This window comes from Oxyura jamaicensis, chromosome 2 (genome assembly GCF_011077185.1).
Source record: "Oxyura jamaicensis isolate SHBP4307 breed ruddy duck chromosome 2, BPBGC_Ojam_1.0, whole genome shotgun sequence".
Classification (NCBI taxonomy): Eukaryota; Metazoa; Chordata; class Aves; order Anseriformes; family Anatidae; genus Oxyura; species Oxyura jamaicensis.
In genome coordinates, this window is record NC_048894.1 from 11,530,860 (window position 1) to 11,599,532 (window position 68,673).

The 68,673-nt window shown below is 38.8% G+C and overlaps 1 protein-coding gene and 2 long non-coding RNA genes across 4 annotated transcripts in view; all 3 read right to left on the bottom strand.

Annotated features, from left to right (window-relative positions):
• Positions 1-19,504, bottom strand: part of ADARB2 (adenosine deaminase RNA specific B2 (inactive)) — a 311,256-nt gene extending 291,752 nt beyond the window's left edge. For both annotated transcript variants that reach the window (XM_035317251.1, XM_035317250.1), the window contains exon 1: positions 19,077-19,504. In XM_035317251.1, the coding sequence (XP_035173142.1) occupies positions 19,077-19,176 (100 nt within the window). In that variant the 5' untranslated portion in view covers positions 19,177-19,504. The remainder of the gene's footprint in view (positions 1-19,076) is intronic.
• Positions 2,421-6,167, bottom strand: LOC118161694. Its single transcript, XR_004748126.1, has 2 exons — positions 5,668-6,167; positions 2,421-5,042 (listed from the first exon to the last, which is right to left on the bottom strand). It is a non-coding gene; the product is annotated as an uncharacterized LOC118161694 (long non-coding RNA).
• A 14,963-nt stretch (positions 19,505-34,467) lies between the features above and the next one.
• Positions 34,468-44,089, bottom strand: LOC118163194. Its single transcript, XR_004748903.1, has 3 exons — positions 42,927-44,089; positions 36,172-39,152; positions 34,468-34,767 (listed from the first exon to the last, which is right to left on the bottom strand). It is a non-coding gene; the product is annotated as an uncharacterized LOC118163194 (long non-coding RNA).
• Positions 44,090-68,673: the final 24,584 nt, after the last annotated feature.

The window sequence follows — 68,673 nt, forward strand, 5'->3', positions numbered from 1 at the left end:
CTCAACAAAGAGGCTTGTCAAGGAGTGGGCATTTTTCTTTTGTAGCATTTTCTTCTCAGCAGCTGCCCACATACAGCCTATAGGGAGATATCTCAGGTGTCCGTCAGAGTATTTTTCTGTGTTCTCTTCACTGTTAGTGCTTGAGCTTAATTTATTTGTCAAGTGCTCATTTGGGAGTAGGGCAGTGGGGAAGAACAGGGAGAAACGTGCACGTTTTGTCGTGATACTACCCCATCTCCCCGCTTTCTGTCAGCTTGAAAATATTTACACCAGACCTGCTGGATTCTTGCATATTTCAGGATTTTTTGTAATTAATTCTTTCTCAATATTCTCCTCATTTCCATACTTTTATAATGTCATTTCATCTCTTTTGATCTGCTTCCATTCGTTTTCTCCCTTTTCCCTCTTTGCCTTCATGCTCTTTTTGAATTTTGAAATGGATTTTATTGGTTGATAGAGGCATTTGAAATGCTTTCAGAGGCTGGGCCTTGGAAACACAGGATAGCAGATTGCTTAATCACATTTCTCACCTAGAACCTGTATAATAAGGGTGATACATAGGGTGTGAGGCTGCAAAGCTACTCTTGAAGATGAGCTAATGGACCTTGGCCAGCCTTAATTAGAATTTCTAAGCCAAACCTTTCACTCTTCTGGCCATGAGGGTGTCAGCCTATCGGTTTTATAACAGCTGCCAACCTCCTTGGACTAGTTTATCTTCATCTTTCCTATTTTGTGTGTTGACAAGGCACCAAAGGAGAGTTACTCCCCAGTAGCAAAAGGCGCTCTCCACTCTGCAGGCAGAGCAGAAAGTGCCTCTTCTCTACGGGATCTGATCCTACCCCAAGAGAAGCCCTCAGCGGCATCACCCACTGCATGCCTGACTCCCTACACCTTCAGATTCAGCAATTAAAAAAAAACCACAATCCTATCAAAACAAAACAAAAAACACACACAATAAAACAAACAAACAAAAAGCCCCCTACACAGTCACTTCAATAAATCCATTTTGGGTGCACTGGCCCCCCAACATGAACTACCTGCCTGTCAAAGGGGATAGGGTGAAAAAACCTTTTTTTGCTGTTTCAGACTAATTCAGGAAGGTTTATCAATTGCGTATGTGTTTCCTAGTGGAAAGCTTCCAACCAGCTGTGCACCACGTAAATCAAAAAGTGCCTTCTCAATAACAAAAGGCTTGTTCCAATCAGGATAGGCTCATAAAATTGCTTTCTGCTTAAGGATAAAGAGAACTGGGGTTTAGGTATGTAAAAAATATAAATATATCTCTCCCTCTTTTGTTCTTTCGCAGCCAAAACCATTTAAAGAGAACCATCTGTTTTCTTGCCACATAAAGAAAAAAAATTAGGGTTACCAGGCACTTTGCTCATTCATCTGATTTTGCCTTGAGTGAAATGTTGGAGAACAGTACCCATTTGGGCAAAGGTTTCAGTTCTGCCACTGGCTACAACAAAAGCTGCTGTTTCTATCCACCCTGAGGCTTATTTGTCTCAGGGGTTTTTACTTCAGCTAGACTTGCAAAAGAAATCACACCATTCTAGTGCAAAATGGATGGGATTTCCTCGTTTTAGTTTATTATCTTCATCTATTTCTCTCCATTAAAGGAGAAAAGTCTCTCTCATCCTCCTGCCCTCCCCTCACCCCCAGAGAAAGTCGCAATTGTACCATTAAGCCTCGAGTGCTTTGCATATGCAAACACAAACACAGTGCTTACAGGAAAGATCTTTGCTATCCATATGTTCATCTCCTTCCCTTTACCTAAACCAGACGATTACCTCAGCAGCTCAGCTGTGTTATTGAGACATTTCAGCGTGAAATTTGTTTTTCCTCACTGAACTTTAAGCGGAATTTCAAGTGCCAAGTCTCCAAAGCCAAGTGGGGCTATTAAGAGATAATTACTAATTATGCTAATTTGAGAAGTTGTGCTATTTCTTTCCCTGGTCATTTTATCTGCAGCTCTCCTGAGAGAACAGTCCCCATTCAACGTTAATAACCTTTCCCTGCTAAGCATTCAATGGAGGACAGTGTGTCCTAAACCTAGGAATATTTCACAGTTAATCTAGATATGTGGCTGTAAATTGGAAAGAGAAGCAAGATGCACTAATGCTAATGACTTGCGTTATTAATTTTTTTGCAGTGGCAGAAATATCTGATTCCTCTCCATTCATGTATTGATACAGCCTTTTTCTGATGGTTTTATTTTAAATGAAAGTCCTCAGTGATTTGAAGTGTTCTGTATACCGATAATATTTCTCAGTAATCATTTTCTAATCCTACCTATTGTGAGCTCCCATAGTGATAGATTAAACCAGAGAACAGATACGATTTGCATTTTCTACATTTCTCATTTATTTTGCCTTATTTATGTAAAGGTAAGAAACAGCTTTCCAAGTTCTATACGTGGCTTTTTTACTTTTTCAGGAACATGGTTATTGGGTTGATCACATTAATCTGTGGAGTAGAGTGCCCAAATAAGAGGCTTTATTATTATTTTAAATAAAATAACGACTTGAGTTGGGGATTTTTTCTTTTTTTTTTTGGATGCATAATTCCATCCCTGTTCTACGACAAAACATACACATTTTACATCATTTATACTTCTGATTTATTTGTGAGGTGGCAGTACTGAAAGCCTCCTTGGGCTCTCCTTACCTTTCAAACACAGAGGCACTGAGACAGTCCTCCTGCTGCACTACTTGATGCCAAAACCTTGTTGCCCTGCTCCTCAGAATAGGTCTTTCTCGGTAAGAAGACTATGATAGTGTCAGATGGAGTCCAGGAGCAGCGTGTGAGGAAATTCTGGCCACTCTGACAAGAAGACAAAGGCCTGTTCCTGCCACACCGGCTTGTGTCGTTATCTTACCTTGCTTTGTCAGAGCAGCTCCTGGGAATAAGGGCTGCAGGGTCACACTGTGTTAATGACATCATTAACACCATGAATATTCAGGGTAGGGTAGTGACATCTGAAAGGGGATGATGAACACAGTTGCAAGTGGTGTGCTCAAAGTCAGGAAGGGCAAGGTGCAGCACGCAACCACAGGCTGCTTCTGCCTGTAGCAACAGCACTAATGAGAGCAGTGGCTTGTTTCTGGGGTAAGTAAACTCCTGTCTCCTTGAAGTTCATCATCTAGCTTGATAGCTTGCTAAATGTTGCACCAACAGGGCTCTTTAATTAGTAGAGACATACTGAACTCCATGCTTCAAAGCCACTGCCACTGATCCAGGTACTGGAGACTCCTCCGAAGGCCAGACACTGCCTTTGGCTCCCAGAAGAAGATTTTTGGCTGAGCTTACCATCATGAACACCAGCTGCAGGTGCTTCAGTGAGCAAGTAATGTAGGTATGTCATTAGTTTTAGCCTCACACTGACCACTGAAGACAGTGGGGCATAAATTGCTTCAGGTACCGATGGATGCCAACCACTGTGGTACTGCAGCTCAAGATGAGACTGCAGAAAACAGGAAACATACTTTCTTCCCCCCCCCCCCCCTTCAAGAAATTGTGACTATATTTGAGACTTTTTTTCCAGTTTGCTGCATCTAGTTGCAAACTAAGCAATGATCCCCCTCAAGCAACCAAAATAAAAATGAGGATCAAAATACAGGAAAGCAAAGGCTAGCAGTTCATACTTTACTTTTTCACTATTTTAAAGCTATATACAGGCCTCAATTCAGTGGACACATTTTTTAAAAGGCAAAGAATGTAAATATTCAAATTCTTGGGTAGCACCTATTTCTGGAAGATGTAACACCCAGCCCTCAGACTCCAGCTCAGTACTCCCAACGTAGCAGTGGGTGGACTGCATTCACACGAGACATGAATTAGGTCCTAAAAATATGTCCTAGTAATAAAGGAAGAGATAATTTTAAGCTTCAGCATTGCTAATTTTAAAATAGAGCTTCCTTTATTTGAAATCAATTTTACAAGCGTGTGAACTGCCCCTGAGTCCCACGTGAACACCAAGCAATACACACATCCTCCCTGCTGGGTGCACCACCAGGCCACAGCGCTCCCATCGTATCACCAGGAGATGTGGCAAATGTGGCTGCAGGACTCCTCACCTAGCAGTACCTCCATCAGCAGTTCATGTGCAAGTACCTCCAGGAGACTGGCTGCTATTTGAACCATCACATGACCACCCCAGCAACACATGCTGAACTGAACTCATTGACCTGCACCTGGACAGACACACAGAGTTTGTGGATTTCTTCATAAAATAGACTTTCTGGCCATGCACACTAAAAAGCAAGTGCAGAAGACAAGGTTGCTGAGTGTCTTGTGTGTGTCTCATGTCAGCTCTCCCTCTGGAGTACAGATTTATTTGTGCAGTCTGCATTCCTCCCAGGCACCACCAACACTGTGTCTTCTACAGAAATGTTTTGTTGCCCCTAAATTTAGTCTAACCAAGCTTCATTAATCAGTGGCTCCTTCCTGATACACTGCTGTCCAAAGACAGCAGCTGAGGGGACCAACCAACAGAGTAGAGAGCCTGAGATGCATCTGAGTGATGCATCTGGGCAATACGAGGCTGTAAGTAAACATCTGTGAGATGAGATCTCTTAAAAAAGAAACAGCAAAAAGATGCAGTCAGGGGAAAAAGGTACTGTATCTCCAGGAAGGCCTGCTGGAATATTTAAAATTAGTTCTTCCTGGAGAAAGAAATGAGCACTAGAGACAATTTCAAAATGCTTTATGGGCTCCATTGGTCACAGACACACTTGTTCCATGCACTTTGGGAAGCCAGCAAACTGGAAGCAGAGCTCCAGGAAGGCACCTCGCATTTCCCATTCTAGCTGAGACAAAACTTTCCACACCTGCTATTTCTTATTCATGTTTGAAATTAATTTTTAATATAGTATCTAAAAAGCTCATGGGTACCCACATACAAGCTGTGAAAAAAATAATTAAAAAAAAATCATATGCTGTTTCCATTCCTCTTAAATTTACATAATAAAAATACCCATAATTATAGTATTTTACAGTATTAATCCCAAACCTGCAGTAACCCTATTGAGAAACATTTGGAGCTCTCACTAAGGAGAACACTGCCACAGATTCTGGGAGGCTCAGACTGTGCAAGTAACAGAGCTGCAAGGGACCCAGCAGCCAGCTGTAAGGAATTATATTCCCTCTTTGGCCCAGTTTGGGCTGAAGAGAACACAGTCTTTTGGACAAAGAACCCCATGTGGGCATTAAGTGCAGTAGAAATTAAACCAGCAATCACTGTATAAATTGTGTGACATTCTGAGATAAGTGAGTTCCATTTGGAGAAATAAATCTTTATTCTGCTGGCTGGTGCTTGAGAGGGTAACTAGGACAGTAGGTGGGATAAGTAAAGAAATATTTTGTCACTCTTTTATCTGTCCTGACAAACATGGTGTCTTAGCAAAATTTGTCCTCTACTATCCCTTCATGCTGTGAATCCCATGGTTTCCTACTGGAAACAGGTAATGGCAAATGGGTACTTGATCCGCTTTCAATCCCTTTAAACCTTGATCCCAACTGCTTCTAAAAATATGCATGGCAGGTGTAATGGAGAAAATGCTCCCTAAGCAAGCTCTGAGCAAATGGTCTTCACATGGAAATCCGGACAAGCAGTTCTGAGAAGCTTAGATGTGAACTTCTGACAGGGGACAAGCCTTTCACTGCCACCAGCAGTTCTGCCACCTGCAATCCCTTCACCCATAAACCAAGTTTCAGCCTCACTGCCACTGCCCTCTCTGCCCTGAGGTTGCCCAGGGTAACTTACATCCAGCATTTGTCCTGATCCAGGCTGGGACCAACCACCCAACAGGACACAGAGTGGCAGAAATGAGGCCAAAGGGTGCCTGTGCTCCCCTTGAAGTTGAGAGCCAGCATCCCCTTGGGTATCAAGGAGTTGCCAGCCCCTGCCCAGCCTGTCCTCCTGGGGCAGGAACACCTCACCTGGGCTTTAAGCTGCAACTGCTACAGCTAAAATTCCTGGTGCAGCTGCAGGCCCTGCTGTGTGATTTTTCTGAAAACCACAGATCTTGGTATTCAGAAGTTGGATGGCTGGATGAAAGTGTTAGATGTATTTACTTTTCATGTATATACAAATATATGAATGCTTCTATTGCACATATTTGTGTGGAAAATTTGAAAATAGAAGCTGATGAAAGCTCGGCAACGAAAAAATTACCCTCTCCCAGTCAGTTTCTTTAAGTTGATTTTTGAAAAAAAATGAATGGATATTTGAGTTCCCAAAGCCTATAGTCTACAAAGGTAGCAATCTACAAAAGTGGTGGACTTCCTGACTTTTCATTATTTCCCACCTGCATGGATTTCTTTCAGCTAAGAGCCCAGATGACACAGTTAACATTTCACGCTTAAAGAACCACTCATAATAAAGAATAAACAATAATTATGATAGGTACAAGATGCAAAGAAATGAGTTATGAGGCAGACGTTCAATACTGTCCTTTCAGCTGAGGTTATAAAGGGCCTGAGCCTAAGAGAAAAATTCAGAACCTGAAACTGAGGTGCTGATAATCAATCAATTATAATGGCATAGGGGATTACAATGTGTGGTCAAAATGCACTGAAAACAGAGACAAAGGAGGATGGACTAGAGTGTGGAAGCAGCACTCACCTCTACACAAGCTTGTACAAGTGATGCAGCACATGCAAAACATGCTTAGGAACAAAAGAGATACTACAATAACAACAAAAAGACAACGTTATGAACCAGAACAATTCCTGGAAATTTGGCCCAATGTTTATTAAAAAATAAATATTTGATTCAAAGTCTTTAGGAAACATGGGACAAAACTTCCATGAGTTCAGCCCTTTATATGAATATGCATGTACGTTAATGTACGCGTTACTGAAGCACATATTGGCACATTAATATTCATAGTACTAGTGTCTGTGTTTAAGTATATAAATAGAAATTGAATATAAACATATGCATTCAGAGCTTTGAAGTTTCATTAGTAACAAAACAGCGTAGAGAAATTATTAGCATTTTTACATGATGATTTCTGTTTAAGTCAAATACTGAACTGCTACTTACTAACAAGGCATTCAACAGATGGAGAGTCTAGACTGATAACTTCTGTGGTATGCAAGTGTATTTTTAAACCTCCTGTAACATTAAATTCTGATGTTCTACTGTAGGAATGAAATAAAGTGCTTTCCTGAGCATGCAATTTTAACTTCCTTGCTTTCTTTTTGAAATTCTAATTTGGCAGTGATGCATTACTGACAGTGCCAGTTAGCATGACCGTAACCTGCATAAAGATTACCACTGAGGTCAATCTGCACAGCAGACAACATGACCACCCATGGGAGAATGACCCATGGGATGAAGGTCCCCATAAGCGGTAGTGCCCGGTGCTCCTGAAAAAGAGATTCCCACGTGACAGCGCAGGATCAGGCTCCTATTCTCTTCATCTTGACTCTGCTTTCAATCTTTCTTTTCTAGTGGAAACAAAAAAGGAAATAGTGCTTTTGTTCACAAATTCACAACAAGCAATGTTGATGCATGCATATTACCTACTCAACCAAAATTAAGCTATAACCTTAATGTACATAATGGATGACAGTGATCATTACACAAGTGAAAATATATTTCCTAGATCTTTTTACTGTTTTTGGAAAACAAACACAAAATCATATCCCTTTAGTAATACTTCTGCATACTCTTTATGCAATTTTAAACTATATTACTTAGATAGCATTTATTTGTGTGGTTCTCCACTTGCCCTAAGAGACATTCATTTGTTCAAAGTATGAATTTATTCTAAATTTAAAATGGTAAAAGCAAACTAATGTAAAAACATAATGAAATCACCTTTCAATCTCCTTATGTTCTCACTTTCCATACAAACCTCCGTCATAAAAATAATCCCCCAAATTTCTCTGAGATTATTCCAACAAATCCCATGCCTATCAAATCCTAAAACATGCTCCACCTGCTAGTGAAACTATCACAGTAATTGTCTGGGCTTTTATCTAATGAATATGCATGAAAGCAGTCAACACAAAATTCAAACTTAATCTACATTACTGGGAAAAGTTTGTGAAACAAGCTGTTGCATGGAAATTTATGTAATATCTTGTCAACATTCAGCAGAGACGAGCTGTTAGGACTGACGGACACCAGGTTCCTATATTCAATCAGGAGCCATGTTATTGTTAACCTCACGCCATGCTTTTGGTCACAGATGCACTGACAGAATCCCATCTCGCTGTGCTGGCTGCCTGTGCTTCATGTCTATGCCTTGACTGTGATGGTGATTACTGAAAAGGCTTTTTTTGCCATGCAGGTTTCAGTGAATCATCCTCATCTACTCTCCAGTGCACAAACTCACGGATACCTGCCGGAACACTGGGAAATGACAGATGGAAATTCAGTGTGCTATGTATTGGCTGCAGAGACGTCCGCACAGGCTGTGCCTGGAGGCAGGTATGTGCCCCATGCCAGGGTCTGCAACAATATACAACAACACAAACCAACAGAAATCAAATGATTTGGAACCAAGGTTAACAAAATACTGCTTCCACCCTAAAGCCTACATACGATGCACGCACTGCTTTTTCTCTAATTGCTATTGGAAGGAATATCTTAGCTCCTTACCGTATTTTTTTTTGCCATTCTCCCTTTTCTGTCTAAGACAGCACTGAAACCAACTTTACCTGGCAGTGTCAAAGAAACAACTCTTCAGACCAGGAAGTGTTAAGAGGATCAGTTTAGATTAGGTAAAACAAAATGAGACTGGAGCTCTAGCTGCATTAGAAACTTCTTTATGTATAGGAAAAAATAGGAAAAGAATAATGCTTCCTATTCAGTTCCTGATTCCACAGTAAATTTAAGCACCTGCATATCTGTATGCAGATCTTGCTACGCATTATTTACTGGTTTTCTGAGCAGTGGTGGAATGACTGAAGTGATTTGGCTGAATCAAGGCCACACACTATCCTGAAGACCTTTTATGAGATATTGGTCTGATCCAGTCAGCAATCTCACATATACTTGCACTATTATAATTTGTATGAATAGAAGCTGGGGAGGATACACACAAGGAGACTGAGATGATGACAAGAACAGGAGGTGTCTGGGTAAAAAAAGAAATTTACGAAGTGCAAGTATGGGATAAACACACAGATTTGAGTTTATATACACTACGCTTTGCTCTCAGAGTAGCTTTTTGCAGCCTTTGTAGTTTTCTTAGTCATTAATATAATAGACAGAGATGGCCTCTACAGTGTTTAATCCACAGACCCTTAAAGAAAGCACTCTAAAAGACCCAAAATAATTTCTGATTTGTTGCTTCTTGCTTTCATTTCAGAGACTTTGAGTTTTTTTTTTTTAGGCAAAATTGAAGTAATATAGGGAACAGATTTGTTAATAATTGTTTTCAATTTCCAGATTTTCTTTCCTAGACTCAGAAACTAGGCCTTTTTTTTTCTTTATTTTTTCCATCTTAGAATTTTCTGCCACATTTTAGTCAAAGAATTATCTTATGGTTAAGGAGTACCATCAATTTACACTGGTCTCAACTAAAATGAAATAATCTCCTGGTCTTCTAAGAAGCACACACATGCACAAAATTGATGATCTACAGGAAAAGCACTGTAAGCAACATCACTAAGATTTTTAGTGGAGAAGTTATGAAATTTAGGTAGCATTTACAAGTAATCCACTCCCACACATATGTTTAAAAATAAAATAAATCAAGCAGGCAGGGCCTGCTGCTGCCAGCACGGAGCTCTGGCCCGCAGCTGGGTCAGGAGCAGCGGCCGTGCTGAGCCACACCACACCAGGGTCTCGCTCCGGCCTAGCCAAGCAATGCGCTGCCACCGTGGGTGTGTGAGGCAGCTATGGAAGAAAAAATGTGTATGAACTACAGACAGGCTGCTGTTTGAAGCTACACCTGTGGACACCTGAATGCACATTTCCTGCTAATTAGTGCTCCAGACTTTTTACTCCAACTCAGTTTCCCTCTCTAAACTGGGGGAATGTGGCCTCTCTGAGACTGAATAGCAACTTTTTATAAGTACTTTGGGCATGTACCTAGCATGATTATACTGACATGTTTTTGGACAATGAGAGTCCTTGCTGGCTAGGATGAGTTGGAATTATCTGAAGGGAAGGACAAAAAAACAGTCCAATGTGTCTTGCATCCTAAGTGTAAGTTTAATAAGGGGTTTACTGGTAGCCTTCAGGAAAGCCTGCCAGAACTTCTTTGCCAATGGTTTCCAGCCTGGTACTGTTTCAAAATGTTGAAATGCTTACTAGTCCAACTTGGTAACTAATCTAAAAGCAGTGTCCTGTTAAACTGTATGTACTACAAACCACACTGCAAAACGGCAAAAGGCTGTTTCATTTCTAATTAAAACCAGTGTACATTTTTAAAAATTCCTTCCATTCATTTTTGATACCTAATAAGTATCTTCTGGGAACTGAGACTGTTAGCATTACACTGCCTGTTTTTTTTACCTTGTAATTTACACCGTGCTGTAACATGCAGAGACTCCAAAATGCTTCAGCTCTTTAAAAATAAAAATAATGCAGAGCTAATACCTTATTTAAAAAGAATTATTGGCAGAGTAAAAGTTAACCTAGAAAGACTTGCTTTTGACTTACTCTGCAGAATGAAAATGCTTCACATTTATGCTTGAATACTGTATATTCCCTTTTCTTGCCCATGTATAAAATCTAAAGAATTTGCACAGTGAAACTTTTTTTTTTAAAAAAAATCAAATTACTTGTGCTCATGAATTTCAGCTGAAGGCACAAAAAAGAGTTCCATGTGAGCACAGCATAAGGTAAAGCAAACCTCTGTCATGCATCTGTAGAAACTGGTCATTATGAATGTGAACTGAAAAAGAGTCAAATGTCTCAATTTTAGAAACAACAGATTTTACAGAAGCACATCAGATGCTTTAGCATAAATTATAAACACGGATCAATCAATAATCTTTGCAGCAGTTGTAGCTCGAGGAGACCCGCTGTCAGTGATATTAGAGAATAGTCTTTCTGTACTGCTTCTTATAAACTCCTAAATCCACAAGCAGCAAGAGCTGAGCTCCAATTTAATTACTGTCTGCACCGCTCAACAATAGAGCCAACACAGACCACTGCGGCTCTGCCCCTTACCTCCCTAAACTGCCATTCATGCAAACACATAAATATCAATTCATGATTGGCATGAGGGAGGTGAAATTACAACCTGGACATCAGCTAATGAAAGTTAATTTTCATTAAATATTGTTCAAGGATCCATAGGCATTTTTGCCTGGCATTGTCTGGCAGGTCTGCTGGCATGGATGTGAAACAGACCACGAGCTCAGGGTTGCTCTTCACAGTTGTCAGTTTTTCCATACGATTCTGCTGGAGAAAGATCAGAACACTAAGAAACTTCAGACCAAATCCACCCTGCCTTTTTGATGAAAGTTTGGGGTTCCCTGACAGGAATAGTACAGGCTCATGCACAAGCATGTCTTTGCCATTCTGAATTACTTAGCTATTCAGAAAACATATGTAGTAAATTAGAACAGAAATATATGCTTTGGCAGGGGAGTTGGACCCCATTATCTTTCAAGGTCCCTTCCAACCCCTTCAATTCTGTGATATACCCAAAACCTGGATTATAGTAAGTTTCCTTAATTTATTTCTCAATTAAAACCATAATAAGCTTACAATTGTTGTGTAGTTCTGCCTTTGTGATTTGTCTGTAAGACCCTGTTACATAGAGGGAGATCATACAGAAATCTTATAAAAAGGTTTACATATGCCTACATATTTTAAACTACAAATTCACACAGCACACATGTATAAACACACGCTGGAAGTTATTTTATCTTTACACCTCTGAACAAAATTATTCAACTTAGTACAAAGATGAATCCCTAATGAAAATAAAGCCTGTAGAGTTCAAAAAAAATTAAGACCTACCGTCTAATAGGACTTGGTGTTTATTCAGTTACTTTTTTTACACAGCTAAACAGAAATCAAACGTCCCTATTTCATACAAAAGTGTTTAAGCACAGACATGTACATACCAGCACAGCTCTGCCACCCTGACTCATGCTGAGAAGAACTTTCAATTGTAATTTTACTGTGAGTAAGAGCAGCAGCGTAAGGTCTCACACAAAGGTAACACATTATTAGAGTTGGCTAGATAGCCATCATTTTACATTTGCTAAACCCCTCTATTTAAGGAATAAGTAGCCATTTCACTTGGTAAGAAGCAGGCAATTGCATAAAATTAGTTGTGTATAAATCTCTTTCTATGGAGACGGAGATAAAACGTCTGTCAAAACCTACTTATTTCTTTCCCACACTTCGCAGCAGCCTTAACTTCTCATGGTGATGTTTCATTAGCAGGGACAGAAAAGTGGCTCTGCTAATAATTCTGAGCACCTCATATGGTACAAAGATGTGAGAATAGAGAAAAAAACACTTCCACAATCTCTCACTCCTCCTTCCTGAACTACACATGAAGCACCACCGCCACACACAGCAGGTTTTGGAAACAGCCCTTCCATGCAGCTTGACTCCAGAATCAGTGTAAGGGTTGGTACAGCTTTAGCAACAATTCCCAACACCTGCACAAAGGTCTGTGGGAGTTACCTACTACACACGGTTCATCTCATAGTATGCATTAGCAGTCACATCAGTAACTGGCTTTCTTCTGCTGAAGAAATCCTCATGTTTACATGGCTCATTTTCACCCCATGATATCCCACCACTTTGTTCCTTTTGCCAAAAGGAACAGAGGACACACACACGCATTAATTTTTGTTATCCTTCTAAACTCACCACAGCATCATGGAGATTGGGAATCAGTCTCAATTTCAGCCTGACTTTACATATGGGGAGATGAGTGGAAACAGAGGATAAAGGACTAAACAAGGTCATCAGGAAAACCAAGGAAATACACCTACTTTCCTCCAGCCGTGCTTCCCAGTTTCAGGAGGCACACAGGCAGCCACGCAGTGCCAGCCTCAGTGACCATGATCAAATAAAGTGGCTACAAACCGCCTTTCCTCTAAATCCAAGTCAGGCACTGAGAAAGGAGGCTCCTATCTCATTAAAAAAAAAATAATGAAAATCCTTCCAACCGCATCCTACCAAAGCAAACAGAAAACTTTCTAGCTTTAGTCTCAGCTGAGCTAATGAAGCACCTCCTCTCCCTACACATATCTGCACTTTGTTTTTCCATATCTGGAAGCAATGCATCCTACAGGCTGGCTACATACTGTCTTTAAAGAAAGTCCTCTCACTCCTTCAAAATGTGAAGAAATCCAGTTTCCTTAAAAGCCTCTGTCTTTAAGTAAATAAATCAGGAATAAACTGGAGTAGCCTGTTTACTTTCTTTGTAATCTTTCCTTCATTAATATGGTTTTGCTCTATTCCTTCTTATGTTTATCTCCAAAGTAAACAATATAAATCTCATCAATTTTCTTCTACTGAAATTTTACATATCTCTAATCCCTTTGCTATATGTCTCTGAATCCTCACTATTTCTAGTATACATTTTTGAGCCAGAACAACCAAAATGAAGTAGAAAGCATTCCGCAGGAATATACCTTTCATTCACTAATGACACCATAATATCTTCAATATTGGGCATCCTGCTCTTTACGCACCCTGCCCTTTCTCCTTCCCTTGTTATCACGCTTTGGTTAGCAGGGATTTTCATTAAGCTACCCACAGCAACGTCCAGTCCTCAGACCAGAGCAGACATTATTAACTCATGGCCCAAAAATACGCCTTCATATTTCAAACCCATCGTAAGAAGCAAGAAATTTGAGACCGACTGAACAATGATGATAACAACATCCATTTAAATGCTCGGTGTTAAAGCATTAAATTTGGTTATTTTATGACTCAGGGAGGGCCGCCTATTAGTATGGGCTGGCAAGCTGCTTCCATGAGTTAACAAAGTAGTCTTTGTAATATATTACATATCACAACATGCTGTTAAAACACCCCTGGGTTGGCTGCTTTGTTTAAAATTCATACAACGGGAAACAAAGGTCAGCTAGAAAAGAAATGTAAGCACTTTCTTTTCCTATTGGAACTTACATGATCTGCAGGCAAACCAAGCTGTTTTACACAAAAAATGTCAAGTTCATCACAGATGCCTCGAGAATGATCTATCTACTGATGCGTATCAGCTTTTTTGTCTGGATAACTAATAGTTTACATGGGAAAGAGCGGTAAACTGCCTGAAAGGTTGTAGAGATAGTTAGCCGTGAACACAAGGATCAATTTAGGTTCATTACTACTTGCAAAACCTAGGCAATATTGGACAGCGGTAATTCAAAAGTCACACAATTAATGGAGATCAGACAGATATTCTAACGTTCGCCTTTTAATGCAACTTGCTAACCTAAAGGGCATTGAAAGAACCTAAGAAAACATTTGCACAGACCTTTAGTACCTTTGATATTTCACAAGGCAATTTCATGTGACCTTTAATTTTTAGTGCGGGGTTTTCCATTTGTAGGGTATCACTTCAGAAAGGGCTGCCGCTAAGTGTTTTAAAAACTCCATTAATATCACTTAAATTGGAATTTGTAAGCAAAGCTGTAACAAATCACCTTATGGGAGAATTTCCCCTACCCAAATCACAAAGGAGAAGCTGCAAAATTTTAAGTAGTATGAAGCTATTTCCAATACCATGATATTTTGCCACTGCCTTTAAATGCCTTTGCATCACTACTGAAGAAAGCAAAACATCTGACAATGTGTTCAAAAATGCTATATCTGAAATTGTTCATTTAAGATATGGTCAACATTTACATTACTGCTTTTTCTGCTTACATAATTAACACTTTGAGGTAAAGTCAAAATATTTTATTCTCTCTTAAAGAGAAATGCACCATTTTATTGTTCTCACACTTATATGCTGTTGCTAGGAAGACAGAACTGCTATAACCTAATTGTCTGCTATTTAGATATGGACTCATGAATCCCATATTTTTATTCTAAATTTAAGTTCAGTCATTGTAGCTAATGTCCTTGATGCTATCTCAAATTGCTGTCATTACACGGATCACTAGAAATTGGAGGTAATAGTAAAAAAGAAAAGAAAGGTACCAAATTAGATGATGGATAAAAGGTTTTATCAATTTAATTTTATCACCAAATCCAGTCCCTTCCCCTCGAGCTAGCAGGGGACGAGATAAGCAGAACACATCTTGAAGCACGACACAATGCTGTTGTGGGGAAGGAGTTGTGTCCCTGAACCTCACCAAGATGAAGCGCGCTCATTTATTACTTTGGCATTGCAGAATGATGAAGGACCAAGCTAGTTTCCTCCCTCTGTCCTGAGCACACTTTCTATTTCATTAATTTTTCATGAAATTTTGTTTCACAATCATTTTTGCCTCTCACCCTCTTGCCGTCCACTTTACTTTATTCTGTCCACTTTTATTTCATGTCCCATTTTATCAGTAGCAACCCCAGTGACAGCTTTCCACCACATCAGGGATACCTGATTCCCTCCCATTCCCTGTATTTAATTGCCAGCTCTATAAAAAGGTATTGCAACTAAGGTGGCTTACTTGTTGTCTTACACTGGAAAATAACTAAGTGGCATATCCCCCATCACCCATTTCATGTTTTGTTTCTCTACATTGATTTCTAAGAAGTTGCAGCAGGCTGCTGATGTGTAGCCTTTTTAGTATTACCAGTAAATACAGCTCTGCGTTTGTTCGGTCTACTTTTAATCATTTCTCAGAACACAAGCTTTCTTTCCAAAATCTGTACTGCAGGCTAGCAAGTCCATATAAAACGTGCTGAGGCCACTGAGCTGAATTCTGCCAATACCCTGCCATGTTCCAAAGCCTTGGAGAAAACACAACAAGAACCCACACACTCAGCAATTTCCTTTAAGGATCTGCAAATTTAGAACTGATTTCTTTAAATCATTAGGAGAGTTTAACTTATAGTCATTTTATAACCACAGATAAGAAAATAGAAACAAATTATCTATTTCTGCTTTTACATGGAATTAGTATTCAGCTATTCTGGCAACCATCTGTATTTATTTCACATATCTCTGAGAAATTAAGAAATTAACTCCCCTGGGAGTTAACATACTGATTTTCTAAGTGACAATGAAAATATTCCTACTTACGCTAATTTAGCGAAAAGCTATAAATATCCAACCATTTTAGCTTTTTAACACGCAAGTAGTGTAAAACTGAATGAAATCACTGGGCAAATACACACTTGCAATGCAATATTCTGTGCACAGACATTTAGCGTTAATTCATCAAGATAGAATATTTATGCTGAATAGTTTGCTGGATTTCATACGCTTAAAATAAGGTGCACACAAATTAATTACAGGACTATGTCTTTGTACACAGGAATCACACTCGAGGTCTTCAGTGGTCTATTTGCATATAGGGAAATTCTGTCTCTTGCAGCACAGCACGTGGGTTTTATTGTTTTTGACATAAATACACGTGGAAATTTAGCTATTGAAAGAACATTTGTTCTCCTTGCTTGAACTTGCTTTCTGTCCCAAAACTCCTACACCTGGATGCTCTGGTTTAGAAGGAATGGAGCAAAATGCTATACCCAGATACATTAATTTGTAATTCACACTACCCAGGACAAAAACATGACTAAAACCACAGAGTTTAAATCCATAGAGGTAAAAACAATGTTATTAAATAGAGAATAGTATTTGCTTCTACTGCTATGCATTCCTAGATGTTCTATGAGGCAATGTTTCAAACTGTTTTTAAGCACTGTTCACATTTAACACTTCTAATATATTATTGTATAAATCTGTTGAGCCCGCCTCCCTGAAGAGTGGGGAAGAGAAAGGCAATATCATTTCCTTACTCTGATTACTACTCCATTTAAATTTAAGACTACAATGAATTTCTTTGCATACATGTGTCCATAGGTATCTCTGTGTGTCTATGTGTAAATGTATGCACATAGTTACATACTCTAATGCATCTTCTGAAAGTGTTTTTACTATAAATAACAAAATACATGCTGGAGAGCTGTTTAAGGGAGATGCCTTAGGTGTGACTACATATAGAGATTTTCATAAGCTATTAAATAAATCAAATCTGCAAAACAGTGGAGCCCACATTAATTCTCATGTAGTAATTTGTGAGCCTAATAAACATTGGCTTGACAAGTCTCCAGGACAGCTAGTTTGTTAAGCAATACCTTTGTATTAGCTACCACCAAAAATATATATATAATATATATATATAAATAAACTATAGTAATAGTCAAATCTAACAGGTTTTATACTTGGCTTACCATAAGTTACAGCCATTTTTGCTAACAAAGTCACAGGATTGTGTATTTTTAATGAATATATAGGGTGGTTATATACAAAAGAAAATCAAGATAATACAAACACAGGCATTGCTCCCTACAATTAGTATAGTAACCAACTGTTTGGAAAGTGGTTACAATAGCATGTTTGAAAGAATAAAAAAAATGAATACTTCAAATGCATTCTCATTGATACTGGTCAGACAAGTAGCTTCTAGAATGCCATCAACCTCCAGCTGTGCGTTCTGCAAATAGCTGCACTTCCCTAGTTATTATTTAACAAGTTTTTGTGTTTTGTTAAGACATTCAACTTCCACATTATTTCAGCAGAGCATTTGGCAACAAAGAAAGCAGCAAAAAAATAGTCTTACTGAAAGACTCACTTTTGTCACTTTCTTAGAAAGGGAAACAACACTTATAATTTACCTTTATAACAAAGCATCTTTTCCCCACTGCATGAATTAATGACCACTCATTTCCCTTGGCCAAACTCAGAGTAGCTAAGGCTAGGCAAAGTTTGTAAACCCCTGGAAAAGTTGTTTTGCTCAAACAAATACAACAGAAGTCTGCAGAGCACAACTTAAATAGAAGCAGATTTAATGGCAGCTCTCCCTTTGCTTAATATTTCAAAATTTGTTTGGCAATAGTGTAAAACACAGCCTTTATCACCAGCTGTTACAGCATGCTGAAGATGCCGATTAGCAAGACAAGATTACACACCTACTGGAAGCACAAGCACATCTGCATGCCTGCTGTTCCCTCCTGTGCTCAGGTCACCATTTGTTACTAAGGTTATGGATATTGAGAGTTCAGGCATGAAAGTTGAAACAGTGACAATTGTACAATACAGTTCAACATGCAGCATTTGACATGTTTTCACTTGTTACTGCACAAAACCTGCTTTGACACCCTTCTGAAAAGTTCCCCAATAACACGCTTATTGGCTTCGACATAATCAATAACCAAAAGACTCCTAGCTAATGATGTCTCCAAAGGAGAGCTTCTGAAATCAGCAGAACTAATGTATCCAAGTGCCCGCTCGGCTTGAGAAGCTGGCTGAGTGGAACTTGTTCTAGTCCCAGGTACTGGTGACAGCAATGGGCTGGGTGACATTTGCTGGTTAGCAGCACCCTTGGAGTTGGCATCGGTGCAAGCAGATATGCTGCACCTGCCCATCTCCAGACCCACTTCCTGTATCGTTTCACTTTAAAGTGCTCAGTCTGTTAACTTCGGCTTTTTCAGGTAAAAAAACATCAGAAATCAGGCAGTAGTGTGTCATCCTCTCTAACGGAGAAAACAGGACTTCAGAAGAGCTTTTATCTAAGGCACATTCCCTGTTTGCAGTGACACCCTGTAGCTTTACTTTTCACGCTCATGACAATTAGCGCTTTCCTAACAAAGGTTTGCTTGGGGAAGCAGAACGGCCCCTAGAATAGCAAAACTTGGCGGACCTTATTAAAAAAAGGGGGGGAGAAAGCCAAGAAGGGACGGTGTGGGGCTCGCCACCTGCCTGCTGCCGGGAGGCTCGGCGCTGCTTTCTGCCCCTCCACAGCGGGACACAGTGGCTGATGCACCCAGGGAGATCCCCGCGGCCCCAGATAAAGGCTAGGGAGAGAAGGGGGTGCGGAGACCCCCCTGTGGCCGGGTCCCCCCGCGGAGAGTCCCGTCGGTGCCGGTGGGCTCGATCCCCAGACAATGACCGGCGTGTCCGCGGGGCGGTCGGCAAGAACAAGAACCCAAACAAACACGGCAAAACCCCACAAATCTTCCTTACCTTTCCTCTTGGATCTCCTCCTCCGCCTCCTCTTGGGCTTGCATTTCAGCTGGCCGCTCGGCCCCCCCGACGCCCTGCCGCTGCCCAGGACGGATGTCATGGCCCGAAGCCGGCCGGAGCAGCCCTGCTCCGCTCCCTGCTCCTCACGCCGAGCTTCCCCCCTCGCTGGAGGCGGCTTTTATAGGGCGCCGTGTAGGGCGGCGCTGCCCGGCGTGGCGGCGAGGGGTCGCTCCTCCGCCCCGACGGGCCGGGGCGATGCCCGGGAGCTGGGGGCTGCCGGCCCGGCCCCTCGCCCACTTTTCTTTTTTTTTCCTTTTTTTTTTTTTTTTTTTTTTTTTTTTTGGCACCTCTGCCAGTTGCCCGCAGCCGGCCGAGCTTTGGAACCGACGGTGAGGAGTCTGGGGGAGGCGTGTGGGGGGGAAAGGGGGGCGGATTTGCTGCTGCAAAGTCTCCCGCAGCCCAATCGCTCCCGCCGCCCTGCGCTGACATCAGCGCCGCCAGCCCGCCGCCCCAAAATCTGCTCCCCCCGGGCCGGAGCCCGATCAAGCCCCAGAGCCAGGAGAAGCATCCTGCCCGGGGCGGCTGGCCAGGGGGCTCCTGCAGGCACTATCCTGAGCCCTTCCCCCCACGCCCCCTCCCTTTTTTTTTTCCTTTTTTTTTCCTCTTTTGTTTTTCTTTGTTTTTTCCTTTTTTTTTTCCCTTTTTATTTTATTTGTTTTCTATTTTTAATTACTTTTCCTATTTATTTTTTTCTTTTTCCAATTTATTTTTCTCTATAAACCATGTGGACGCTGAATACTCTGCTTCCAGACACACACGAACAGCCGCTGCATCCTTCCCTAACCCAGCACTTGCCAACTACTTCACCAATTGCTTATTGTTTCCAGGGAAAGAGCATGAGTTACTGTCGAAGGATCCCTGTACCCACAAGCCTTATGCAAGAGGCTAAGTGTAATGATTCCCCTTGAATCTTCGCTTATTTTTAAGGTACTCGTTTTGCTAAATTCACGATCAAGGGCAAAAGCCCTGTGAAAAGAGGAGTGTGTTGTCGCTCAGGCTGATACATTAACACTCTGCAGTGCCTCATTTAGGCAACTGTGCAATTAACGTGCCGGGAGCAGAGGGGCTTTTACCGAGAGGAAGATGACACCAGCATTCCTCTGAAAAGCTTGACTACAGAGCATTACGCGTTCATTACAAAAAGCCAGCGTATGCCACAGATAAGATACTGCTTTAAGTTACAAGGGACTTGCTGCTTCTGTACTCTTCCCTCCTTAGTTATTATCTAAGTTAAAAATATGCATTCGGAATCATAGGCAGTGAATGGAAAACAGAAGAATATCAAGAAAAAAATATGCTAAATAATTAATGTCATCATTAGTGCCGACTCTATTTGTAGTCGGCTGGAGGAGCACTGTAAAACCCTGTTTATCAGAACTCCTTTAATCTAAAACTTCCTCTGTTGGAATGTAGGTTACCCAGCGCCTGCTGCTCAGCACTTCCACTGCGACTCTCCAAGCTATTAGAAACTCTCTGCATTTGGCTGCTTTAGGCCTCTGTCAGTTTTGGATTAAGCAGAGCTACGCGAAATGCAGATTCTTCAGGTTAAAAACATTTCCATGAAAATCTCAAAAAGTGCTCAATTAACTCAGGATTTGGATAACACTCTTGAACCAAGATGATGTTACCTTTTGGACCCCATCCTCTGAGGAGCAGGTCTGCTGTTGCTGCTTGTGGCAAACGTGCCCTGTGTACCCCCAGTTTCAGCTATGCAGCACAGCACAAAGCACAGAAGAGAACTGGCCCCCATACCTTACAACCTAAGGTAAGAGAGCCTGAGAATTTTGACCAGCATTCCTTGGGCGTCAGATAAAATTTGGGATGCTCTGTATGGAAGCAGGTCTTTAGGTGCACAGCTTTCACGGGTTAATGGCTGCTGTTTTTTTGCAACATCATACCCAAAATATCATATGCATCACCCAAAAGAGTCAGACCTTTGAACCACAGCTTAAGTACACATCTCTGTAAAAGCTTCTATTTATTTCAGGAAAAAAACATGTCTGTGGGAAGCAAGAGAGACAATCACTATTTTTTCTTTTTTTCTTTTTTTTTTTTTTGCTTGAGCCTTCAGCCTTTAGCCTTTCTCCTCTTTTCCTTCTGTTTTTTTGTTGTTCTCACCACAGCTGACTCTTGTCTATTAATATAATGAAAACTTGTATTGTATGTGAGGTAATAATGCTACTGCAAAACTCAGCCACACATTCAACTGCATATCAAACTCACGTCCAGCCTGGAACTTAACTCACTCGATTTAGAAGCCAGATTTGAAAACAGTGCTTTCTGTGCTTCAGTACCAATCCGTGCTTTATCCATTAGGGATCTAAATGAGAAGCAAGGCCCAGTTAGAAACAAAATGAATGTCCCAGAACATTTAGCCATTCTTAGGACTTGCTTCAAGCTCAACACATTCTTTAAAGTTTCTGAAGATTTTCTTTCTGATACCATTTAATTATTCTCTCAAAAAGACTGGAACAGGAAATCCAAAGTGTAAGAAGATAGACTGTCTAGGTGGTGTTGCCAGTCCCTAGATAAGGTGTGCTACCAAGCCAACCTGAAAAATGTGACAATTTACCAATTCTCAGCAGCTCTCCCTCAGTGCTAACAATTTCATGAAATGCTTTCAGTTCCAGGCACCAGGGTGGTGAAGGCATGAAGACAGCTGAAGTCATGCTGGGGGAAGGTCTCCCCTCAGATGTGAGCTGAGGTGAAGGGCAGTCACTTTCAGCAGTATCCAGCAACAAAGTCAATAGGATTCCTTAAATGTGCTGTTTATTCCTCTTGTTCTCCACAGTGGAAGGAGTTACCTTCTCCACCCAGTGACACCCCCTGTTCCAACACCCTTTTTTATCTTCAGTGCAAGGTTACCAATCCCACGCAGCTGGGTCTGTCTCTCCTCCCAGGCGAGCATGTATATGATTTCAAGCACTATGGTAAAGGCAGCGACATAAACTCAGTCCAAGAAATACAAAAGCAGTATCAGTGATTCAGAAAAAAACTGACTTCTACAATAATACCACCTCGCTTTCCATTATGTGCTCATGCCCACTAGTGGCCAATGCACTCGATAGCCTCAGTGCCCCACAGAAATTACGGCTATTCCTGCGTGCCCTGGTAATGATCATCAGCAGTATTACATGCTCCTTGCTGTAGAGTAAAGCAGCTCAGAACTTCACCCATCTCCTCGGACTGGGAAGGTTTATCACCTTCTAGCCGAAGAGTTTCAGGCTACTAAAGGTAGTGACTTTACACACCTTGAGTTACAGCCTGCAGAGTCACACCACACCAGTGCGTAGCTACCTGCACAGACTTAGGTGGATCAGAGAGGTAAGGGGACTTTCAGCATGACTTGTGACATAAAAGACTGTTTTCTGTCTGGTCTGAGGAGGGGTGACTTCTCTTGTGATCCACCGCAAACCATCCCAGCCCGAATGTCAAAACCAATATTCCTGTTCCTGTGACAAAAGTCTCTCAGCACTGGAAATACCCAACCAAGGAGTCCAAGTTTGCCAGCCTTGTGACAGTTTTCTACTTCAGTTAACTTCTCTCAAAAATGGAGAGCTGAAAGACAGGCAAAAAAGTTTATTAACTGGAAGACTGACTGGGACTGTGAGAATATGTTGGGGAGAGAGTATGAAACCAGAAGCCAGAATGCACACCGTAATTATACATTGACACATAAATTGCCATACCTAAAAAATGCAAGGTAGAGTTAATAAATAACAGAAATGGAGAAAAAAAGAAAATGTATGAAGACAAAAAACAGCCAACCCCATTTCATCAACTTATAGCTCAGATAAGCAACTCTAAAAACACAGCTTTGGGAAAATTATCCAAATCTGAATACTAACTTCATCAGTATTATGGATGGCCAGAACTTTTTGTTTAAAATATTTAGATAAAATAAATATGAAATCCATTATTTCTTTATCCTTCTGTGTTTTTTTTCTAAAATCTGAAGTAACTTAATTTTCAAAGACATGATATTACAAAAATTGTGTGTGAAACAAACTTTTTTGGAGAAGAAAAAAGCTGCACTGAACCTACAGAAATGAAAATGTTTATAAAATGGGGTTGCTCATCTAAGACACATCAGGGATGCTCCACAGGAGGGTTGCAGTACTTGCAGTGGGTGCTCCTCCCAGAGCAGCACAGCCAGCAATAGAAGCAAGCTCCAGCCTGTTCACATCCTGGGATGTGCACAAGTCCTTGCAGGACAGGCCTCCTGGCTGCATTATTCCCCAATTTCCAGCTGCACCACCCCTTCCGTAAGGAGCTGGGGACACTGAGCACAGCAGGCCATCACGGAGACCTTTGTGACATGCTGCCTGTGAGCAGACGGGCCCTGCAGGCTCACTGGGGGGGAAGGGGTTGTAGCAGCAATGCTCCAGTTTTCTCCTGTCTTCCCCACCCCATTTCTGCTTGCTTTTGCTCCCTTCTGCCTGTGTAGGTAGAGAAAAAAAGTAAGGTCCCTTAGAATTTGGAAGATAAAACATGCTCAAGGGCATTAAAGCAGGACGTGAACGCAATCGTGTGGCTGCGCAGGTGAGACTCCAGAGCCTTCTGCTGCAAAATGCCTGCACTAATCCACTCTTGCCCTACTTACAAGAAGCTGTCAGTGTGGCTATTTGCAGCAAAAACCACTTTTGCTTTGGGGCCAAACATCACAGGGTGGTGATGAAGCAATGAGGATATGGATCCATATTCAATGCATCAAGTTTACCAGTGAAATGCCTTACTGCAGGCAGGTCCCGTCTGCCTGCTTTGCACCTTCTTGTATGCTAAATAGCCCACACTGGATGATGATGTGGTTTTGGATATCAGGAGGTTAAGAAAATGCTAAAAGGATTTTGCCCCTTCATTAAACTGCAGAAAAATCGAAGGTGTTGAAGTTGCAATGCTCTGCTGTGGAAAAGCCACAGGAGCTGAGACAGCTCCTGCAAGAGAAGGTCCCCCCTCTTCTCCTCGTTTCTGGTGAGCCCCACCTCCAGCCTGACGGGTTCACCACGCCGTGCAGCATGCCAGCAGCAAGCTGTGTCAAACTCCCTGATAAGCATAAGGTAAACATTTCAAAGCTGCTCAGACAATGCTCTCTTTAATGGGAAAAATACCTAGATGTCAAAGGCTGCAAATCATTGTAATTAGTACGTCTGTATATGCCATGCAAAACAGCAGCAGCCTCTGGAGATGAAACAAAACTTTCTGAAAGATGTTTGTGTTGGCATATTAAAACATAACTCAGCAGCTCTGACTCTGGAGGGGAGTAGAGATACACCTCATCACTAGAAATGCTTTTGATTTTAATCGTGCTTTCTGTGTTTGTAATAAACTAAACCAAAACATGTAATGAAGGTGTTTTCAAAGCAGGGATGTCTGAATCCTTATTTTGTCTTCAGGTATTGCAGTCCTGGCTCAACATGATCATTGCTGGTTTGCTCATGTGGCATTAACTTGGTCACAGACTTTCTGTAAGCCTTCATCGATCGGGTTTCTTTCCATGCCACTTTCCCAATATACGGAAAGGTAAGTAGGTACACTCTTTCTTTAAGCACTTGAAAATGGATCAGTGCTACAACAGCTAAGCATTATTATATTTTAATTATGCAGTATTTGTTCTCTGATATCAAAATCCTGAAAAAATCATCTTTGTCTCTCTACATCCTTTGAATAACCCACCTGAAACACAGAATCTTCTGGGGGGATGTTCCCTGTGCTGCAGTGTGCCAGCCCAGAGCAAGGAACTGCAGCCCTGTTTGTTTGCCCTGTGCACATCCCAGCACTGGCAGAGGGGCACATTATTAGCCTTGAGTAGGACCAGTGGGTCTAGTGCCAGTGTCACTGGTGGGTCCCCAGCGCTCACCTGTGGGTGGCTGGCTGCAAGGAATTCCTGAGAGATCAAAGCATGGCATCACCCTCCTGGTGCAGTGGCCTCACCGTGAGAAATCTGGCACTCAAGAAGCGTCTAAAACAGTGGCCAGACTTAAAAATGAAGACCTTCGTTCCTCTGTGCTGACAGCTTTTTCATCAGTAAAGTACGGATGCAAATGCTTTCCGCAGGGGATTAAGGAAATCTCAAATGACCAGGGGCTGTTTGCATACAATATACTTTTCACCCTAATCTTTCCAGTTTGGAAATCTTGCAGAAATTACGTTATGAATAAATTCTCCTCCTTGCAGCTGGGTGGCTTGCAAAGACTTGCAAAGTTTTTGATGAAAGAATCAACCACCTAAAACGAATGCTGCTTGCCTATGTCATGAGAAACCATAACCAACTTCTCTGGGACTCTAAAAATGCTTTATGGAGTAATCATGCAGTAACTGCATTGTAGAGAAATAAGGCAGTACTGAAAAATACTATAGCATAGTTATTGTACAGCATTATTTCTGTAATTCAATGTGCTAGAGTTCAAAAAAGTTATTACAGAAGTATAATTTGACTAAAGTTTGCATTTGCAGGCATTTATTTGTTTAGTCTTATAGCCTGTTCTTTTAGACCTCCAGCACCAGTCATTGACCTTGTTAATGACAGTGGCTGAAGCTAAGGTGCAATAACAGTTAGTATAAGAGTAGTGTGGTAAATGACATTAACCTCTGGTTAGATTCCCTAGCAGATTCATCAGTCTTCAGCGATATCCTATTGCTTTACAAAAGGTATTTCACTGCAGTTTTGTCACCTTACTTTTAAACATATTTTTTTGAAAAGGCATTCTGATTAAGATGACATATAATCATGGCATAGCCAAAAGCAACGGTTCAGCATGTAAATGCAGAAAAATGCATGAAAATAAAAGAGCACCTCTATATTTACATGTGCTTTTCAATACTTGGCCAGCAGTACCAGTCAACCACAACTTTTTAAGATTTTTAAAGCCCTACAGCTTATACTGAGCATCCTACAACAGACAGACAGAATGAGGCCTATATATAAATATATATATATATATTTTTCTGAATGAGCTAGCTTAGAAACTCTCTAGTTAAGAGCTTAAGAATAGTTCTTTGTCTCTGCACATCCTCCTAATAAACCTTCTGATGCAGTGATTTGCCCGGGGAAGGTTGTCTGTATTGCATAGTATGATTCAGAAGTTAGAATCCAAGAGGATACATAATGCCAACAGAAAAAAAAAAAAAAAAGAAAAACGTAATGGCTTCCTAGTACTACCAAACAATATTGTGCATTTTATTTCCAATATGATAGATAACTGATGTAGAATAGTTTACATTTAGCTTGAAATTCTGGTTAGTTTTCTCTTCATTGCCACCCTCATCAGCTTGTGGGTCCGTTTCTTCACTATGTTGTAAATGACGACATATTGCTAAATGGAGGTGGGTATCACTTTGCTGAAGACTCCTCTCATAGACATCTACCCTGTATTACAATATCTTCATGGAACTGGTGCAAGATTGGAACATCCCCAGTGTGAAGTCAGGTCTCAACTCTAGCAGACATTGCAGATGATCTGAGGTAAGTCATCTATAAGTTCTACTAAATGACTATGAGCCACATTGCTCCTTGTAATATTTGTTTCATTGGTTTGTCTATAAATTATTGAGATAAATGCTGTCTTTTTCTTGTGGCTATGTGCATCTCTTACAAATATGGACCCCAACTCTTACTTGAGATGTCTAGATGATATTGTAATGTGAAGAAAGAAATGTCAATGAGATATAACTGCAATCACAGCCCTAAACTAATATCTACCAGCACCACTGAGAAAACAGTAGCAGCTCCTGAGTCAAAAAATAAACTCCTTGTATTATCTTGAATACGAAGAAGGTATAATCCAGTGCAGTCAATAGTATTACAGGTTTATCCTATATCTCTAACAACAATTTCCCCTTAATTTCCCTGCACTACCACTGATTTTCCTTCATCCAAACCCTGATATAGAAGAATATATCTCCTGATAGAGAAGCAGTGGCATCAAGAGAGGCAGCAACAACAGTAATTAATTTGTACTTGTAAGTGTGTACCTTACTCCAGAAACCCCAGCAAACAACCTGATATCTCTGGATGATTAAGCAGACCCAAATCTCAGTCCAAGTTCAACAAACTGATGGAGGCGGGAGAAGTTTTTTTTAATACACCAGGTAAAACTATTGAAGCACAACATGTCCATCTCAGTGATGAATCCTGAACCGTTCATTCATATAAGAAGTAGGTAAACTCATTGTACATGGTTCCCTAGGGACACAGTGGTTCTGCCAATTACTGTTCTAATTAATAGTAGCTACGGAGTCCTTCAACCTGAAGTTTTTGCCTCTGCCCTTCACTGAAGACCTTCTCTGAGTTTTTCTCACAGAATCTGCATTCAGGCATTACTTTCTATGTGTCATACCAGTAAAGATCATCTTTACATCAGGATGACAATGACAGTCAGCCACTGAAGCCTTAAAACACAAGTGCTGTATCAAATAAAAGCTTAGCCAAACTGACATGATTTATTTTAAAATAATGAACTTCTCTTTACTGCTGGGCAGTTGCTGACTGAAATTGGCAGATGTGAACTCTGCCAAGCTTAGAGGTTGGGAAAGATTCAGTGGAAAAACAACTTTAAAGCTGTTGTTCAGTCACAAGATGGGAAACCTAAGTCTGGATTCATCCCGCCTAATTTAGACATTTAGCACAGGTGAAGACCTAAGTGAAGAATCTTGTCACCCTGTGCTTCTTTGCACATGCTGGAGAAATACAGGCCTCCAGATGGTAGAAACTAGTACATTTCAGAAATACCTTTCTTTTTTTCCACAGGTAAGATGAATATTGAGTGAATTGTGGGCAACATAAACAGAGTTACTTTTAACCCTAAACGTAGTCAAGATTGGTAATAGTAGACTTTGTCTTAAAAATGGGAAAAACTAGATGGCTGTGGCTCATTTCTCCCTAGAATTTATTAGAAACTAAATCCAGTGTGAAAATAAAAGAGAAAGAAAAGAGAGGAAAGTTGAAGCATCATCAATGTAAAATACAAAATAGTATCCTGGGTTATAAAATATTATCTTAGTTGTTTTTTTCCCCCATTTTTAGAATCAGTTTCATAAATATCCTTCTTTTCAAATGCTCAAGATTCCTATTAAATCTTTTACAAAGGGGAAAGCAGTTAAAGAAAATTCTACATCAGTTCTTGACTTAGTTTTCTTTCCTTTTTTTTTTTTTTAAAAAAAAAAAATCAGCAAGAAGTATTAGGATCATACATAAGATGCTTTATTTAGAATCTGAAAATTTATTTTATGTTTTTCTGTTGACAACCAGAAGCATTGGCTGGAAAAAAAATAGCAGAACAAAGAGCTCCCTTGAGATATTTCACGTTTGCTGACTCACTACATCATCACATACGACACTGAATTATTAGTTTCAGCAAATACTGAAATAGCACAAGAAAGCTTTCTTGGTCTTTTATCTTCACCATTGTTCTCAGATTTAAACAACTCACATAAAAACTTTTGGGTAAAACTGCAAATATTGAAAAATCATAATTTAGAGCAGCGTTTATTGTACAGGATGCCTCCTTAATCATACTGAGATAGAAGGCTGAGAATATAGTTTCCTTGAGCTCAGAGGACAATGTGGATAGAAAACGTGTTTCATGCTGATAGCCTGACCTAGAGCACATCAGGAATTTAAGAAGTTTTAGCAGGATTCTTCCTCTCTTTCCCCTCATCAGCCTCAGTGCCTCAGCTCACCCAGAAAGACCGATGTTGCGGCTTGATTTCTACCAGGATGAGCTTTGCCTGAGAAGCACCCCTCTCCTCAAGTCTAGCACACCTGTCAGTCATGTCTTACTTTTGAGCTAGCTATTTTCAAAGTCCTTTCAAAAATTTAATTACCCGTTACTATCCGAGGTCAGAAGCCATGCGACACGTTAGCTATGTGGGGTCTTGAAATGGCTCACGCTGTCTCTGTTGGCAGCACTGCGCAGTACCACTGCCGTATGGATAACCTGTCACCACAGACCCCTGGACTCCACCACTTGCATGGGTTTATTTGGTTCCCTGACCATGACCTGAGTGTAAATTTTTAAAGCAACACTGTGTTGCTCTGTATTGCAGGAACAGTGAAAGGTAGGTGTCCTGGTTCTGTTATGACTTTCATGACCTTCTGGCTGGGAATAGAGGTGTAGTAGTACTTTACTGAAGAAAACCAACCAAAACAACTGCAGGATCAGCTGTAGGTAGGAAGCCAGTAGTTTAATATCATCTACTTTGATAGAATAATAAATAAAATGATAATATTTTACACTAATGCAGATTAGTGCAGATACTGAAATAGTGGAGATACTGAAAATCAGTGCAGATACTGAAAATTTCTGAAATGAGAATTGTTACATATTATTTAATGTTGAAACTATGACATAATTAACACCAAACTGAGGCATCGTTGGCTTTTTTTTTTTTTTTTTCAGAATTAATTTTCAAATGCTTGTTCTTGTTTTAGGTTTAGCTATCTGACTTTCATCCCTTTAAGACAGTGACAAAATTCTCAATTACCACCATTTTATCAGGATTAGATTTTATTTTTTTTTCTACTAGCTGTGGCTTTTGGATGCACTAGTGTCATTTCTTTAAAACACTGCGTATGACAACGAGATAAAGGGGGAAGACAAAACACAAATGAGGTGTACAGATCAGTAAGCTAACCAATGTCATAAACTAAAAGGATGAGCTAGAGAGTGATCAGGAATATATAGGTTACAATTTAAAATACTAATAATTAGGATGGATTTATTTTAACTTCATGTTACAATTTACTGTGCTCATCTCAGTCGCTCCCTTCTATTCTTCCTATACCCACTGAAAGATTTAAACACCTTACTTGTTAGTAATAAGCATTGATTCAGCATCCCTCATGAAATGATGCATGATTTTACTTCATCACAGATAATTTCAGAAACATTTTGCTGCCTGCTTTTATCTGCACTCTACTTGTGGAGAGGATTTGAAAAGGTTTGCGTAGTTGCCTGCTCTGCAGTAATGTGAGGGTTTTGTTATCCAGCTGAGCTACCATAGTTGGTCCAGATAGCTTGGATTCTTTCCTTCTGCAGCCAAAATCTCACAAAACCTCTCACTGAAACACAAAGGCATAGGAGAGAAAGGGCAAATGAATCACCAAACCTTTCAAGAGACTATTGATATTCCTCCTGGAACGTAGCAATTAACGCTTCTCTCAGCCCCGCCTGATCACCTTGTTGTCCTCTGCCTGTGTACCCATTTAAACAATTTTTGGGCAGAGATCTTCAGTTGCTTCTGTTATCACACCCAGTCCTGCTTTAACCAGAGGCAGCAGACCAGTTACTACTGACTTCAGCACAGGCAGAACTGAGAATCACATCTCTTTGGATCCAGCAAAATTCCAGCAAGAGCCAGGTTCACACGTTCACTTGTGTTCAGAGCACAGTATCCCAGGTTCAGGACATACTGCACCCCAGCCGTGGGACATTCTCATCCTTGCATGTGCAGTGGTGTTTGCTGACATCAGCTTGCATTTGTGGGAGACAGCCTCAGGCTCACAGGCCAACTTAGTTTGTCTTTCATTATGGCCGGAAAAGAGAAAGCCTACTGCAGCACAAACAATGCTGAGATGTCTCATCCAATTTTTCCTTCCTGTTCCCTGTGTCTCAGCCTTTCCTCAAGTCTCTGCTCTAAAACACTCACCCAATAACTGTAGCAGTTAATGCCAAATAACTAACAGAGGCATTTGAGTATTGAGCTCTTTGTGGCTATCACAGTGACTTACTTGCACGTACCCATTACTGTGCATGCTGCAGGGCAAGGGCAATGTCTGGGATCCTCATGGATGGGAGATTTGGGATCCTTGCCACAGGCTGCCAGCTGTTGAGGGGAGCAGCCCAGAGCCCCCAGCCCCTGCCCTTCCTGACCACAGTGAGGTGCTACAGCTGGTAAGGTGATGACAGACCAAAAAACTCTCTTAGCTCTGGTGTCCCACTTTGGCTTTCAGCAGTTTTGTGATTAAGGTCTCCATCTAGTGAAGGAGAGCAATAGGTTTTACTGGGTTTACAGCTCCAATGGTTTGGTGCCAATGGGGTGCTTGGGGCCTGATTTTCCCTGGCTGCTGGCTGCTGCACCCTCCAAAGGGACATCATTCCCTGGAAGAGGTTTCAGTCCAGAAGAGGGGCTACAAGAAGTACCCTACAAGAAATACCAGCCCCTATAAGGGTATCAGTCCCTCTAAGGGGCATCAGTTCACAGCAGGGTTATCAGTCCCTGCAAGACGTGTGAGTACCTGGCAGGGGTATTGGTCCCTGGTAGGGGTGTTAGTTCCTAAAAGGGGTTTCAGTCCCCACAAGGGGCATCTGTCTCTGTAAGAGACATCAGTCCCTGTAAGGGGTTTCAGTCCCCAGCAGGTGTATCAGTTCTTGCAAAGGGTATCTGCCCCTGCAAGGGGGATCAGCCCCTACAAGGTCTCTCAGCCCCTGTAAGGGACATCAACCTGTCTGAGGACTGCCATGAGTGATCCATGCAAATTGCAGCTTGAGTGCAATCAATAGATGTGACAAGCAGCCAGCGCTGGCAACCAGGGACATAATGAAGGTGTGACTGTGTAAACGGCTAACAGATAACAATGCTATAGGAAATTATAGGGCAGTGCTGTATTGAATAAGTGCAGTGCAAAATGAGCTGCGGCTCGCAGGTCATGCTTCCCCGCTGCTGAAGTGTCTCCTGCTCTTGTCCTTTGTAATTGTAAGTGGCAGCAGTGGCGGCTGAATGCGATGAGGGCATGTATCCAACCCTCATTTGTTCTGCATTACAATGCAGCCCTCGCCGCCAGCAGCTGATCCGGAGTGTCAGTGCCCACCTCCCAAGTGGACCAAGACACCGGTGAAAACTCCATTCACTGAGGAATTAGGAAGTCTGTCATTTAAATGGGGCTGTTAACATCGGGGCTGGTCCTGTAGGGGACAGGATGAGACCTCTATGCTTTGTTTTAATAAAAACTGCTTTCCCCAAAAAGAAACACGATTTTTCCTACAGAAAGAAAAGGATCAAAAAAACACACTAATTTGTTTTTGTTAGGTTTAAAGAAATATCTATTATTAAAATATTTTTGTTTTAAACTCAGAACAGAGGCTTTGACTAAACACAGTTTAAATACAGCAAATTCTCCAGCTGCTACAATGCTTCTTACCCACTCTTTAATATTCAAGGAGAGAAAGAATGGATAAGAACTGTTTATTGATTTTTAATTTAATTTCCAAGTCCAGTGATATGAAGTACTTCTCTGCAATTTTGTTCTGACATTCGGATCAAACATAGTGGTTGTTTTCTAGAACCTCGGGTCTTCAAGACTCAGACTCTTTGGTCTGATTCCCATTTAAAGGTTTACAGATTAAATGTAACATTTGTACCTAATCAAAGACAAGGAGGTAACTGAAAGTGCTCTGCAGAGTTCCCTGATATTTCACCATCACTGATCGATACTTTCTGCTGTTTATGATCACTCTGTACATCCCTTTCCTCCTCTTCATAATGCCAGGCAATTTTATTTATGCTTTTTTCACTTTAGCCCTGAGAATATCCATTCTTATGGTTAAAGTAAGACCTACGTTAAACAAAGCACTTGTTCTATTTCTTTACTAACGCATTTAAACATAGATCGGTATTTATTCTGTAACCTTGTTTCCTGTCATTTAAATGTGTCTGCTTGCTTTTGCTGTTATGAGAAACAATTCATTTCTTATAAATGTGTCTACCTACAAATGAAAATGAATTCAAGGCAAACAAATTCAAGCTCTTTATTTTTTTTTTGTCCTATTATGTTTTATTTTATTTATTATTATTTTTTCAATACAGTGAGCAAATCCTGCCCGCTTTTTCTTCTGGTTTCTTGAGGTTGGGCAGCTGAATCAGGCTGAGTGCACTTCCCAGGCTCCAAGGACTCCCCAGCAGGATTTGTATCCTCCAGTATACCACAAAAACCCAGCTTGGCAGATGCCCACATTTGCTGACACAAGAAGGTGCCTCAGGAATCAAGAAGACAAGTGATGATACATTTGGTATCTGTAAAATCCATTGCTTTTATTTTTCATTGTTTTTATTGTCCTGGTTATGTATAAGTCACCAAGGAAACAACTTGGCTGTCCACCTTCTGCAGATGCAGACACCAAGGAAGACCACGCAGCCATCCACAGAGTGTTCAGCCCCCCGGTACCTCACTGCCATCGCAGGAGCAGGGGCTGGCTGCACTCCTCACAGCAAGGGGCAGGATCCTGCCCTGGGTGCATGGGACCAGACCTCCACTGGGAACAAAATGAAGGTCTGCCAGAATTAATCCTGGGCTTCGTTATCACTCCTGCACATCACTGTGCTTTGTGGCTGGCCTGGGCCGGCTAACTGCGCTGCAAAAGTGTGTGAAGAAAGATGGTATCAGCCTCTATCTGTCTAAGCCAGAAACAGGCAATACCAGAAAAGCCTGTCTTGTCCAATTTCCAGTTCAGCTTTGCAGACTCGAGAAGTGCAGATAGTTTGGACATGCTTTAGATAAGAAGCTGAATATCTGGGCGTTTTCCTGAGCACAGAACGCTATGCTTCATACAGTTTACTAAATTGTGTCACTAAATTTTTATCCTTCCTGGTAATAGACTTTTTTTTTTTTTTTTTTTTTTTTCTTCAATGTTTCTTTGCCCTCCCTCCCAGCCACATTGTTGGTAAATGCACAAATATATGCTTACAACCATCAGCATACACACTCTGGTTGCCTTAGTACCAAACTGTGCATCTTTGCTCAGTGCACTCGGCTTCTTCAGAAACAAAACTGAAGTCAAGAGCAGGGGTGCAGCTGCTCACATGCTCACAAAGCTTTGGGCCCACTGTGAGAATTCACTTTTAAACACATGATGAGATACAGCCCTTGCCTCCTTGTCTTTACAGAAAAATCCCCTGTATGCCTGTAGTATAAATGCACTAGATGCAAAGATGAAAGTGGGTATTTGTGTATGTGTTTTTTTTTTTCCCTTTTTTTTTTTTTTTTTTCTCATATAGCCGCAAAGGGAGTGCAGCATCTTTGCAGAGCCCTAATTGTCAGGTGCCTGTTTGAGAGGGAGGAGAATGGATGGGCTGTTTTGGCACTGGGCTATCTTTTCAAATGTAGGAGGGAGAAAAAAAGGACTGGTAACAGATTTCTCTGCTCCATAAACCTCTTTCCTCTACAGTCTGAAATGTTCATGCTTACAGTTACCTCTTTCCACACAACATATTTAAAAACCTTCGTGGGGCTGGCTTTTGTTGTTGTTGTTGTTGTTGTTGCTTTTTTTAAAAAAAAAAAATTAAAAAATTATTTATTTATTTCCAGGGAAAATGTTCATTCAGTTTTCCCTTTGCTTGCCTTTCTGGATGCTTTCTCCCGTGATGCTTTCTCCCGTATTTTCTTACTGATCCTTTTTGCTTATAATGTGCCTCTGCTGACAGTGACCTTCCTGGTCCTCCCCTTTATCAAATGAGACTGAATTTCTTAGGAGTAACTATGTTGTTTGCACCCCATCTTGTTTGTGAGAAATTTAATGGCTATTGTTGCTGTTTGAAGCATGAACCTCTGAAACACAAATCCTTCCCTTTACACATGGAGGCTGGGCAATGTAATACTGCTCTTCCAGCCCATGAGCCACAGGTCAGCATTTACTTTCTGGGAAATTCATAATTAAAGTGTTTTAGTTATCCCACATTAAAAAAAATAAATAAACACCACCAACAACATACTGAAGGCACTAGGGGTTTACTGCAAGGTGAACCAGGTGAACTCAGCCTTTGGGCAAGGGGAGGAGATGGAGGAGTGAAGTATGTAGACAGCTGACTCCAACAATTATTTGCCGGTAAGCACTGCCAGGTTCTTTTGTCTCCATCACATTTTGCATTTAGATAACTATCTCCTTTGTTATCTTGCTGTAGAACCAGACTTTTGTATGAGCAGAGACAGAGCCTCAGTCACTGGTGGATTTACCAAAAGTGAAGAGGAAGGTAGCAGGGACAGGGACAGGGATGGGGAAAGATGGGAGGAGCAAAGATGCCTAAATCCTGCTACATGGGCTCAACACAAACAATGCTTTACTCCACCAACATCCCCAATACAACCAGTAGCACAGCTTGCCAACTGAGGTATTTTTTCTGTATGTATAAACACAAATGGTCATCAAAGACCATTGTTTTCCACCATGTTCCCCTTGTTCATGTACTCAGTGCCCTGAAGATGTGCAAGCCTTCACTGTGTAATGACAAACTGCTCGGAACCTTCAGTGTCACAGCATATAGAAAATTCCAAAATGCTCTGCAGGAAAATCTTTCAAAGGTTTGGATTTCTGGGATTCAAATATATCCTCATTTTATCTATCGTGAAGATCACAGCAGGCACTCAAGCTCAATGCTGAATTACTGTTTTTTGAAATGGCTGTTTTTACAGGCAGCTTCTTGACGAATGTTATGGCTTCTCTTTACCCCAGTCTTCAGACACCTGAGCCGACAACATATTCAAAATAGCATATTCAGCAGCATTCAGCAGAGGTGGGACGCAAAGGCTTGTATGGTATGCAATTTGTTTGTATGGATAGAGACCAGGGAGTACACTTAAATCAACCATGAGGAGCCTTTTGTTGTTGATGTTAATTTCAACATTATACATTTTTATGTGCACAGCCTATAAATATACCAGTAGGAATAATTTTATTAAACTGAGTTACAAAAATAAATGCTTTCCTCTCACATGCTAGTTCTTCTTTCTGGTCTAAAAGTCTGATTTCTTCTTAGATATGACTCATGCCATATCTGTCTTTTTTTCAATCAAAATGTTCAGGGATGACGGACAGAAGATGTGTGCTGTACGACCGAAGCTAAATGTTAACTACCAATTGCTTACAATGTGAGGAATGCAGAAGCTGCAACTACTTGCTACTAGCTCCTGCAGAGTGCCAAAGAGGAGCATTTCCCCATGCTTGTGCATTTTATTTCCATATCTGATTATGTTCTTGCTTTATACAAATCACACGCTGACACAAAATGTCTATGAGTCAGTCTTTTTCCTTCATGCGTTACTCACGTAAGATCCATAACAAAGTCCTCTATTTTCTGCCCACTGTGAAGCCTTGTTAAATTAATCATACTGCAAATTGGAAAGAAGAATCATGTCATTTCTCTTCAGAAAAATTAAAACTTTTGACATTTAAATAGTATATTTACCAAAGCACTCCACGAAATACTGTCATCTATTTTCTGTCTATTAATAACATGTTACAGTGTAAAAACTGTTTTTATCTCTGTCTGTGCAAAAGCATGGCCAACACTGATTCTATTTAACATTTTATCAGCTGAACTAGAGAAGAGATATTACCTCTTTGAGCACCAGCCAAAGGTCTTGTAGCTAATGCTGACCTCTGTCAAATATAGCACATTGTATAGGAAGGATTGACAATTATTGTTCTACTGTATTTTGCAAGACACCAAGGGTCAGAGCAATGGAATTGTTACATTGCAGCAGAGCAATAATTCAAAGCTTGTTTGCCTGTGCTGGTTAAAGCTGCTGGGGTCAACAATATTTACTGCATTAGAATATAGGCAAAATGATAAGGAATTTGTAAGTAAGCTTGCAGTTTTCTTGGTTGTTTTATTTGTTTTCTGGGGTTTCCTTTCTGGTTGACAGGTATTCCAAATCAGCCCACTACCCTCCTATGACAGCAAGATTCTTCTTGTTAGAAAATGATAAATCAGCCTTTTAATCTCAAAGAATCAGATTGCATTGAAGCTTTATCTAGCCATCTGGAAAGGTGGGGTGGGGGTCAAATTAGAAAGCAAAAGCCTTTCTCATTCCATTGAAGCATATATACAATAGTGAAATAAGACTTCCAAATTCATAAAATACATTCTGACTTCTTGTATTTACTTTTTAAGGTCATTTTAAAAAATAAGTATCCCAAGATATGCTGTCTGCAAAGACATGGATTGCACCTCCCTGTGGTGCATGGGCATCTTTAGACTGTTAATTTCTACTAAGAATATTCTGCTTCGTTGAGAGAGCATAAACATAGTTTTGGCATTGGAAGTAGCGAGTCTGATACCTTGTTATCATCTTATATGGATGCATCTATGGTTCATTTCAAATACACTATAAAAAAGAAAAGTATACCTACATGCTTGTACATAATCAACAGAAATGACAAAACCATTCCCATTATGTTAAAGTCAATAGGGGTTTATTGCAAAACCTCAGTGTGAATAGGATTAGAAATAATACGGAATATAGAATAATTCATAATACAGAAACAAAATATGGAGAATATCAATGAGTTTGTCTAGGTCATCTCTTTCACCCACTGTAGGATTGTTTCCTGTGGTATATTGCCTGTGTTTTGCCTCAGTCAGCCTGTGTTTGTTAGCAAAATCACCCTGCTGCAAAACCTGCAGATATTGTACTGAACTATCTAAACAGGACTACCATCTACTGGGCTCAGACAGCAATCTTTCTGACCTGCTTAGCACTGCTAATTCCTCAGGTAGCATATGTGTTTTTGTGCACAGTATGTTCAAAAAATATAGGGGGGAAAGGGGATATTCAGGAACAGGCCATATCAATTAAAAGGAATTTTGATTGCAAATGCTTAAAAGAGAAGCAACACTTATAGCTTAATGAAAGAAAAAATATATCCCAAACTCCAATATTAAAACAGGATGACTTTTCATGAAATTCCCAGGACTTAAAACTGCAGCATGAGGCTTTGGTATCTCATTATTTGATCACCCATCTTGTATAACCAGTAATATTACAAAGAGTGACCAAATGTTATGGTGTAGGATAAAAGTGTTTTCTTCCAGCAGGGGACAGTATGGAAAGAAGTCATGGCAAAATCTGACCATGCTGATTATAGCTCATACTGATTGTCTCTATCTTCCCAAAGTTAAAGTCAAATGCTACCTGAAAGCATCTATTGCTTATGTGCAGGAGGCACTCAACTTGTGGAGAGAGTGAGAATGGGTTTCAGTCTTCAAAGTGGCCACTCGATCACTTTTCATGGATATTATGCTCATACAAGCATTTTAAAAATGCCTTTAAAATAAAACAAAAAATAAGTGTAGGACTTGGGGGATTAAACTGGTTACAGACCAGCAAAGGGTCAGCCAAGATATTGATGTGCAAGAGTCTGCTCTATATTTCAAGCTGCAGGTAATATCCTCTAAACACATGCAGGAATTTCGGCCTCACTTTCAAAGCCATTTCTACCTAAACTGCTCCTGCCCAAGGATTATGTGAGAAACCACACTCATTTATTTTCTGTCCCAACAGATCACTGAAATATGTGTACAGTACTGAAACATTACAGCAGAACAGTTCAATTACAGTAAAAACTGTAAAATCATAGAACCATTTAGGTTGGAAAAGACAGTTAGGATCATCAAGTCCAACCGTCAGCCTGGTCTATCTGCTATACCAAAGCTTCAAATTTCTTCTGAAGAAAACAACAACAACAACAACAAACCACCACCACCAACAACAACAACAAAAAAAAATCAATAAGCCTAATTTGAGGAACATTTAGATAAGTCATGACTCTTGGCTGATTGCTAATGGTCTCTTTCTGGGCAAACTATGGCACTAGTGGCATGGCAACTAAATAGTTTTGGTCAACTCCTAAAGCCATTTTCTCTTATGGAAAATATTCTAAGCTTCTACCACCATCACTGGAGAAATAAACTCAAGTTGGATGATGATTTAGGAAGAAATATATGACAGAAAGCTTAAGCAATAGAACTAATTTGTGTGCTGAGAACACTGAAATCATAGGCATGCCAGAAACCAAGCATCAAAGTTACTTGAGAGACTGGGGTTTATGACATCGAATAATTATGTGGTTGTTGAAATAGTCACAGCACTTTGCTGCAGTGCAGGCAAACTCCTGCTTGCCATGAGACTTGGGATATCCTGCAGAGAAACAGAAATACCAGCCTTGACCAAGCATCCAGCTAAATGTCCTTCAAATCCTTGATAATAAATATCTAGTTTGGGTGTGATTCCAGCATGCTCTGGACCTGGAAAGAAAAGGTTTAAAAGACAGTCAGTATTCAGATGAGAAAAGCCCTAATTCTAGTGACGACCTAAACAATCTAAAGTGACTACTTAAAATCCTGAAAATCATCCAGCTCCATTTTGCTTTGAGCAGTTTTGAGAGCTGAAAGAAATATCCAAAGCTTTCTTCTGTTATCTGATCACAGTAAGGTTCTGCCCTTGAGGACCATAGGCTATCAGTAATTTTGCTTCATGTGGGACATGAAGGGGATTCATAGAAAAGCAAAGTTGTGGCAGTGCTTAAGCGTTTGTCATTGACATAACACAAAATAAAAATGTCAAAGTGAAGCCCAGAAGTCCAAAAAAGTAAATTATTGATTCTAGCTTTCTTTTTCTTCAAAATAGTTGATGAAAAAGCAGTACCCATGACAATAGACTTCTCCCTCAATTGAATTAATTAATTCTATAAAATATATATATTTTTTTCCAGAAAAATACCTTTTCTTTCATATACAAGTTGAAAATCATGATTGCTTTGTGATATCAATACATTTAAATTAATATTAATTGTATTATTTACCTGTCACATGCTAATAGAGATGGGGAGGATTATTCTTTTTTTCTTTTTATGGCTTACCATTTAAAAGATATAACATGAGTATTTATTGATAAACTAATAGAATGCTTGATGAAATGGCTCTAGCATTAAGCTGTTAAACATTGACCAACAAATTAATGTTATAAAATATGTACAAACAACAGTGTGATTCATGTTTATTGAACCATGGATGTCCTTGCCAGATAAGCTGTCAGTAAATATATTATCAGATACACATATGTAAATTAATGCAATTAAATTAAAGAACAGTTCATCAAAGCATTGTTACATCTGGTTAGAAAACAACACTAACAGTAATTACCATTGTTAGATATAGCATACAGTATACGACATTACACCAAATGGAATTCAAATCAGCAATAAAATTCTGTGTGGAGGGTTCTTATGCAAGTGAATAAAATTAAAGCCAGTCTGCCTGGCACAATTTCTGCTACATCATTCACTTTTTTTACCTATACATCTCTTATCTTCTCTGTCTATAAGCTTTAGGGGCAGAAACCCTTTATTGTGTGCTTCTGAATGAAACTGAAAAGTGTATAGTCAGTAACAATTATGGTGTTTATTGTCAACCACCAAACATTTGGGTACCTCAGCTGGTGATTCCTGGTATCTTTTGCTTACCATTAAATGTCAGGAGTCTCAAGCCAAGATCAGATTTTCCTGTAAACCATCAACCAAATTAACTATGCTCTAGGTTTTTGGGGTAAATGTGCAGCAAAATACAGCCAGGATAGTGCATGCTCTACACATGAATGGGCTTCATTCTTCTTTCCTGTCAATCCATTACAAATTTAAAAGGAAAATGTCCCTTTTACCTTACTCCAATGAAGTGCTGGAAGCAATCCATTTCCTTCTCCTGTCAGCCTGCCACTCTTTAAAACAGGCAGACAGGGGGAACGGCGATCCTCCACAGAGGCCAGCCCCATCCTACACAATTCTCTCACAGAAGTGGAAAATATAAGTCTTTTCTATTCTACTACTGCTTGGAGACAAATGTAACTTTCTAGATGTCATACTGGGCTAAATGGGCTTTTGGCCCACATCACAGCAATACCTCTGACTCTGTCTTCCTGGCCCAGATGAGGAGGTCCTGATTTGCAGAGGAATTAAATGAAATATGAATCCAGGGAGATATTTTAGTTCATGCTTTAGGACCCATGATGAGATGCCTTAGCTACTCTGTGCTGTGCCCTCTTCAAGACATACTCACAGAATAAATCTGAATAATGGATGAACTAGAAGAGACTGTTATCTGGTCTGTATGTACAAAGAGGCTAAATTTGTCAAATGAATTATTCACTGTGAATTATTCACTTAACTCCAACAACCTCTCTATAATCCGTCTTCTGTCCATCCCAAGTGCTATGAACACGGTCTATACCTAGTTCATATTGCAGCTTTGAACTTAATCTTTTTATTGAAGTTCTTTGACCTGTGTGTGTGAAGCAGAATAAAAACATGGAGCAAAGAATCATGACAACATTGGGCAAAAATAAATAAATAAATAAATTATTGTATCTAAACTTAACATAATAACTATAAAAAAAAGAAAGTACAAATGTCTGTACTGAAGTAGAAAGTACATTCAACATATCTAAAGTCCTGTCTTGCACATATGGGCATGTACTTAATCAGTAGCAAACCTGGTAAGATCAATGGAAAGAGGCATGGTGCCAGAATTAAAAATATATTTATAAAAGGAGGAGCCAAAATCTGTCAAGGATTGAAACATTAAAACACTTGTGGGGATGTGAAAGTTGAAAAATAAACACAGTTGAATCTTTTATAATTAAAGCTGTTCATACTTTCACTGTGTTCTTTCTTTTTTCTTATGTTCTTCAAGTTCATTTAACATTTTTGCATTACTAAATCTCAACAGGTTAACTACTTTAAAATATTCAGATTTTGATAATGCTAGTAGTGTTGAGCAATACCTTAAACTCTGCTATTGCAGGGAATTGGAATAAGGATGACACAGTCACATCTCAATGCAAAGCCCTAATGTAAAAAATTAAATATGAAGAATGTGAGCTGAAATTATAGCTCAGAAAGCTGCCTGCAACTTTCTCCTAGTTTGGAGAATGTGTGAATCACAGAAAACAAAATATTTTTTAAGACTAGGGGCATAACACAGGCTTTCTTTTTATCAGGTGAGTTTAAAGAGATATTTAAAACTAATACTTCACTTTCTTTATGGCATATTTTGTTTTATGCTAAGCGGAATCCAAAAAGACCCTATTAATGAAGATGGTTTAATGCCTGTGCATTATTATAATGCACTCCTTTGTTCTACACTTTCTCTGTGTGTCATAGACTAAGTCATTAATCAATGGGTGCTGAAAAATAATTGTCTACTTCTTAACAATCTTCTATTGTTAAAACATTTGGAATTTTAAGATAAAGATGTACTGGCTGCTCTGAAAAAAAATGTGGTTTAAGATTACCCTTCATGGAAATGTGGGCTTATTGTTAGAAATGCAAAGCAGATGACCTGGTTTTAATGTGTTTTAGTGCACTGTTGTTCAATTGCCTATTCAAATTGTGCTCGAAAAGTAGACTTCATTAATGTCACAAAATAATGATTTTGTGTGTTATTTTATTGTACTGGCACATTAATTAAATGGAGAAGCATCATAGAATTACACAGGGTTTAAAAATAGAACAAAAATAGTACAAAATCTTTTTCATAATAATAATGATAACTCTTAGTCCATTTAATACAATTTAAGAATTCTTTTTGTACTTCTATCCTTGATGTCAGCTATAAATACAAGACACATACTGATTACAAATCACCTAGGAATACGTGTCCATAACAATCCGCTTTAGGATCTCATGTGAGTCACATTTATGAGATGTGAAGAAATAAAAGAAAACAAACAAACAAACAAAAGCAAACAAACAAATGCAACCCAACCCAACCAAACCCAAACCAAACCAAACCAAAAAAAGAAAAGAAAAAAAAAAGAAAACAAAAAACAAAAACAAAAAAACACCCCCAAACCAACAATGTACCAAACCTGCCAGATGAAACACATGGAAGTACTTGCTATATCTGTCAGAGAATATTAGCAGCAATAGATTATGGACCACAAAGCTCTTCCACCTAACTCAGTCAGTAGAAAGATTCTCAATAAATTGATGATCATGGATCATGCCTCTTTCACCTTGAGATTACCTCTGCAGTATCATCTAAAACTTTTCACAGGAGCTTTGTGCAAGGTGGTGGTCCTTATGTATTCAATATCATAAAGTGCAGGTAAGTCCTGAAAACAAACAAACAAACAAAAAAACAGGTTAGCTAAGTGTGTAGCAAACGTGCAGCCCCCAAAAGGAAAATATATGATGAAAATAGAGGTCTTGAGTGTACAAGCCAGGACGATAACTTGGATCTTCATGGTATAAAAATGAGTGCTCATTTATTGATCACTACAGTAATGTAGTCCTAGGAGCTGGGTAGATGTGGGTTTAGGACAGAACAGAGAGAACAAAGACATGTAAATAAAACATTGTGTTCATGGCAAGAAGGCAAAGGAAATAACAGAAATGTATAAAAGAGTCACAGTCTCCTTACAGGTGGAAATAGTAGAGGAAAAATGAGAGGAATTGCTCTAACACTCTCTCCTAACTAACCCCACAGAGTATACACAACAGTATTTCTTTCACTGCTTTTTAATTTGCCAATTACCACTGAAAACTCAGCAATGATATGTTAAGTTTTATCCTTAACATCTGGGTTAAATAAATGAGAATTTTAAAGTCCTGTGTGTGTGTGTGTTCTGCTCCAACACAATAAGGTGATAATGTAGCACTAAGTTGGAATAAACCTGAATGCAACTGTTCTATGCCACTATTTAGCAGCCAGTACACATACGAGTGCTATGGAGCTGTCTTGCATCACTCAAAGCAATGCAGGTGTTATGTTTTGGCCTCACACATTGTACCCAGCTCATATGTCATCTTATTAACAGGTAACTTAACAGCTACAGGCACGATTTCAGTCATTGTTAACTACTTGCTGCAGTATGACAATCACTGTGGGAGATTATTGAGTTAGTAATGACATGTGAAAAGAAACAAGAGGAAACAAAGTAGGTGGAGGAAAGACACAGAATATTAATTCTATTTTTAAAATATTCTCAGTTTGCTGGTAGTCATTTGAGAGTGGGTTGATTATTTACTCCTATGAAATTTTTCTTTTATTTTTTTCCCAATTACAGTTTTGGGTGAAGTATTACCCGTTTTTGAGTAAGTGATAAACTTTCACTGATTTCAATAGGAACAAAAGAGTAGCACTCAAATGTACCACTTATTTTATTAATGCTGATCACAGATTTAGTAAAGCCCTAAAACCAGTGGCTGTACAGATTACTGTTAACTATGCTCAAAATTTAAAGAAAAATGAACTATAAATTACATGCACACATTCAAAAGAACAGATGTTTTTTGTAAACATTCTCAAATTTTATTTTATTTTTTTAAAACGGGCTGTTAAACAGTGATTAAACAGTGAACCCTTGAAATGAGCAAAATACTTTTCAGTGACTGGAAAGCATGTAACACATCGTGTAGATTATTGCAAAAAAATACTAAAGACCATTATAGGAACATGAGGCCTGTTTTTTTTTTTCTTTTTTTTTTCTTTTTTTCTTTTTTCTTTTTTCTTTTTTCTTTTGTGTATGTGTGTGTGTGTGTATTTCACCTGCTCCGGGAATGTGTGTGCTTTATTTTCATTTTCTACAAGTGCTTATATAAAAACTGAAGAACCCATCTCTCTATACATGTCCATACCTAGGGCCAAACATGTAATCAAGTCAATAGCCTCATTTTCTAGTAAGGTGGCTACAATGAAGTAATTTCTGTACCTAGTAAACAAGGAAGCTGCCAACTTAAATATACTCTCCTGCTTAGCACCTCAAACTCTCAAGAAAAGGTCTCCCTCTGTGTCATAAATCATTGAGAGATGAAGAATAATTGTCTAGTTCTTAATCATTTTCTATTGTTGAAACATTTGGAATTTTAAGATAAAGCTGTACAGTCAGTACTGCAAAAATGTTGTTTAAGATTATCCTTTCTGAAAATGTGAGCTTATTGTTGTAAATGCAAAGCAGATGACCTAATGTTAATGTATTTTAGTGCTATTTTAGTGCTGCCTATTCAAATTGTGCTAGAAAATAGGCTTCATTAAAGTAAAAAAAATAGTGATTTTGTGCATTATATTACTAAACTTAAATATTAATTAAATTTAGAAATACCTTGGATCTATACAGCATTTAACAACAGGCGTCTACCATATTATTGTAATAATAGAAGAAAACTGTTCTGAGACCATTGAAAGCTTCTGTATTCTTTTTACTTATTTTTCCTAGATGTGTGCCATAAATAAAAAGAATATGCTGCAAGTGATTACAACGCAGCTAAGAATACATAATTCTGTGTAACTCAGTTTTAGTATTCTTGCAGGCAAAGAGAATAGGTTAGCAGAGTTAATTTCTTTCCTCTTGCTTCAGTGGCATGACAAAATTTGAAACACGGAACTGCAACACAGGCTACTGAGGCCAGAGAGAACTCTGTATTTCCTAAGTAGTCAATAGTATTTATGAAAAAATAATGCATTATATAAAAGTAAGATGTCTTTCAAGAAAATCTTAATAGGCTCCTTTAAAGATATAGAGAAATGTCATCCAAGGTTTGCAAAATCAATGACCTTAGTAAGAGAATCCTTGAAAGCAACTTTCAGGATGAAGCAAAGCTTGGATAAATGAACTAGTTAATTTTCCCCCATTTCTCTTTTTTTTTTTTTTTTTTTTTTTTTTTTTTTTTTTTCCCCTCAGAAATGTATTCATATACCATGTTTATACAGAACTATCATTTCAGAACTCAGACAGTTCAGATCTCACACACTGAGATCTCACTCTTTAAGGAAAGAATTGGCACAGTATAGAATAGCATCTGCGGGTAAATTAATTCTTTCTACATGTAAATTTGGTGAAGAACAATTATTTAAAATGAAATCTACAAATGATGGAGGGGATTCTGGTAACAGGAAAAGATTGTCTGCAGAATCTATAACCAGTCATATATAATTCTTGATCTGCTCCTGTTGTGGGGTGTGTGTGTGTGTGCAAACCCTACAGCACTAATATAATAAAACTGTAACTATGAGAATGTAGAGCTCATTAATCAATCTGCACCAGCCCTTAGGGCCAGAGCTGGGGAACAGGAAAGGACAGTTGACTATTGGGAAAGAAATTACTAACTCTCAGTCTTACTAATTCCTGATATAATTAAAAAAGCTGAAATTTTGGAGAATCTACATCAATTTCTCACCCCTCCTTATAATTTGTCACTATAAGAAAGACCCATTCTGCCCATGACTTCGGACTATCCATGTCACCAACAGCTCTATACTCTAATAAGGCTTAACACTTCTCAGAGTTAAGATTTTAGAACTTATTTCACAGAGACAGTCTTTTTTTCAGTCTATACATAGGAAACCTGAAGGCCTGGAAATAAGCCTAAAATCATACACATGAACTTGTAGGGAATTTCTTGTAAGGAATATGGCCCAGTGAGACAGAGATGCATATTCTAGAGGAACAGGACCTCAGATTTAACATTTTAGTCTGTTCTATTTCACAAAAAAATCTCTGAACCACAGTGGGTGTCATTCACACCAATATTTTAATTTAAACAGGATTTGTCCAGGTCTAATTTGTCATCTTGGTGAAAAATCAGATTGCAATTATATGTGGCTATTTTCTATCTTGGAGGGGAAGAAAGCACTGATGCTTCTGCAATAGCCTTCTAAAACCTCTAAAGCAGTGGTACAACCACTGCAGATAGGTTAAGGTATTTTTAGACATAAGCTTTCAACAAAATAGTTTTCTTTAATGCTGGCTATGAAAAAGCCAAATGATATAAGAACTTCATCCTTTTGTGTGCTGCATGTACATGGAAACAGAAGTGAAAAACTGTTTAAAGGTAAAACAGTCTATGTCCAAACAGTTGCTGTCCACTCAAAATAAAGCACTTCCAAAGCTTTTCTCAAAGTTCTTTGGGGAGAAAAGGGAATATTACTTACTTGATGTCCATATAACAAGAAAAATTGATATCTTGTGTATATTTTTCCCCATCATGCAATGTCATATGATCAATAAGAAAGAAAATATCTAACAATAATTTTAAATCTGTCAGACACCTTTACCTATTTCTCCACAACTTCATTAACAGCAAAGTAAATATATTATGAAATAGGATTTATAACTATATTCATAATTTTATATTTTATGCCTGACCAAGAATATTTGAGTAATCTTCTGCTTAAATGTGGAAAGTAGTTACCTTCCTCATTGCAAAGACTGACCTCAATGTCATACATTATCTGCTCAGCAAATTGCACCAATAGTCTCATTGTATTTTTTAGCACATAAACTTATCATGAAAAGTCAGGAAGAGAAAAATTCACCATTCCTCAGAAAATAAATTGAAGTAATAAAACAAAGGTAGAATTATTAACAAATCTAATTTGGAGTACAGTTATATTAGCAGCGGGACCAGAGCTACTTGTTAGTTCTTTAACAATGTCTTATGAAAAGAAGTCCTAAACACTAGTAAGTCAGCCAAGCTTTTCTCCTTGTTCTGTACCCAGTCTTATTTTACCACAGATCCTAACTGCAGAAACATGAGGATTTGCACAGGTTTAGCTCCTTGGTATTACAATTATCACTCACTACTCAGAAGTATAAAACTATCATACACAGGGACAAACTAAAGCTGACATTCTTATACTAAAGAAACAAAAACCTCTTCCTCTTCTGCCAGGAGTACATGCCCCGCTCAGCACTGCCCTGCTCAAAGAGGTGGTTGATACAGAGTGCTAGCAAGGTCAGTAAATGAGGCAAGGTCAGTGAATGTACTTGCCATGTATATGTTTCTAGCATTTTCTCATCCTGTGGGAAAAATAAAATAAAATAAAATAAAATATTGATTACCTATGCACGATATTTTGGAGGAAGTCTCTCACATGAAGAACTTTTATTATGGTATATAAAGCTTTGCTTCTTATCGAACTGTGAAGCGTGAAGAAGTCAACCAATCCACACAGTTAAACTTGTTTCTTCAGTTGATCCTGACCAGTACAAATGGCAAACCAATGCCCTATTACATCACTCTGGGATGTGATCTCATAACAAGGATAAACTGGTCTGTTAGCAACTGGTACTCACATTGCAATAGGCCTTGTCAAATTTACCTTGCTTGGAAAGGCGAGCCCCCAGGAAAAATGGCAAAGACGGATCAAGCATCCTCTTGCACAGGTAAATCACCTCACCTGCTTTGATTCCCCTCTGCCAGCTGAAGGCAGCAATAGGGCTAAGTGTCCTTTTGTAGTTGAGACAGGCATAAACAAGCATAAACACACCAACCAAAAGAAATGGGAGCTTTTGCTTTTAATAAAGAAGCTTAAGGATAGATATAACTTAGCTCTGCTTGAAGTTGGGTGAGCCTATGAGAGCAATTTCAAATTGTGGGTTGAGCACATGGAAATGAGAGGAAGGGAGGCCATATTACTGAAGTTCACAGCTACAGGACTTGGAATTACAACACAGTCAGCATTTGACTATTGCAGATCATCTTAGAGCACACCTAGCCTACCTAGAAAAGTAGTTCAAGTACTGAATTTGCACATGTGACAGCAGAGAGCTCAGGGCAGATTCAGAGCTGTTGTATGGCACAGAGCTTCCAGAGGAGCCTTTTGCAAAGGAGGAGGAGGAGATGATCTGTCTGCATCATTTCTCACACAGATCCATCCATAATGCTCCTTCAGACCCAGCTGGAAAATGTCCTACCATTGCTTCAGGCTGGAAAAATACTTCTGTATTTCCCAGCTGTCAGACACTTTGCCACAACCAGCAGAAATTTTCCCCAGGAGAAAGCAGAGCTTTTGGAAAGCATGGCTGAGGGAGCTGGCCCAGAGGAGCAAGGCAGGGTGTATATATATAGCACCTTTACAAAGTACTCTTTATTATTTTATACCTTCTAGATGTAAGTAGGTTTTGACATAAGTAAAGTGCCTGCCAGGGGATAGCTATATGGTTTTAGGATAGTGTACCTATAAGAATATTATTTCCTTGAGAGGGCGCAACAAGCTGAAAGGAGAGGAGAAAATTAGGGTTAAAGGAGTATCAGTCTGTGGGAACTCAAATACGGATAGAATAAAAAACAAGACAAAACAAAAATTAGTTCTGAATCAGCACAATGTGTCTTTCCATCTCACATTGCTAACTCCAGCAGCCCCCTCATTAAAGTATAGGTTTTAAACCTTGAAGTCTGAGTTTTCAGTGCTTAAATAGGTAGCAAGCTCCCTCCCAAATCCAATGATTTTATAAATCTGTAAGCACAACACAAAATACAAATTATTTACTATAGAAAAAATAATAATCTCTGTATCAGTTACAATTCCTTAACATGTGAACTATGCACATAAATGTGCACACAGAACAGGATATAACTATTGGTAAATGTTGACTTTTTAATAGGTGACCTTTGTAATCCCACACAGATGATGTGTCCTGGATATTAAATTCATACTGTGACTAATTTCATCCAGAGTCTCAATTCCATAGTTCAATATTTTTCATTTATCTCAAGTTTTCATGGTTTGTTTGTACAATGCTACAAAGCCATTTAAGTTATTCTTCATGCTACAGTACTTACTTTAGTATTCATGAAAAACTTTTTTTTTTTTTTGAACAACAAACAAAACCCAAAAAATCCTTATCTACTTTTTGCCCCTTCAGGGTGCAAAGAGGAAGAACTCTAGAAGGAGGCATTTATAACTCAAAAAAGCACATATCTGTAGAAGCATATAAACTGAAAGGAGAAAGTTCCCTTCATTAAGTCAAGGCAGATCTATTTTGTATTCTAGCCATTTACATAGAACAGGATTATACTTCAGCACTACATAAGTGGTAAAGTATATATTATCTTCTTAAATTTAATCTTATAATCAGATGTAGAAGCATCTTAAACAAATGCATTCCTCAATAGGTGATGTTATACCATGCAAAGTAGGAGAATCTTTTCACAGGAATTTGATACACTTTTGCTGCTTTTATCTTGTTCCTAAGATGTACCATTGTTTGGGCATTAGAAGAATATTAAGTTCAAAGTTGCAAAATACAGTTTGTAGCCTCTTTCAGTGTTGTTTATTATGTTCTACATATTTTGGCTCACAGTCTCTTGTGATAGACATGAAAAAAAAAGAACGAACAAAATCCCAATAACAGCACAGTTTATTCTTCTTCACATTAAGCTACCACATGTCTATTTCTGTTACAGGGAGCACATTTTTCCAAGGTTAAGGCTGAGCATGAAGAAAGACAGACCACAGGTAGCCAGACTTACACAAGAAAATCATAGTTACTGCATAAAATCTGAGGGACACTGTTGGAGCACAATTTTCTAGGCTATGAAATATTTTTGCAACTTAGTACAGCATATAAGAAATGTGTTATGTCACCACAACTGCTGTCTTGGACTCCACAGCATCATGGACACATTTTCAGAGAAAATTGATGTACATTAAGTGTCTTCAGTAAGTTTGTCATCAAACACTGAACAACTGGTTCACAGCAATGACACTTTGGCAGTGTTTGCTCATTTGCCTTTTCATGCCAAATGTTCTTCATCCAACTGACATCTTACAGAAGACAACCTCTTCTCATTAAGCACAGAGCAAACTTACTTCATTGACGTGACTTGTACATTTTGTGCTGGTGCAAAATGATACATCTCAAATGATTACATAATAAAATTTGTAACATTTGAAGTTCTTTAAAAGAAAATCTTGGAACACTATGAAGAAAAATCAAGCTCATCTCAGGAACAACTAGCAGCCTTGGCATGTTATGTATTGCATACAGTAGCCATGGCTTTGTGGCTTAAAGTATACAGCCGAGGAATCACAAAATCACAGAATATCCCAAGATGGAAGGGACCCACAAGGATCATCGAGTCCAACTCCTGGCTCCACACAGGACCACCCAAAAATTGGACTCCATGTCTGAGAGCATTGTCCAAATGCTTCTTGAACTCTGTCAGGCTTGGTGCTGTGACCACTGCCCTGGGGAGCCTGTTCCAGTGCCCAACCACCCTCTTGGTGAAGAACCTTTTCCTAACAGACAGCCTGAACAACCCCTGATACAGCTTCATGGTGTTCTTTCTAAGGAACATCCTTCTAAGAGTTGTAAGAAAAAGGGGGCTTTCTGTAGTTTACTTTCTTTTTTTCTGAATCAAATCCTCAGAGTTCTTTCCCAAAGAGTGGTGTCAGAGTACAGTTGCCACTTCTGTATTTGCTCCACTTGCACAAAATAATCTGAGCAAGGTAGGTGCAGGTCATTGTTCACTGTTGATTCCTTGTACAAAGCCTCAAATACTCACCATGACATACCTGGAGCTGCACTAGTAATCTTTCTTGAACTTTCAAGGTAAATATATTCAGTAAGGTGATAATAACCATCTTGCTGGCAATGGTTAGCACACCGACAAGCTACAGAGTGCCCAGATTTTTGGATCTATTATGATAAAGAAAATTCATCTGTCCTGAGGTAGAGCAATGACCATTGTAGACACTTACAGGTGTCTATAAACAGCTTTAAGAACTGAAACTGAAGGGAAAGCTTAGGAAAAAGCACAGAGCTTGAAAAATGAGTGGAACAGTAACATATGAAAAAACAATATATACTCCCCTTTTCCCCCCATTATTTTTGAATTGCTGAGAAAATGCAATATAGAAGATTGTTGTACTTTTCAGTCTTGACTCATGTACTTTCTTATTTTGAATAGGACTTTCTTGAGTTAAAGAGGTTAGTACAGTTACAGGTAAATACAAGCACCACTGCTTTACAAGTTAGAAAACAACACAGGCTTTCTACAGAGTATATTGTAATTAACACCCCTGTTTCACTAACAGTTACACTCTGTTTTAATTTTAATCATACAATTCTCTCATTGATGTAAACAGGATTACTCTTGTGGCTAAATATGCGCAGATGCTTAAGGGTTTGTAGGACAGGCTATTTAGTTAGTAGTTAGCAATCAATTGATTCCACCAACTAATTAATAATGGAAGCAACATTGCATTTCCTATTTCAAAATCCAGTCATGAAGGTTGTTCTGTTAAAGGATTAAGGAGGTTTGCTCTGGCAATTCCTTATGCTTATTTATGCTCCAGCACAATGGTTTCTTCCAAAAGGAGACACCTCTTAGAGGTAAGGATAACATTAGACTCAGAAAAGCTAGGAACATAAAGGTGTGCAGATTGAGAGAACAATCTTATATTTATTTTTTTCCAATCTAGAAATAATCAGCTTTGATTTAAGGAAAAAGTCATTCCTGCAAAAGAGGTATCAATTGAAAGATAAACAACAGATTTTGCCAAGTAAATTAAGATTTGTAAAGAATTGCAACCATTGGCATTACTGTCCTCACTGACATCAAGAGAAACTCCATGCTCCTCCACAGTCTACAGTTTGGGCTAAGGACCTCATTCTTTATCAGACTGCACTAACCTGTTTCCCTGTCAATATATGTTGGCTGTGAATTCTACAGCTTATAGCTGTGCTCATTTCTCATCCACTTTAAATTTGCAGAGGATTAATTTAATTGATTGTTTCATTAGCCTTATGATACAGAAAAGGATAAAAAGTAATCCCTAGCTGCCAAAAGATCATTGCAGTAGAAAACGCACTTGCACTCATACAAATATATATATTATAAACACATGAGTACATTTGTGTGTTAAGGAGAGATTTTTGCATGGAGAGCCCCGTTCATACAGAATTTTTCACTCTGTCATTCTTCCTGTTTTGCTCACCTATATCATTGAATGGAGTAGGAGCTGAGCACTTAGCTGAGCTGTTCCCAACTGCAGAGCGGGGAGGGGATGGTGAGCAACATCTGCTTGTGTGCTTTGAAGGTGCATGTGGATGCTGACTTTACTTGCTGGGTAAAGTCCTCACTTGCAGATGCTCATATCTGAAAAACTAGAAGAGCTAATTATTTAAAAATTAGGCAGTCCTTTCATCAGTGAGACAGTAGCTTAAGATGTGCGATGTTTCTGAAATATGTTCATTTGTCTAGACTACATCAAAGGCATAAAACCAATTTTTTTGGAGCCTGATGTGTGTGACAATTGCATATTGCTTCTCAGATTCTCTTTTCAGATTGAAAATCGCTCAGTGGTTCAAAAGAAGAATTCAAAAAACAACTGAAGTATAAAGGGATAAATTAAGATTCTATGTAAAGATTCCCAATACAGTTAGCAGGTTTTGAAAAAGCATACATTTCAAATGACTTGTTAAACATTCTGTCTGCCAAAAGTAATAAAATAATAATTTGCACTAGTGAAATTTCTTTCATCAAAGAACCACAGAATGTGCTATAAAACTAGCAGAAAACTTATTTTGACTAGGAAGAAATTAAGATACAAAGAGGTTTAGGCCCAAATATCTGTCACTGTCACTGATATGATGTTATTCTGTGCCCGGATGGAAGAAGTAGACTCTTTTTACACCTTCAGGAAATTGCAGGCTACCCTTTCTTTCTGGCTTTGTGTTAGTTGACAAGATGTTCTCTTGGTCTAGATGATCTTTAGGTCAGTGTCACCTCTTTCAAAGAAAAAAATATTTCCCAAATTCCCAGTGTATCTTCAATCTATTATTTCTACTGAAACAAAAATACTTGAGCATACCTATGCTCATAATCCCTTCTGGACAGAGGCAAGGGAAAAATGAATTCCTTTGCTCAGCAGCTTCTTCAGCCTCCCTGGAAAGGAGAAAGGTCTCTAGACTGCAGTCACAACAGCAAGCCTTTATTGCATAAAATCTGTAGGCACCTGAAACATAATGTTTATAGACCAAAGAGGGTGAGGCAGGTGGGTGCTGGGTATAAAATTGGCAGTTATCTGCCCATGAAGTGATGTTTGTGTCTACACGCTGCCCCTAGCCCCTGGGCTGCTCTGGCCCCAGCCTGTGTCACTGCTAGGGGGGCTCCTCCTTTCCCACTGCAGGTCTGGGCCTAGGCCCTGGCTGCATTTTGTGTGGCTCCTGTTGGCCTATTCCTCCAGCAGGTCCAAGTGCCTCTGATCAGCAGTGTTACTTTCTTCTCACCCATGTCCCAGCATTAGTCATGAACCTGCCAGCTAGCTGCCCCAGTGCATCGGGGAAGAAGAGGCAAAAGCACTCTGCTGTTTACATGAGAGATGCACAGCGCTGCTGAGGGGACTTCAAGATTGGAGTTAAAAATCAAGAATCTCACATTCATCTCCTGATGACTTAGCAGAGCTCCATCTGTGTGGGAAACGGTTCCTACACAGCTGAGGCAGCGTGGGACAGGATCCAAGGCCACTTTCTGTCATGAGGTCCTGCAATCAGGAGCAATGAGGTATCATGCGAGGCTTTGTGGACTGAGCTGCTGTCAAGCAAGATAAAATATATCCCCCACTGAGATGTCCGGCGGAGAGTAAAAATGAAGACTTTTGTGTTTATTTCAAAAATAGGTTTCTTCTTATAAAACTTTGCCTGGAACAAATCCCAAACCTGTCTTTCTTTTGGAAACATTCCTGAATGCACTTACCTATAAAAAACATTAAGTATTAGAAATCACCAATTTGAAACGAATATGAATCAAATTTCTTTCCTTGTTGGGTTCAGGTTTGGCCTCACAGCAGAGGACTGCAGTTGGCAGCTCTGTCCTGACAAATCTGAATAAAACCCTGGACCTGGACAACCTTTGGTGTGCAGATTCAAGTGTCATCATCTCTAATTATGAAATTTTGAACATTTGGTTTTGAACAGACTAAAGAAAGTAATTTAACATTGGATGCTGCAAGATGACCAGGTCCACTGACCATTAATACTTGTGCTAATCACCTCTATTCACTGCAAGTTCATTTTGCAAATAATACAGTGCATCATATACTAATTTATTTTCAAGCACCAGCTTTCTCAAGCTCACATTGGTGGTGAACTAATAGTGCCAAACAAAAGCTCTGGTATATTCCACTTCTCCCATCTTTGAAATCTTGGGAATCTCAATCTTGGAAACTAAAACCCACTGCAGGACTGTTTTCTTCCTACCTCTGCATAGCTCCTACAGGCCAAAATCAAGCCCTCTTGAGACCTGTCTATGAACACCAACGAAGTACTGCCTATTTGTCTTTGGAGAAGCATGGAAATGAAAGAAAGGGAGGTGTTTGGTTGAGGTACTTTGTAGAAAGAGGAAAAGGTGGTTGTGTATTCAGACAAACTAGAAAACAAAATAAGGGCATCTGAGAAGGCAGGAGGGAAGCAACAACAGAGAGGTGAAATGGCTGCTATAAGATCATATAGGTCAGTGGCAGGGTTAAGGACAGAGCCCAGCCTCTCAGCCTAAAATGAAGTTCTGCATTTAGATGCCTATTTTGCACTATCTAAGCCTGAAATGGGTACATCTACCCACAACATGCCACACTATCACAGCACGCCTGACTGGAGAGCAGGACAAGTGGCAAAACATGTGGCCTCCCTCTCTGCACTGTCTGTGTGGTTCCCAGAGCCCTCTGCTGTGGCCACAGCACTTCCCATGTGCTATGGTTCTCTAGCTGAAGATGTTTAAAAACAATATAAAATACAGTCTTCTCATAAAAGTGTAACATTGGGTCCAAAGAGTCTTTTAATACAAGATGTGGGGAGTTGTTCATGAATTTGTTCCTTCAAATGCTAGCATTCTTGCATCTTAACATAAACTTCCATCAGTTTTTGAGTATTTGTGCACTAGGGGGAAAACACACAAACAAGTCTATATTGTGAAATTTAATTTAAATTCAACAGTAAACTCCAATCAGCTACTGCTTCAACATATACAATTAGGAGCAAAACCACATAGTTAGGAACCTTAATTTGATTTTAGAGAAAAATAAAATTACTGCAAGCTGTGAATATGGAGGATGTCTGAAAATCAAGTGTTTGCTGCTGCCAAAATATTTCCGTGTCTATCTTTAAATGCTGAGCTTAGGAAGTCTGAATTAAAAGCAGAAAATGCAACATACACATAAACACAAGCCCTGCCTGTAATTGGAATGACTTTATCTAATTTTTTTATCACCTGAATATTCCAGATAAAGATGGCTTTACAACTTTGCTGACATTACAGTATCTTTTTTTTTTTTTTTTTTTTTTTTTTTCCCCCCCTGTATTGTGTCTATTCAAGTCAAAATTCATTTATTTGCAAATACTGGCCTAATGTACTTTTTAAATGAGAATCTTACAAGCAAACTGAAAACATAATTCAGGCATTCCAGAATAAAACAAAAATGCAACCAGCTTTCTGAAATTTCTGTGTAAAATTAAGAATACAGTCTATATTTATTTTACGACTAGGCTACTTTTTCTTCTGTTTAATTTTGTTATTTTTAGACCACTTTTTTTGCAAGTCACGAGAATACAGGATTTTTATTTATTTATTTATTTATTTATTTTTTACCCAGTTGTCTAAAAAATCTGATGCATTACCCATGTGGGAATCCTGGTGGTACTTTGTAACGGAAGAGAAAAGAAGAATTAGGAAAAGAAAAATCAATGTAGTCACTGAGCTTAAGGGCCACAGCTGAATTAGTTTCAGTACTGATGGCAAGGTACAATGATTTGAAAGGAGAGCCTGATAAAGTAAGAAAGAGGTAATAATCATCAGTGTTTTAAATTTTCTAGAAATAATTTAGTACATAACACAGCACTCCTGTATTGCATAAGCCCTACAGGCATTCTGTTTTTCTAACAGATCTTCACCTTTCTTTCAGAAAATAGAGAGTGAATGTTTAAAGACCTGGGTGAAAGGGAAATATGTCACACAGCAAGACATCTGCCAGCTTGGTGTTTCATAGCACTACCAGAGCAGAGGACATGACTCAAGATTCAGCAGAATGAGAGAAGGGGCCAAAGAGAGAACATGACCAAAGCAATGAGACATCATTTATTCATACTTTTACTGCCAGAAGTAAATAAAGTTATGCTTGTAATTACTGCAGCATATGTGGAACTAGAAGCAAAACTGCTGAAGCTTTATTGTCCAAATAGCACTTAAAGGTAGTTAATTTATACACAGGCACACTAAAGAAACAGTACCCATTATCACTGCTGTCCACTCTAACACATTAAATCTTCAGCCAGATTTAATTTAACAAGAAGAGCCTCAATCTGCCACTGCTGCAGTCTCTCCCTTCTGCACTTCACAGCTTCTTTTATGTGCCTGGAGAGAGAGAAGGAGGCCCTGTAATTAGCTGCTGATATTAACAGCCTTTCTTTTGCTTTATGAAGTTGGAAATAAATGGTTGCATTACCAAGCAGACTGCTGGATGCTCATCATATTTTGTTTTAAAGAGCTATTTAGCTGGGCATGAGACCCGTTGGCTCTATGCCACTTGCTCAGAGTTGTTTCTTGCCTTCATGTAAGGGAGTTTTTCATTCTGTATTAAAGCAAATTGAGGCCCCAGTTCTGTTTATATTAACAGCAATTCTCCCGCCAAGGAGATTACAATCTCTAACATGATCATATGAGGAGGAGCAGACAGCAGAGCAGTACAGAGATGTGTACCGATATCCTCTCCAGCAAATTACACATCAGAATCTGAAACAAGCTTTATTTATTTATTTTTTTATATACTTTTATTTTGTCTAGTAAAAAATCAGATAAAGCTTCCTAGAAAGCAGGGTTTTCTCAGAACTGTGTGGCAGCAGTTTCAAAAGTCTCATATTGTCATTGCTTTTTGCAGTACATTCAGGAGCTTAATTTTCTCCAACCTCTATCTTCAAGTAGGTCAAAATTGGCCAAAGGGCTAAAAAAATATTGGATGAGGTCAGAATACAGAGGCAAATGGGCAGGGGAAAGGGTTTAGTGGTGTAGGCTTCCCTTTAGTGCTTAAAACAATGCAGAAAGGGGCACACCTGGGTGAGTTACAACAATCTCAGCAGCCAGAGGCTCACACCACAGACAGTTTTCTGTTAAACAGGTGGAAAAGGAAAAAAGGAAGCTTCACCAAAGACAAAATTCCCCCTTTACTTTTGCAGGAACAGCTTTTCCTGAAGCTTCCTGAAACAATTGGCCCTGCTTTCATTTCAGCACTTTTTCCATCAGGGATGTTTTCTTGTGTCCTCTCCACACTTCTATTTAAATAGAGAGAACTGCTATGATTTAAACAACCGGAAACATTTCTATAATGTTCAATGAAAAGCAAAGCTCCTCATTTAACTCTTGGGTATCTCATTTACATAATGGATGAATCTTGTTTTTCAGTGAAAATATTGGCAGCAATCATGAGAGAGACATTAGCACTCATTCTAAAACATACGTTTGCACCAATGTTTGTTTATACAAAGTACCTGGGGAAGCTTGTTCAGAGATTTGTTGAACAATAACAGTAACCTTTCAGACTGAATCTCTGCAGTGGGAACCTTAGGGACAATATTAACTGACTTAATGGATTCTTGCATTTGCTCTAACATATATGCTTTTCTAACCCACTTTCACTCTTGCACAAATTAAACTCAAGCTCCCTTTTCAATACTCAAGTTTTCTCTTTCACATTGCAGATATTTTATCCTGCTATCTACTCATTTTAAGCTCGATATGCAAAGACTTTATGGAGCAGCTTCCACTGCAAACCGTTTGGGAAGCTGCAAATTCTGGGCAGTGCTTCCTCCTCTTGCTGGCCCATCAGTGGAATCTCTCCATATCCCAGCCCGCTTGTGGTTTGTGCATGTGGGAGTGGCAGCAAAAACTTGAGTTCACTACAAGTGTAGAATAATGCTATCTATGGAAGTTTTTAATAGACTGAGTCTCTGTACATCCCCGCTTTTTCAATAAGTGATAGATATCTTCCGAAACCCCAATTTTTATCCTTAGTTATACAGCAGTACTCCAACTGATGGTATCATCTACCCTTTCTTAGAGCATATTTTCTCTGCTAGAATGAAGAGCACGATTAGTTTAAAATTGAAGATCCTTATTTTACATAATTATATGTAAAGGCAGGAAATGTATTTCTATCATTTATTGAAGCTTTTTACAGGAATTCATCCCTGAATTCTGAAGGAAAGTACATTTTATATGTATAGAAAATATCAGCAGTAGCAGTGAAGAATAGCTATGGTAACAAGTCTAAGAGATTTTGACTCATATCATAGTCAGTGAATACAATCCCTTTATGTGAAATACCCCTGAAGAATTTTTCTGAACAAAATTATACAACTGTTTTTCCTAGAGTGTGACAGTGTATCACACGGCTGACACAAGACCTAGGAAATGGGTGTGCTGCAGAGTGCTCTTGTCACAATGCATGCTTAGCAATGTGCATGCACACAGGCTCTCAATGCACTGCATCACAAACAGAAGGCATTACTTTATTTAAGAGAAATTCATTTTACAAGTCATCTTCTTTATAAATTACGGGTAAAATCTTGGAAAGGAAAAGAAATGAAAAAGGCCACTGAAAGCACCTTTGCACAGAAAGTTAGTTTTAAACTGAGGTCAAAAATTTGAATAGCATTTTTCATTTTACGTGCATCATGAAGAAGGCAGATCCTCATTGTTGCATTATCAGTGAATTTCAGGTAAAGTTGTTTTCATTCTCAAACCATAACGTATTAGAACAAGACCAGAGGAAGGCTATGAGGACGATAAAAGGGCTGGAGCACTTCTCATATGAAAAGAAAAAAAAAAGGCTGGAGATGTTCAGCCTGGAGAAGAGAAGGCTCCAGGGAGACTTTATAGCAGCCATATAGTACCTAAAGGGGGCCTACAGGAAAGCTGGGGAGGGACTCTTTTTCAGGGAGTGTAGTGAAGGAGTAATGGCTTTAAACTAAAAGAAGGTAGGTTTAAGTTAGATATAAAGAAGAAATTCTTTACTATGAGGGTGATGTGGCACAGGAATAGGTTGTACAGAGAAACTGTGGATGCCTATTCCCTGGAAGTGTTCAAGGCCAGGTTGGATGGTGGGAGGTCTCCCTGCCCATGGCAGGCAGTTGGAATTAGATGATCTTTAAGGTCCCTTCCAACCCAAACCATTTTATGACTTTATGATTCTATGATCGCTGTTTGGAATTGCAAAAAGAAAAAGTTGTACTAGACATTATGGACAGTTTTCACTTCAAGGTCATCTATTCTAGGGTTCAACAAACAAGTCCCTTGCTGAAACATCTACGGAAATTAATAAGAAGTAAACAAATGATGAATTTTATAACTATAAAGGAATTATAGTGTTATTATTATTTTTAATTATCAGTCTATTAATAAAATAGTTTCATTTATAGATAAAAAATATGTTATTTAGTACATTCAGATAATGTTTCAAAGAGTGAAAAACTGTGCTTTTACTAGCTAGCACACCCGAGCTTTATGGTAGACTTAAATACCTTCATAACTGTAAAGACGTTACTTTGACTTCTGATAAGTTTCACTGGTGAGTGAAGCCTGAGCTATGGCATCCTTCAAATGTGGCTTTGCCTCTGCTGACTTGACATTCTTCTGACTTATTCCCTTAGGGATCTGCAGCTTCAACCACTCAACTCTCTGTAAGAGAGTTGTTTTAAAAAAAGCAAAAAAAAAGGCAAAGAAAAAAGAGCAAAAGAAAAAAAAAAAAAAAAGCATCATCACATACTGAACTTTCTATCAAATGTCAGAAAATGAGAACTTGCCAGGAACAAAAGTTTCAACCCAAGGCTTGCTTTTAACAGGAGATGTAGCTATGACGGTTTTATTTAACCTGTATTTAGAAAGCTGCAATGCATTCTTGGATGCTTCCATGATTTGTACTGTGATATGAATAGCCCAGCAGGCAAATGGTCATACATTCTAAGTTTTTCTTTTGCTTAACAGAGGATCTGTCATAGCATGTCACCTGCAAAGTGCAATTCTGTGTCCTGTGTCTGACTGGCAGATGATTCCCTTCTGAGGAAGACAAGCCCTCACTTGCTCCTGGTTCCTAGTCTGATGGAGCTCACTTAGGTGATGTTATAAGGTCACATCAGTATACCAGTGGAAAAAGAAATATTTTCCAGCCAGATACCTCCAGACTGCATTTTGAATACATCATCTACACTCCTGATTTCCACAGCTTTGTGAACAACCTAAACACCGAACAACAAGGTATCTTATCACCAAAGAAAGCTCAAAAATCGTCCTTATGTAGACTTTATCCCACTTCATTTTTACATTCTTCCACTGAAAATATTTCCCATGGAGCAGTGAAAATTCATTACACTTTTTGGATCCAATATAGCAAGAGGAAAATCCTCTTATTTATGTAATGTCTGTGCCAGCCTGCAGCTCCTCTGGATCTTCCTCCTGATATTCTGGCTGAACTTCTTCCTGCATCTTTCCGCTTACAGACTACCCCAGAAAACAAAAGCTATAACTTAAAGTAGAAGCTTCAGTTTAATTAGTAACAGCTATGCACATCTATGCACAGCCCTGTTGGGTTCCCCCTCAGGTCCCTTGATGCTCTCAGAGAGTGCTAGTTGGAGATTTTCTGCTCAATATCCCAGCTGTTTCCTCCTTCTGAACATCCCTTCTGTCTCTTTCTTCATTTGTTGGTGTGCATATTCATTTCAACCCTTAGTTCCAAGCCCCAGCCCCTTTCCAAGGGCTCTTTGTTATTCAGCATAGGATACCTCCAACTCTTTCTATATATTCTCCAATAAAGATGCTTAGAAGAAGAAGATCAGAACTGGACAGACACAGGGCAGCACCTTCTTGGCCCTGCTCCCATAACCCTGAATCTTAGATGGATTCTGAGCCAATTTGCATGTCATTATTCCACTTCCATCTCAGTTACAAAGGTGAATAATGTACAAACTGCTTTTGAATCCAGGAGTTAACAAGCCTGTGTAGAGAATTACATGTTCTCCAAGGTATCACCATGCAGGTACATTTCTTTAAAACTCAACAACACGTGATTATTCTGGATTATGTTTGATAACCTCATTAAAATTCTGGAGATCATAATCCTTTAAAAAGGTTTCTAGAAACTTATTTGAAGCTATGGTTTATCATTTTGACCAAAGAGTCTGCAGCCTCAGACTCATTTTGCTTATATATAAAGCCAGCCACATCTCCAGATGGACAGAGACCGACAGAGCCCCACCAGGAAAATATATTCTGTAAAGACGTAGATGTCTGATAGGATAAGCTGAAAATACCTTTGAGCTCAGGCAGGTAATTTTCTTGGGTTTGGGCAGTTTAAAAAGATGGGTGTCCTATTCAACCATCCCCTTTTCTTTATCTTCCCAAAACAGGAACAGAAAGAATTACTTAATTTCTATCTGATAATTACATGTTGCTTTCATCTAACTATTAAGGAGTATTGACAGCCAGCCAGAAAGCAACATTTAGTACTATGTAGGACAGGTTGATTGGCTTATGTGACAAAGTAATCCATGACCAAGAAACTAGAATATGTTTCAGTCCTACCCTGTGGTCTTCTAATTACTGAATGCAAAGCAAGACTGCACGCTTAGCAGAGAGTAGAGCAGCCCCTTTTGGCAGCAGTACACCAGATGTAAAATGAAATTGCACACTAAATTTACACTTACCCATTTCAGTGAGCAGGGTTGTATTTGTGTAGTAAATGACAGAATTTGATGTTAGTTCCTCACATGCGTCATACTGAAAATTGTGTTCTGTTTTTTGGCATAGCAGAAGTAAAGTATAAAGCCTCCTATTCAAAGCATTGATCAAATTATAGTCATAAATAAAACTATGTGTTCAAAGTAAAGAGGAATTTGGCCCAGTGACAGATTTTGTCTGGGAGATAGATTTATCACATACAATTTGATTATGCCAAATCCTTTACAGTAAAATAAGTAGTTCAGACTTAACACCCAGTATTTAAAAAATAATCGGGATTTTGCTATTCTTCACACACAAGCTTTCTTTGCCTCTATGGAGCTACACATTTGAGTTAAATGTCAGTGAAAATCACCAGTACAAATATAAAATGTGTCAGTGTGAATCATATCAGCAAATTTATGTAGTAATTGACACTGGCGCAAGCTTCATCTCATTCTTGTATGACCCAGCCTATTTTGGGCAATCTATTTCTTCCATCCAGTTTCCTGAGAATTATGTACATATTTACTTCTCTAACAGTCACCTTTACAGCTTCTGGGATTCTTTGGCCAATTTCAGCCAAAGCTAATAGGCAGAAATTTTAAAGATATTGTATACGTACATACTTTATGGAAAAAGGTGATCACTACAGATCAAAGACCTTATTAATGGGCTTAAAAGAGACAGGCAGTAATATGAGCCCTTTATTACATGGCACAGTATATGTGTGACCATAAGTCACAGACCCATAGGAAATCAGATTTTTACTGTTTGATGTGTTTGCACAATGGTCCAAAATCAGTAAGGATTACAGGTGTCACACAGTGTGCTCCTACATTGAAAACCCACCATTACATTTCAACTTTTCCAGATCTTTATTGATGATTATTATAGATTCTTCATTTATAGTCATCACACAGAACAAAAATTTAGATAGCTGTATTACATTTTTTTCTTTAATAAACCTTATCTTGTTACATGTCTTATGTAACTATATAATATATATGTGTTACATATATTCAATTGATAATGATAACATTGAACAGTTTTTTTTCACTATTTTTGTTAATGCAACCAATCCAATTCAATATCTCTGTTGCTTACAGACTTATTTATATATGTGTCTTTCCAACACATTGTCCCATAAATAGGGACAATATATGCTATGGCAGGAAAGATAAAGGCCAGATTCTCATTTTAAAGAAACACATTAAAGTTTGTCTAATACAGGGTTGGTGCAGATTGTCTTGCTTTTCAAGATAATATTATGCACCCTATGCATTTGGTTGTTTACAAAATCCATTCTTATTAGGGGACAGTTCATCAAACTCCGAGACAGCTAGAATCAAGTTAAGTGCATTTAACTGACCTTGCCAGTCTTCAAGATTACACACTGGTTTGTGTTTGTTCTGACATACAGATGTCTAGCTAGATTTTGAGTAGAAATCATTCTTGTTCCCATAGGCCATGCAATTTTCCACTAGAGGGGAAATTCACCCAGTTGAAAAGGATGAATGAATACCACAGGGTCAAAAAATATTGTAAGTTAGGGAATGATTTTCTTTGTTATTTTTCCCCTCTTATGAGTTTTCTGTCTTTTTCAAGGTTGCACAACTCTGAAGACTTCTTAATGAGTGGTTTTACGAATTTTATAGCCATCTCACTATTTAGAGATAGGATTATCATGTCAGGTAGTTCGATTTCCAAAAGTGTATGTTTTCTGATATATAAAGAATGCATCAGCAGTGGTTCAATAGAGGAGGAACTACAAAGCATCTGACATCACGTCAAGATTCTGTGATGTGATAGAACTTAGGAGCTCATGGTGTATCCAGTTACATTTCAATAGGAAAAACTTTCATTGAAGAAACAGGCTGAGAGAAGAGCAGTCACTGCATCTTTTCTACAAGTTAATACCTCAGCATTACAGACCTGTCTAAGAGATGAAGGAGCTAGCTGAGAGGCTATATTAAGATTTTAAAGCAAAACCAGTTCCAGAGCCCAAGATGGCTCATATGCAATAAAAGCACTATCCTGAGTCAAAGTCCACAGAAAGCCACTTACTTCTCCAAGCATTTGATTAGACTAAGGTCGTGTGTGCAGCAGTATTTACTGCTGGGCCGTTGCCCATATCTTAATGGAAACAGAAAGGTGAATTCCAGTAGGAGACCCACGAATTTATACAGCTACTTACTTTGAGCCTTGTGGCTCTCCTATATGTGCCCTGCGTACAGAAGAAGTCAGGTTTTCATCTCATCCTAGCTGCTGAGCACTCAAAAGACACATGAAGGGAAAGGATTTGTGCATCAGAAACTGACGAGGACTGAACTCTCACCTTAATTTAACATGGACTGAACAGGCAAAAACTTGTGCATTACAGAGGAATATCACCATCTGAGCTGTTACACAGCAACAGACATGAATAACATCCTCGGTATTTGTCCACAAGCAGACACTTCTGCAGAAAGTCTTGGTCTTAGATTCCATGCACTGAAGTATAATTTTCCACAGAAGCAAATATAGTTCTGCAAGATTCCAGTGCTTTAACATTTACTCAGAGAAACTTTTCTGAATTCAGTGGGCTTTCTATGTACAAAAACACACTAGTAAACATAAGTAACTAGAGAATGGGACTCCAAATTAGTGGAAGATGACTGCTGCACTGAAGTATAGAACAATGGTCTCAAGATATTTTTGTTAAGAAGGATTGTCATTGGTTGCATGATTACATATGCATGTCCTTCCATGCAACCTATATATTTATTTAGTTTCCTTCCATAAATGTCAAGAAATTGCTTAACAATGCACAACCATGTCATCCTACAGGACAAACAGCAATATTTATGACGGTGGTGAAGAGAGAAAACAGTGCATAATTAAGTGTCATAACTGCTTTAAAAATTTAAATAAATAAATAAATAAAAAGAATAGAAAAAAGGAAAACCCTAGATTAATTTCTCTGCTATATTTTCTGTATAAGCATAATGGTCCAAAACCAATAAGCACTAGCACTATTTATGTCATGTTCTGGGTCTTTATAATGAATTTTTCTCTTGCATTTAGTTATCCCACATCTTTATTGGTGGCCATTATCGATTCTCCTGTTGTAATCACATCAGACTGCATTAGCAAACTACCTCACTTTTTAAACAAAACCTCATTATCTAGCTTAACTCCTATTCCCATTTCCAGATACAATATGACAATATTGGAAGTGATAATATTGAACATTTCTGAAGTAAACACAGTCTTTTGGTTGCATTTGTTTCCTTTTTATCTTTAAACTATAAAATTACTTTTTCCTCAGAATCATTATCTAGAGTTGGAATGGACTTTATCCAACAAGTACCTGTTCAGTCTGGTATTGTAACCAAGCAAAATCTTTCATATTCTAGCAGCTCAGCACCACCGAGACTGCCCTCACTAGAGAGCTAGTACCTCACATGATTTCCTTACAGAACAGCTGGGATTGCTAAATGAATCACAGCACTATATTTAATAAAAAAGAGGAGTAAAATGGATGCACAGAAAGTTAATGTAATTTATGTTTGGAGACTGAAAAGAAATTTATTTGACTTCTGTAATCCCCATACTGCGCTATAGCATTGAATTTCTAGTGTTCTGAAAAACAGTTCAGGAAGAAAGGTTTACTTTGAGGACTTAGGGATGTAAACAGATTTTTCAGCTTAAAAAAACAAACAAACAAACATCCAAACCCATAAAAACATCAAATTCATATCCTAGATCCTCTTGGCTGCAACAACCCTAGCAGCTTTACAGAGCAAACAATCTCTATGGCATTACAATTTCCCTGCTTTACAATATGCTTTGATTTTGTTTTTTAAAAAACATCTTGTTAATTATCTTCTATACTGGCTACCACAAGCAATGAGAGCTCTCCAATGAGAGCTCTCTCCAGCAGTGAGGGTGTGAGAGAAGAACCCTGTCCCAGCTGGGCTTAGCCTCCCTCAGAGCAAACTCTCTTCTCGTGCAAAGCCTGTGGGGAGGAATTAAGCAACATTCGCTGTCTGAAACAAGATGTACAACAGCCCAGTAACTTGCCTTTTTTTCCCCCGAGGAACAAAAGTGTTTATAAACTCCTGACAAGATGTACAAGCTTCTTTGATTAAACAAGCTATGTCCATTAATGATTTGCTGAGGGAAACTGTGTTAAGATATAAAAGAAACAAATGGAACTATAAATTATTTACCCATGTATTTACTTAGAAGCTTTAATATTACTAAGCATACTCTGCTATATAGAGATATTAACCTAAGCACAGAGTATGGCCTATATTTTTAACAGAATTGCTCTCACAGTTTTATTTACTTGGTCCACTTCAAATTCAAATCTGCAGATAATATGACTTTGCTTTGCAGGTTATCACTGTAGAAGCAAAATTCACCTCACCCTTGAAACTTACCTATTTTCCTTTTGTAAATACTGCCTTTCCATACCCAGTTCTCTCACACTTACATTCAGTTAAACTCATCCACTTGTCCTGTCCATGCTCAGTTCAAGGATTTCATGTGATTTCTCAGCATTTGTTGGCATACTGTTTATTTATTTATTTATTTTTGTTGGCATTCCTTACTGGGTTCATGCTTAGAGCCTACCTCAGTCCCACATCCTTTGAGCTAAAAGACTCAGGTATTTTATTCTCTTCAACAACTTCTTCCATATCATGTCATTCTCCAACTTTGTACCAATTTCACAACCCCAAGTGAAATTATCACTTTGTCATTTCATCAGCAGAACATTAAATGATGGGGAACTTTTCTTTTTTTGACAACCTTTACCTTAACCTTCAGCTACTCTATTAGGAGGCAATGATCATTGCTACAGAATTTTATCACATATATTCATATCTTATGCTGACTTTCAACTTTCCCTTTTCCCCTTAGCTTGAGTTAAAGTGCTAAATATGAATTACTTCATGGTGCACTGTAACTAAATGAGGGTAAATAGACAGTTCATGCTTTAAATCAGTACCTTGCCTCTGCAAAAGAATTTCATAGATTTCCATCAGAGATTTTTCTGTTCCAGGAGATGAGATTTTAATGGAAATGTTCTATATATACTTTCATTATACATTTTGAAATTGCTCAGTGGGATGTATTAGAACTTAATGTTGGTATGTGCAATGTGAGCAAACATGGACAAACATGGGCATGTATGTTTGCATCCCTGGAATCTCTTCCTTATGAAAATTTTAATAAAATGAAGGAAAAAAAAGAAAACACAAGCATCTTGTATTTTAAAAGAAAGTCTCAGTTTTCCCTCTACAGTTTTACTTACTGAAAACTACATTGACCTATGATAGCTATCCACACTTTTTTTTTTCCTCTGCCACAGTTGTTTCTAAACCTGTTGCACTGACTGAATCATTTCCATCTTTAGATTCTTCAGTTATACACATAATTTAAATATGCTTTCTTTTTGAAGAAATAAAATTCTGTTCCAATCACAAACACTACTGCTCAGCACAGAAATAAGAAACTTGCTGGGAATGGTGTGTCAGAGCACATATGTACTTAGAGTGGGGCTCTAGGACTCAAGCCTGATTTCCCAATTATCCCTACAATTTAAAGTGAAGCTGTCACCATTTAGAAAAATTTGGAAGGAGATCTGTATTTGTGGCCTTCAGGTAGAAAGTGAGTTGGACAGCATGTTTGATTTTCACTTATCTTTAATAAACTCTGTAATAGTTATACTTATGGTATTTGAATCATGGAGAGAATTGGTATTTTTGAGTTCGTTTCAAGACTGGGCTTTGGTTTTAAGAGACTGTAAATATATAAAAAGGGAAAAGATCATTCAACGGAGACAGAGGGTGGTAAAACACTGTAATCAGAACACGTAAAAACCTATGCAGACTTTTGAAGGTACCAAATGAAAAATAAAATCCTACACTTTCATTTTTAAAACCCATAGCTCCTTTGTTATTAGAGATTGCTTCAAGAATCAAAACCCCTGTCAAGGAATTATTTCTTTCCAAAAGCAAAAATAAAAATAATAAATGAAATGACAGGCTTTTGCCTTTCCACATGTCCTTATTAGATGCATTCCCTTCTGTGTAGTTACTGGGTGTGACATTAGGTACTTCAGCATAGATTTAATGTCACTTGTAATTCAGCATAAATTTAATGTCACTGATAATTCTAAATTCTCGTTATTCCATCATTATTTCATCCAGACATTATGCCATCATTTTCCAAAGAGGACCATATGCTGAATTCCCTTTTTTTTTTTTTTTTTTTTTTTTTTTTTTTTTTTTTTTTTT